At 42.7% G+C, this 72,089-nt stretch overlaps 2 long non-coding RNA genes and 1 pseudogene across 2 annotated transcripts; 2 read left to right on the forward strand and 1 right to left on the reverse strand.

The window, feature by feature from the left end:
• The first annotated feature begins 8,828 nt into the window (after positions 1–8,828).
• LOC121558312 lies at positions 8,829–19,591 on the forward strand (annotated as a pseudogene).
• Positions 19,592–21,764: 2,173 nt separating this feature from the next.
• Positions 21,765–27,473, reverse strand: LOC121558311. The gene is made up of 3 exons (XR_006658911.1): positions 27,408–27,473; positions 23,180–23,283; positions 21,765–22,405 (listed from the first exon to the last, which is right to left on the reverse strand). It is a non-coding gene; the product is annotated as an uncharacterized LOC121558311 (long non-coding RNA).
• Positions 27,474–34,965: 7,492 nt separating this feature from the next.
• On the forward strand, positions 34,966–37,630 carry LOC121558314. The gene is made up of 3 exons (XR_005998505.1): positions 34,966–35,032; positions 37,161–37,260; positions 37,473–37,630. It is a non-coding gene; the product is annotated as an uncharacterized LOC121558314 (long non-coding RNA).
• Positions 37,631–72,089: the final 34,459 nt, after the last annotated feature.

Here is a 72,089-nt window from a genome sequence, read left to right on the forward strand (position 1 = left end):
GTCAGCAACCTCCAGGTGGAAAGAAGCCAGGTGTGCCTCTGTGTTAGGGGTGATGTCCAAAACCACTATGTGGGAAGAAGCCGGGTCTTCCTCTCTGCTACGGGTGATGTCAACAACATCTAGGTGGGGAGAAGCTGGGTCAAACTCTGTGTTAGGGGTGAATCCCTCAACCTCCAGGTGGGCAGAAGCCGGGTCTTTCTCTGTGTTAGGGGTGATGTCCACAACCTCCGGGTGGGAAGAAGCTGGGTCTGCCTCTGTGTTATGGGGGATTTCCACAACCTCCAGGTGGGAAGAAGCCTGGTCTGCATCTGTGTTAGGGGTGACAATTAAAATCCTGATTGGCTCTACTACTACAAGGCACCAGGATGTCATGACAAAAGGCATCTGTCAGAGTGCTTTCTATGAGTGCTACTCACCTGCTTGGATATCAGCTGGTAGTGTGGCGGAGAAGGCCACCACTAGGACAGGGGGAACTCGCAGGGTGTCTGCAGTAGGCTGGAAGTAGCTTTTCACCTCGTCCGCCACAAAGGCACAGACAGAGCTCATAAAAAGGGGTCTTGAGGTCATCCAGGGAGAAGGACTGGCTGATTCTCCCGAGGATCGACCTCACAGATTCAAAAGCAGCAGCCCGGGAGAAAGGGGTGTGAGGAGAAGAGGCCTTCAACGTGTTGGAGAGCTTCTCCCCTACGGCCACCACCATACTCACAGCCATCCCGCTTAGGAGGATGGGGTGATCTGAATGGCCTTCCTCTGGCTGAAGCCACAGGGCCAGGGAGGATCCTGGGCACCAGCTCCACCACCACCTGGGATGGGCTGAGCAGGTTGCTACAGGGCTTATTGGACAGCTTGTCCAGAATGCTCCTCACAGCTCTCTCCACGATGATGTGGACCTTGGGGTCGCTGAAATCAACAAAAAGCAGCAGAGAAAGCTAAACGATGTGCAATGTTCACACAGAGAACACTGCCCTAGTTATTTTCTGCATAGCTCCAGATGTGTAGATGAATGGAGCAAGCTGTATGCAGGGCAGTACATGGAACTCACATGTCAGCTCCAGCTGGAGAGGTGGTGTGCATAGAGCGGCGGAGCTTGCAGACAGCCTTGTGCTCCATGTCAATCATTTTTAGGCAGGTGTTTACTTCCCAGGTCTGCCGTAGGAAACAGGAAGTCCCATTAGTGTAATTTCACAACAGATATATTGTGCTGTACTGACTAGTTGTTGAAAGGCTAGAAAGGAGCTCACTGACTGATAGTCTAAGTCTCTAACTCTCATTCTCTTACCAGCCGAGCGAGTTCGTTCCCCTCCTCCAGGGTTTCCCTTCCACACCCTTCAAATAAAACACAAATCATTTCAACTTTCCTGGCTTCCTATTTATCTGTTGTTTATTTTACCCACACCTCCTGGAATGCTGCTGGTGACAGAGAATGGCAGTGAAGGTGAGAGCTGACGTGGTACTCACCTCTCCCTAAGGGATTTTTTGCCCTGAGACACCAGCCAGTCGCTCATGTGCTCCATGGTGACATGGGGTGAGACCTGGCCTCGACTCTGGAGCAGCAGATAGTGGACCATGAACTTCTTCTGCAAGATGAGGTAAGGTGTGAAACCGTGCCACTAAAGACCATATAATGTGCTTTCAGAAGGGCCTCTCGCAACATTTCACAACTGCTCATGTCTCACAATTTGCAAGTGATATTAAAAACTCTTATGACCATCTTCTCTAAACTGTCTTGAAATAAAACTCTTGTTTTGGGATTAAATCTATCTCTTTTTTCTGTGGTTACTGTTTTTGTGGGATGAATCTTACCTGTTTATTGTAATATGCTTCCTCCCAGCAGGCCTGCAGAGTCTGAAAATAAAGGCTGCTTCTACAGAATTCCTTTGAAGATAATTAAAACAATTATGCTTTATTAGGTACATTATGCACAGGCATTTACAGTATGCCAAAAGGAATATCTCCTAAGATTACCTTAGTGGGACCATAAGTGAACTCAGGAATGCTCCCAACCCTATCCATGGTCAGAGGGGGACGAAATGCAGCGCTATAAATATACGGGATGCTCTAGAGATAACAGGAATGACTTAAAGTCGCGAATGATCAATGCCTGTGGAGTCGTCCAATATGCTGCGCTGAGAATTGAGTTGTAGGCGATATTTGGATATGTTTGGCGCAATTTACATGTTTACATTCTATTGCCATGGAGAAATTGAGTTTCTAGAACCAGTTTTCTTCTATGTCTTTATTTCGTGAAATATTAAGATCTTTATTTTGTCATAATGTGTATAGACAAGTTTACGCGCTGTATCACGGGTGGCGCCATAACTCTACACAAATGCATTTCATTTCCGCCGGAAGTTGTTTGTACAACGTCTGCCGGTGTAAACACAGCGATGTCGACGCTAGCTTGGGAACAAGGTTCTACTACTTTGACTGGAGATGGCGTTACTCTCCTCCACCCGAATTCAGTGCAGAACTGGGAGGATAACATGACGACGTGGCCCAACATAACGTACAGCAAGATTTGCTCCTATTTCGTGCAATCCATGGCAATAGATGGAAAAGCAATGGACAATCTGAAAGCCCCGAGGCATATCAATATCTGCACAGCAACAAAGTCGGTTGTGTCATTTCATACAAACATGATCGTTTTGTTTATCTGAAAGCAAATGTAGAGCCTAGCCAGTGTTTGAACAATGCATGGCATAATGCTTGGGTGCTGGTAACTGAAGCTGGAGAAGTCAAAACTGCTGGATGTACGTGTGTTGCTGGACCAGGGAGATCTTGTTCCCACTCAGCTGCGATCCTGTGGAAGGTAATTATTTGACCATTGTAGCCTAGGCCTATGTCTTCTTTTTCAAAACGCTATAAATCCATACATTTGTTATTTAAAAAAAAACTATTTTGTGTTTTAATTTTCGTGTTTGCATTTATGAGGAAAAAACAATGTTAGGCCTACGACAGTTCTCCATTATGGACGTGAGCGCTCTGAAAGCGGCACTAAAGACTTTCAGACTTTCACAGACACCTCAAAACAGAAAGAACAAAGCCTTTAAAGCGAATTTTGTTTTGTATTAATTGTATCTTAATTTAAATAAATGTTTCATTAACCAAATTCCTGGATTTAATAAATAAAAAATAAATATAGCAGACAGACAATAGATAATGACAACATAAGGCTCCGGCCTGAACTGGAGCTTATGCATGAACCGAACACTTGTTTATGAATAAACAATTAAAATGTCTCATTGCAATATTTTACATATTCATAATCATTACTTTTGCTGGTTCTTTGAGACAGCTTTTAGGTGCCGTTTAGATAAGCGCGCTCATAATTGAATTGAATTATGATAATAACGAATTTTCTTCATATTCGTGTTACATCCTCTGTAGCTCAATTGGTAGAGCATGGTGCTTGTAACGCCAGGGTAGTGGGTTCGATCCCCGGGACCACCCATACGTAAAAATTTATGCACACATGACTGTAAGTCGCTTTGGATAAAAGCGTCTGCTAAATGGCATATTATTATTATTATTATATGACATGTGTGCAGTGAACCCATTATAATATATATGCACTGTTTTTACTATATCTCTCTAGGTAGAAAATGCTGTGAGACAGGGGAAAACCGGGCGTGCCTGCACAGACGGACAGAACCAGTGGAATGCTGGGTCTAAAAGAAATGCTGGTCAGAGGAAGATGAAGTATGTCCGCTTCAAACGACACAACAGGAAGGATCTCTACCAGCCGCCACCAACTTCACCGCCATCCTCTACCACTCCAGAACCGGCACAGGAGGTGACACTCTTTAGGACTCATGAAGAGTGGAGGAAGAACGCACTTGCCTCACCAATGGCAGCACTTTTCAATTGCCCTGGGAATAGCCTCCTGCAGCTCTGCTTTAATGCTAACACCTCCTCCATCACCGAGCCAACACCATGTCCACACCTCCATCTCCTAAACCATGAAGAGCACCACACACCACTGGCTTGTGTAAAATGCAGAACCTTCTATGATGAATACATTAACATGTCCACAGCCCAGCTTGAGTAGATTGAGAAGGCTACAAAAGCACAGAGCAAAGAACAGGTCTGGCATGATGCGCGGAGTGAGCACAGCTAGAAAGGTGCCCATTCGCTCAACCACGGCGCCTGACAAGTTTTTGTCAGAACACTTACACCCATCCTTCCGTGGCAATGCCGCAACCCGTCAAGGAGCGGAGGGGGAGGAACTTGCAAGGGACTATTTGGAAACTCTGGGCAACAGCATTGAAACCAAAGGCTTAGTGGTGTGCGAAAAGGAACCGTGGCTTGCAGCATCTCCCGATGGAGTGATAAACAACGACATTCTGTTGGAGATCAAATCACCTGTGATGGGAAACAAGTCACTTGCAGAATTTTTGGCAACAAAGAACTGCGAAATCACAACTGTGGCAAACGGAGATAGGGTAGATTACCATATTGCCTGCAATGGTCCAAAAGGCTACTACATGCAGGTACAAATTGGGATGCACTGCACAGGGCATAACAAAACTGAGCACCTAGAAATCAAAGTACCCTACGACCAAGGCTTTGTCCAGGGGCATATCATAAGGCTGCGCACATTCTACTTTGCCCACATTCTCCCGAAAATTGTTGATGATTTTGTTGAGGGAAGGTTACAGTTCTGCAGTAAATATCTCAGCATTTTAAAACCAAAATAAACTGCCTTATTTAGGTCATGCCCACAGGAGCCAACAGATGTCCATTGTTTACATGATCTCTTTATGCTGTGCAATATATCAGTGTGCCTACTGTTTGAGTGAAAATAAAGTTTGATGTAATTTCAATCCTTAGAGTGCTACAATTTATTTTAACACAGTTCATAATTCATAGTAAGCTCATACTGTACATAAATAACACTCGATTAATTAATTGTTTTGAGGAAACTAAACAAATGGCTTCAACAAGTGATTTAATCTTAACAGGTATTAAAAAGTAAAATACAAAAGCAGCCCACACAATTACATCACTATGAAAATATTCATATATAATATTTAAAAATACAATGCACGCAGTATTTGTTGTGTTTATCTGTATTTAATGAACAACATGGCTGGGTGTTGGTAGACAGGGACACAGGGCAAGATTCTAAACCTCACTGATCAGTGGACTCTTCAGGTTAACTAGGCCAGCACAGATGGTTAAGATGTTGTCCAGTTTCGGTGCCATGCTGATGGGAACATTCTGGGATAAAATCTTAAACACCTTCAGTCTCTGGATTGCTCTTTCCACATGTATGCGGACATTGGCTACCCATTGGGTCTGGGCATCTCGAAATGTTGGTGTAGCAGGCTCGGCCTCACAGACAGGCTGACAGGTTTCTGGAGCATCTAAAAAGGGGAAGAGAAAACATGGATGGAGCAAAATTAATGCAGGCATAGAGTCCTCTCACTACAAACATCACAATGGAAAAATGTGTACTACAACATTGCACTCACACGCACACACACAATCATCATCACAACAGCCTGCCACCTTGCATTGTATTTATGATGTAGACTAAGGCACACGCAGGCAGGCACACACACACACACACACACACACACACACAATTAATGATGTAGCTATCGTGGGCATTGTTTGTCCCATCTCCAAAACAATCAACTGCCATAGCAAAATACCGGTAGCAATGTTAATGTATGACAACTTCTTCATAATTAACAGTATTGTCAGCTTCATAGCTAAAGTTGCTGAACTTACCCTCAGATTCAAGTCTGCGTTTCTTTATCTGGGAGGAGGCAGTGGTCCGCTGGGTGAGTTGACGCCTATTTGGCTGGAGAGGGCGATTGTATCCCAACCACAACTCTGGGAAAGGATTATCCTTGGTAGGTTTTTGGTCAACAAAGTGATAGGAACAAACAAAAACGTTGAGGGGTGGTTTCTTTAGATTCAATGCCTTCAGCCAGGTCCTTGATTCCGAGTCGGTATCAGGCTTGCGAAAAAATTAAACAATGCATGGACATTGCCTCTTTGTAGCTGGTTTGTCGTCGTAGCACTCTCTATCTAACCACTCGTTCAGGTGCTTTCTCGAGTTTTTGCAACCAACTACCGCACACGTCGTTCCCGAACCACTTTTCTTCATGTTGTAATTGTAATTTTTATATCCTCTTTGTCACTGCGATATCAGTGCTTTGTCGGCACAACGGAGCTAGCTAGCAAAACAAACCCAGCCCGGCAGAACGGAACTGGATTGCATCGACGGGAGGAGTTCAGGAAGTAGAGCGGAAACGGCTCAAAAACTTGTCTATACGAGGACGTTGGAGCCCGTTCCGATTCATGACGCGGTTATCCAGGTGCATGTTGCATAGACCTACTAATCCAACCTTGGCTTACAAGTTAAATTAAATTAGTATATATGCCTATACAAATCTATTGACCACATCCATTTAAATCAATGATTGTCAATTGAAAATGTGGTAGTTGTGTTATCCTGTTGTGCGTGTCAGGGCTCCTCTTAAGCACGTTATTCCAATATTTCCTAGAATTGACGCAGGTTACACTTTTGCAAAACTACTAGGTTAAAAATAAGAGCATGAATGACAATAAAGGTATGACTTGAATTATATGTGTAGTAGTGTGATGTTGTTCCCCTAGATCAGGGTTCTTCAATTCCGGTCCTGGAGGGCCGAAACACCTCTGTTTTTCATCCTCTCCTTCTAATCAGGGGCTAATTCAGACCTGGGACACCAGGTGAGTGCAATTAACTACCAGGTAGAAATAAAAACAGAAGTGTTTCGGCCCTCCAGGACCGGAATTGAAGAACCCTGCCCTAGATTATGCACCAAATTGCACACAAGGACAGTTCAAGTAGGCCAGGTCAAGAGGGGATGTTAATAAGTTAATAATAATAATAATTCAATGTGGTTTGTTTATTTAATTACAGCTGCATAGCTAATGTTATTTTTTGGTGTACAAACATTTTTATATATCTATATTGCAAATACAACTAATTGTAAAAGTTGTGTATATTTTGGTTTGATCCATCGCGGGTTATCTGTATTTATGTACCCTCTTATTGTTCTCTTTTGCCTGTCCTTCAACTAGCAAGGTATGTTGTCCTTGGCGCCGTAATTTGTCAATATAAAACTGTGGTAAAGTTACACAAAGTGCTGTTACGCAACTACAGGTTTTGTTACAATGTGGACAATATAAAGATTTATGTTAACAACTTTCACCGAGCTCGCTAATTTGGGTACCTATTGTAACTCAGGAGTATTTGGGGCAGTGTTTGAGTGAGTTTCTATGTGCTCACGCAGGTGCCCGAGAGCTGTGGCTGCACCAAGGGCTAACCTATTGTGTGTTGTCTCGTGGTGTGCAGTTATGTCATTTATTTTGTCAGAATTATGTTGTATATCATTTTACTTGTATTGTATAGTGTGTTGTTAGGCACTGAATGTGTGCATGCAGCACCTGTTCTCTTTTGCCTGACCTTCAACTAGCAAGGTGCCCGAGAGCTGTGGCTGCACCAAGAGCTAACATATTGTGTGTTGTCTCTTCGTGTGCAGGTCGAATAAAAATTATCCAACCATCAGAATTCCAGTTGTGGCAGTGTCCTAATTACGTGACCAGCCGACTGGTCAGCTCAAGCCGACCGCCGGAGCTGTGCATGTGGATGAGGTGCACGACATGCGCATGTGAATTTGTTGATGGTTTACTGTAAGTGAATATATACTGTAAACAGTGAAAGTGAATGTAGCATATCAGATACAGGTATTCGTGCTTATTTGTATGTTTTGGATGAATTTGTTAATTGCATTTATTTTTTTTGGTATTTGAATGCACTAAATTACATTGTATTTTAGTGCTCTGTTGAGCCATGGAAGATTCTCAAATCCATAAGACGTGTTATGCTGGGGATTTTAGTGTGGGTAGAGGGAGGGGTGTCCTTCCATTTACACCAATTGTACAGTCAGCTCCTGGGAGTAGAGCGTTTGCTAGTCCTGAGTTTGCAAGCACTGGGAGGGGTAGGCTGTTTGTTCCACCTGACCAGGGTATCCCACCTCTGTCTTTTGATGTACCACCATCCACAGTACTCGGTGATAATGGGACTAATCAAATGTTCTGGTCCTGTCCCCGTCTGGCAGATTAGTTGTCCACTATTTAAAACCCTTTCTGAAGCATTTGATATAAAGTTGCAGCCTAGTGCAGAAATTGCTATTTTTGGAGTACCAAACAACAATCCTTCTCTGACCAATAGACAGCTAGATGCCATTGCCTTTGCCTCCCTGTTAGCCCGCAGAAGGATTTTATTGGATTGGAAATCTATCAATCCTCCCTTAGCCTCTCTTTGGCTCAAAGATCTGAAGCTGTTCCTAAAATGAGAAAAAATGAAGTTACCATTCGAGGGTCAACCAACTCATTTTATTCCTCCTGGGACCCGATGATATCCTATTTTGAACAGCTCCAAACACTTCCTCCAGATTAGTACTCTTGGCCCCACCTTGAGATTACTGCTATATAGGCCTATAAAATCACTTAATCACCTGAAATTGTTAGGCTATTACATTTTTGCTTGAAGTAACGTTGTTGTATACTTTTGTTTTGTTTTCTGACATGTAACTCAATTACTTTCCCTTTCTTTTTAAATGTGTTTGGAGGCATTCTGGGGGGAGGGGGAGGTCAAAGGGGGACTAAAAGGGGAGAAATTTACCATGTCTTTACATGTTATCTTTAATTCATTGTGAATACAAAATATATAATTTTAAAGGGAAGGCTTTGAAGCCAGATTTAGCGGATTTTGCTGTTTAGTTTTCCTCAACCTGTGTTTTGTTTCTCTCTCCTCTCCCTGTTAGATGGTGAGGCTGCTTCTCTCCAGAGGAGCCAACATTAATGCCTTTGACAAGAAGGAACGCCGAGCAATCCACTGGGCTGCTTACATGGGTGATGAGTTTACCACATCATTTACATTCTGACTAATGTCCTTTATACCAATGAATGAATGAATGAATGGACTGTGTGTTAGTCTCACAGCTCAGCTGTATGAGCCACGTCTAGTGTGTTATTATGTCAGAATCATGTACTAAGTAGGTTGATTAGATGTTTTCAGTTGTACTAACATGATGTAGGTGTTGCTTATGGTGCTGTGTACCACTGTAAACTAATCTATCTCTCCCTCTCTCTGCCTATCTCTCTGTGTTTGTATCTCTGTTTCTCTCTTAACCCCCTCTCTCTCTCTCTCTCTCTCTCTCTCTCTCTCTCTCTCTCTCTCTCTCTCTCTCTCTCTCTCTCTCTCTCTCTCTCTCTCTCTCTCTCTCTCTCTCTCTCTCTCTCTCTCTCTCCCTCTCTCTCTACCATAGGGCACATTGAGGTGGTGAAACTGCTGGCCTCTCATGGATCAGAGGTGTCCTGTAGAGACAAGAAGGCCTACACCCCTCTCCACTCTGCAGCCTCCAGTGGAATGATCAGTGTGGTCAAGTACCTCCTGGACCTTGGTGTGGATGTGAGTCAACACGCATTCAAATGTGTAGGGGGTTTTCATAATAGTAATGAAGAGAGAGAGGTTAGAGCCAGTGATTTGGACCAGGGGGTTTTCATAACCAAGTAATGAAGACAGAGAGGTTGGACCAGGGGTTTTTCATAACCAAGTAATGAAGAGAGAGAGGTTGAACCAGGGGGTTTTCATAACCAAGTAATGAAGACAGAGAGGTTGGACCAGGGGGTTTTCATAACCAAGTAATGAAGACAGAGAGGTTGGACCAGGGGGTTTTCATAACCAAGTAATGAAGAGAGAGAGGTTGGACCAGGGGGTTTTCAGAACCAAGTAATGAAGAGAGATAGGTTGGACCAGGGGGTTTTCAGAACCAAGTAATGAAGAGAGAGAGGTTGGACCAGGGGGTTTTCATAACCAAGTAATGAAGAGAGAGAGGTTGGACCAGGGGGTTTTCATAACCAAGTAATGAAGAGAGAGAGGTTGGACCAGGGGGTTTTCATAACCAAGTAATGAAGAGAGAGAGGTTGGACCAGGGGGTTTTCATAACCAAGTAATGAAGAGAGAGAGGTTGGACCAGGGGTTTTTCATAACCAAGTAATGAAGAGAGAGAGGTTGGACCAGGGGGTTTTCAGAACCAAGTGACCTGATCAGGAATGTATTGTTTTGTTCTCTCCCCCCCCCTCTCTCTCTCTCCACTCTTTTCCCTCCCTTGCTCCCTCCAGATAAATTAGCCCAATGGGTACGGTAACACCCCCCTCCACGTGGCATGCTACAACGGGCAGGATGTGGTGGTGAATGAGCTGATCGAGTGCGGCGCCAACGTGAACCAGGTGTACGAGAAGGGTTTCGCCCCACTCCACTTCACGGCCGCCTCGCGCCATGGGGCGCTCTGCCTGGAGCTGCTGGTGGGCAACGGGGCCCTCGTCAACATCAAGGTGAGGAGACCGGATGACCAACACTGTGTCTGAACTAAATAACACCCTATTCCCTATGTAGTGCACTACTTTTGACCAGGGGCCCATAGAGCAAGGAGCCGTGATGACACTGCCTGTGTCCCAAATGGCACCCTGTTCCCTTTATAAGTACACTACTTTGGTTCAAAAAGTAGTGTACTTATAAATAGGGTGCCATTTGGGACGCACACACTGACGCAGCACATGGCTTAGTATTTGGCCCTGGTCTACATTCAAATACCAATGGAATAGGCCTAACAATGCAAACTAAATGCAATCAAGCGCTCCTCCAATACGTGTTTGATTTTGCCTGTGGTCAGTAGCACAGACTGCCGTGTGAACCATCTTTGTCTTTCTATCTGCAGAGTAAAGATGGAAAGACCCCCCTCCACATGACGGCCATCTACGGACGCTTCTCCAGATCTCAAGCCATCATCCAGAATGGTGAGTCGCTGTGAATGCTCTCAACTGAATATATATGAACCAGTAGGCTCTTCAGCATTGTCTTTTGTCTTCAAACCATGATTCACTGGCACAGAGCAATGTTACTTGCAATGTGGTTGAACATGAAGCTTCATGAGACCTCTAGGGTCAAGTGGTTGACGTGTGTGTGTGTCTGTCTGTGTGTATGTGTGTGTGTGTATGCGTGTGTGTCTGTGTGTGTCTGTGTGTGTCTGTGTGTGTGTGTGTTCTGTAGGTGCTGAGATCGACTGTGAAGAAAAGAATGGAAACACACCTCTGCACATCTCTGCTCGCTACGGCCATGAGTTACTCATCAATACACTCATTCTCACTTAGCTGACACAGCCAAGTGAGAACACACACAGTTTCCAGCAAAAATGCAACATGCATCTGCAATTCTGTCATTGACCGAATTCCCGCTTGGAGACTATGCTCAACACATTGTGGTGTGTGGGGGGTTGATAGACAGGGCATTGCAGCATGCTGATGTGTTGATCTGCTGTGGGGTTTAATGAGGACTGTGATGTGGTGCTGTTTCCAATCTTAGCTGAATCAACTGTAAGTCGCTCTGGATAAGAGTGTCTGCTTAAAGTCTGAAATGTAAAAATGTGTTGCAGGCGAGGCGTCCATGGGATGTTCCCCCTCCACCTGTCTGCTCTCAGTGGGTTCTCTGACTACTGTCGGAAGCTCCTCTCATCAGGCTTTGATATAGACACCCCTGACGACTTTGGAAGAACCTGTTTACATGCTGCAGCAGCTGTTGGGTGAGTGGACTGGTCCAGGCTTTACACCAAGGAATATTTAGTTCATGAACTGGAAAGCCACCAGAAAGAACAAACACATATTCACACTCTTACATTTCACATTGTTTAGCAGTATTAAAAAATCGTATAGATCATTAGTGCGGTATCATTTCTGTATAATGTGGTTCCATGCCATGGTGGTATTGACTTGCGCTCTGGTCTAAATTGTCTTTATATCTTCTTGAAAGAGAAGAGAAACCTGCAAACTGCTCTTGCTAGTATCAGTTTTTATTATTGCTTTTATTAGCATTATAAAAACAGTGATACTAGCAAGAGCAGTGTACGGGTTTCTCTTTTCTTTAAGGTTCTCATTGTTACCATCCACCTGATAGCTCAGATGTACGAGGGCCTTTCTGAACTTGATATCTTGTTACCAGGAACCTGGACTGTCTGAATCTGCTGCTCAACACAGGGGCAGACTTCAACAGAAAGGACAGCTTCGGAAGGTCTGTCTGTGGCATCAAATAACTTTCATATGTGATCTTTATGATAATGGGGAATATAGTATAGGGGCATATAGGAATTATTATGGGAAATATTGGGCGGCAGGTAGCCTAGCGGTTAAGAGCCTTGGGTCAGTAACCGAGAGGTTGCTGGTTCAAATCCCCTAGCTGACTAGGTGAAAAATGTGTCTATGTGCACTGCAGCAAGGCACTTAACCCTAATTGCTCCTGTAAGTCGCACTGGATAAGAGTGTCTGCTAAATGACGTAAATGTAAAATTTAAATGTTTTACAGCTCCAATAAGCTGTTTCTGTTGTTGATGTTGAATGGTTTCTGTGCGTTCTTCTAGGAGTCCTCTGCATTATGCGGCAGCCAATTGTAACTACCAGTGTCTGTTTGCCTTGGTGGGGTCTGGGGCCAGTGTGAACGATCTGGATAAAAGGGGTTGCACCCCGCTCCACTACGCTGCTGCCTCCGACACAGACGGAAAGTACGTCTCACACCTCTCTTACTGTTGTGTGTGTTGTGGTGCCATGACCTTTCACATTTCACTGTAGTCTGGAGAGTATGTTGTGGTGCCATGACCTTTCACATTTCACTGTAGTCTGGAGAGTATGTTGTGGTGCCATGACCTTTCACATTTCACTGTAGTCTGGAGAGTATGTTGTGGTGCCATGACCTTTCACATTTCACTGTAGTCTGGAGAGTATGTTGTGGTGCCATGACCTTTCACATTTCACTGTAGTCTGGAGAGTATGTTGTGGTGCCATGACCTTTCACATTTCACTGTAGTCTGGAGAGTATGTTGTGGTGCCATGACCTTTCACATTTCACTGTAGTCTGGAGAGTATGTTGTGGTGCCATGACCTTTCACATTTCACTGTAGTCTGGAGAGTATGTTGTGGTGCCATGACCTTTCACATTTCACTGTAGTCTGGAGAGTATGTTGTGGTGCCATGACCTTTCACATTTCACTGTAGTCTGGAGAGTATGTTGTGGTGCCATGACCTTTCACATTTCACTGTAGTCTGGAGAGTATGTTGTGGTGCCATGACCTTTCACATTTCACTGTAGTCTGGAGAGTATGTTGTGGTGCCATGACCTTTCACATTTCACTGTAGTCTGGAGAGTATGTTGTGGTGCCATGACCTTTCACATTTCACTGTAGTCTAGAGTATGTTGTTGGCCGTGTTTGAATACATACTAGTGTTAAATCTGCAGTGTGAAAGCTTGGCCACGTCTCCTTTGGGAAAGTGTCTCTGCTTGCTTATCTGTCTGTCTTGATGTTGGTATAATGATTAGTGAACTCTTGACCTCTGACCTCTAGGTGTCTGGAATATTTGCTGCGAAACGACGCTAACCCAGGGATCAGGGACAATCAGGGCTACAACGCAGTCCATTACGCGTCTGCGTACGGACACCGCCTCTGTCTGGAGCTGGTGAGTCAGAACCACAGGGGACTAGACGCCCTGCATTCACAGACCATTTTGTCTGCGTCCCAAATGGATGTAGGGCCCATAGGGCTCTGGTCAAAAGTAATGCACTATATAGGGAATAGGGTGCCATTTGGGACAGACGTTGATATTCAGTAGGTTTTAAGGTGTGGTTGCATGTTTGTCGTGGCCGCATCGTCACTCTTGATGTTCTTTTTCCAGATTGCAAGTGAAACACCTTTAGATGTGGTAAGTACCAGTTGGTTACTTTTCCTCACACTAGCTTGTTTAAGATACGAATGCAACACCCCAGTATGTCTGCAGGGGCTGGACACTGAGATTTACAACATGAAACATGCTACTAGACTAACCTTCAAAGTAAATATGTTACAAGTCTAAACTGGCCCGTCCTTGTCTTTCCCCAGCTAATGGAAACCTCAGGGACAGACATCCTGAACGACTCTGATGTCAGAGCTCCCATCAGCCCCCTACACTTAGCTGTGAGTAAAGCCTACCTGCTCCTGTAGGGGTCTCGCCACATGACAAATGGCACCCTATTCCCTATTTAGTGCACTACTTTTGACCAGAACCTTATGGGCCCAGATCAAAAGTACTGCACTACATGGGAAATAGGGTGCTATCTGGGATACAGGCATGGTGTTGTTTTTCCACGAAAAGTTGATTGTCCAGACACTCACACACCATGTTCCTATCTGTTCCTGATTAGTGTAAAATACATGCATATTTTGACACGGTGATGATGAGGATGATTTCCTTATTTTGCCATTTGAGTTAATCAACCTCCAACAGAGGAGTAGTAGTGTGTTTGTTTCTAAATCTCACGCTTGGCAGGGACCTTCGATGTTGATGCTGGGCGGGAGAAAAAATGGGCACCCGATTTGAGAGACACTGGTCTACTTTAGAGGTCTAGGACTGTTTCTGTTCAGGCATACCACTGGTCTACTATAGCACATTGATTATATTAAGAGTGTATTTCTGTTCTGGCATACCACTGGTCTACTATAGGACATTGATTATATTAGGAGTGTATATCTGTTCTGGCTTACCACTGGTCTACTATAGGACATTGATTATATTAGGAGTGTATATCTGTTCTGGCTTACCACTGGTCTACTATAGGACATTGATTATATTAGGAGTGTATATCTGTTCAGGCATACCACTGGTCTACTATAGGACATTGATTATATTAGGAGTGTATTTCTGTTCAGGCATACCACTGGTCTACTATAGGACATTGATTATATTAGGAGTGTATATCTGTTCAGGTGCACCACTGGTCTACTATAGGACATTGATTATATTAGGAGTGTATATCTGTTCAGGCATACCACTGGTCTACTATAGGACATTGATTATATTAGGAGTGTATATCTGTTCAGGATGCACCACTGGTCTACTATAGGACATTGATTATATTAGGAGTGTATATCTGTTCAGGTGCACCACTGGTCTACTATAGGACATTGATTATATTAGGAGTGTATATCTGTTCAGGCATACCACTGGTCTACTATAGGACATTGATTATATTAGGAGTGTATATCTGTTCAGGCATACCACTGGTCTACTATAGGACATTGATTATATTAGGAGTGTATATCTGTTCAGGCATACCACTGGTCTACTATAGGACATTGATTATATTAGGAGTGTATATCTGTTCAGGCATACCACTGGACTTTGCTTCAGACTGTGTGTTTGTTTCCATTCAGGCGTACCACGGCCACCACCATGCTATGGAGGTCCTGGTTCAGTCTCTGCTGGATCTAGACGTGAGGAACAGCCAGGGGCGCACCCCTCTGGACCTGGCTGCCTTTAAAGGCCATGTGGAGTGTGTTGACGTCCTCATCAACCAGGGAGCCTCCATCCTGGTTAAAGACTTCACCCTGAAGAGGACCCCCATCCACGCTGCAGGTACGCATAGGATATCACGTAAGACCTAGAGATTCTGTCATTCAAAAGTTTTCCTTACCAAGATGGACATTTGTTTGGTCATGTTGCTAGGATGCCAATGTCCACTCTAGGGATATTATATAGCATAGTGTGAAAATGCCCACTACACACTGATCTAAGGTCATTTTTTGTCATTATTGCTGAGGATCTGGGGAGGGTAAGCTGATCCTAGATCAGTGCACAGGGGGACTTCTATCCAGAGCCAGGTACACAGCTAGCAGGTGACAGGCTTCGAGGGCCTCAGCCCCAAAATGTTTTATTATCTGCTGTGTTAACATCATGAGGATGTCATCTACCAATACCACTGTTCTAGAAATCTGTCTGTTCATGTGAAGGTAATAGTCGGTCCAGCAATCAGCTCATATCCTCTCTGTTTAGCCTCCTCTAGCTACCAACGGTCAATCATCTCACATTCTTATATCCTCTCTGTTTATCCTCCTCTAGCTACCAACGGTCAAATCTCACATTCTTATATCCTCTCTGTTTATCCTCTCTAGCTACCAACGGTCAATCATCTCACATTCTTATATCCTCTCTGTTTATCCTCCTCTAGCTACCAACGGTCAATCATCTCACATTCTTATATCCTCTCTGTTTATCCTCCTCTAGCTACCAACGGTCATTCGGAGTGTTTGCGTTTGCTGATTGGAAATGCTGACCTCCAGAGTGCAGTGGACGTTCAAGACGGGAATGGACAGTAAGTCAATTGGGTTTTGGATACAATTCCTGAAATAAAGAGATTTTGACACTAGGTCTACGTCCCAAATGGCACCCTATGCCCTACTTGGTGCACTACTTTAAACCAGAACCCTATGGGCTCAGGTCAAAAGTAGTGTACCATATAGGGAATAGGTTGCCATTTGGGACTCAGCCTGGTTATTACCAGTTTGTAATATGACCTTGTTGTCTTGTGTATCAGAACCCCTCTGATGCTGTCGGTGCTGAGCGGACACACAGACTGTTTGTACTCACTTCTCAACAAGGGAGCCAGCGTAGAAGCCAAAGACAAGTGGGGCAGAACATCGCTACACAGAGGGGTGAGGAGGAGAGCTGGCTGTATACGCTCACACACAGAAAGAGACGGGGAGGCTCAAATATACATATTATCTTCAGAAAAGTAGTTGTCAATGGGTGGTGTATTCATCCCTGTAGGGGGACCTGTCTCCAGACATCATTTGTAATAATTGATGATTCCTTATTATATCATTGATTATTAGTTATTAAAATCCATTCTTGTCTCCCCGCCCTTCCTCCCAGGCGGTGACGGGTCATGAGGAGTGTGTGGAGGCCCTGCTGCAGCACAGCGCCAGCTTCCTGGTTCGGGACTGTAAGGGGTGGACCCCTGTCCACCTGGCAGCGGCATCCGGACACATCGGGGTGCTGGGGGGGCTCCTACACGCCGCCCAGTCAGTGGAGACCCTCTCCGTCATCACAGACAACCAGGGCTACACGCCACTACACTGGGCCTGGTACAATGGTACGTACTGGACTAACAGAACACTAGATCTTTTCTGATTTTCTCTCTTCAGCACCGTAAACATGTCCCTGAATTAGGCAGGCCATACAACGGTACGTACTGACTAACTGGACTGTAGCTCTGTTCTCTCCTCCATGAAGTGTACACTCATTCACTCCCTCTTGTGGCTTGAAAAGCATTCGATTGGTGTGGACGGAGCCATGTGGGGGAATGAACAAGACTACAACAGAATTAGGGGTTATGACTCTCAGTGGAGGACCTTACACTGAAACAGGACTTTGTCAGGGATTGACATAGCATATGTTGTAGCTAAAACATCTTTGTGACTTCACCATTGTCAGATGTGTAGCTTTCTCTGAGAGTATTGTTGTGGTCTGCAGCGACGTCATCTTTTTCCTGTATGAATCAATCTTCCACTAGGCCATGACACGTGTGTAGAGGTGCTGCTGGAACAGGAGGTTTTCCACAAGACCGAGGGCAACTCGTTCAGCCCCCTCCACTGTGCTGTGATCAATGACAACGAGGGGGCTGCAGAGATGCTGATTGACACTCTGGGGCCGGCCATTGTCATTGCCACTGACACCAAGAACCGGTAACTACAGCACATGACAAAGTCCTTTTCTTCTGGAGAATAATGTTGTCTTGGGAATAAAATGACCTCTGGGGTTGGATGAGGGATTGTAGATTACTTTTAATACATCTATTAGTGATTTTATATTTCTATGGTATAAACAGGGTTAATTGAACAAACTTGTTTATAACAGTCCTACATGATGTCGGTGAAATAAGTTTCCTCTCTCTCCAGGACCCCCTGCATGCGGCGGCTTTCACGGACCACGTGGAGTGTCTTCAGCTGCTGCTAGGCCACAACGCCCAGGTCAACTTCCCCGATGCCTCCGGGAAGACCTCCCCTCATGATGGCTGCTGAGAACGGACAAACCAACGCTGTCGGTACGCAGCCCCCCTCTCCTCCGCTTTGCCTCGCCCAGCCGGCTTAAGTTCAACATGTCTGTTTTACATTTTAATAAGTCGCTTCATTTCCTAATTGAGTTTCTTTATGTTTCTCTGTCTGTGTCAGAGCTGTTGGTGAGCAGTGCCAAAGCAGAGCTCACCCTGCAGGATTCAGTCAAGAACACTGCTCTTCATCTGGCCTGCAGTAAGGTGAGCATCCCCACATGAAGATGACGTTCATCTGAACAGTTGGCTCTCTCTGGTTAAAATTTTGGTCTGACATGTTTGACTCTGGTTTTTAAAGGGGCATGAAACCAGTGCTTTGTTGATATTGGAGAAGATTACAGACAGGAACCTCATCAACTCGACTAACGCAGCCTTACAGACGTACGTATGGTTCAGCTGTATTAATTGGGCCAGAAGATTGGTTTGTAGTAGCTGGTAGACAGAGGGGTATAAAAATTATGCACGCATGACTGTAAGTCGCTTTGGATAAAAGTGTCTGCTAAATGGCATATTATTATTATAATTGGAAGAAGTGCACTATATAGTGAATAGTCTGGCATTTGGGAGGTATCTTCATTTGCTGCTGGCTAATCTAACGGTACTTTCTCATCAGGCCGTTACACGTTGCAGACAGAAATGGTCTGACAGTGGTGGTTCAGGAGCTACTAGTGAAGGGTGCTAACGTGCTAGCAGTCGATGAGAATGGTAAGATCCATAACGCTAACACCGTTTTGTTCTGTACTTCTCTTCTCAATGTGTCCACAAATGTTTCTCTCTAGTCCACTGCTTGGTTATTGTCTTAACTTTGTATCTCCTAGCCTGCTGTTATTTCATGTTTTTCACCAAAAGTGTTGTAGTAAACGGTGATGCTCCTGAAGTGACCCTCTGCTGTTCTGTTTGAACCCCTCAGGTTACACGCCTGCCTTGGCCTGCGCCCCCAACAAAGACGTGGCGGACTGCCTGGCGCTGATCCTGGCCACCATGATGCCCGTGTCCCCCTGCAACCCGGCGCCCAGCCTGTCCTTCAGTGCCATTAACCACTACACCACCAGTCCCTCCAAGAGTGTGACCTTCGACAGCCTGCCCGTGCTGCGCAGCGAGCACAGCTCCTACTGCAGCTTCAACAACATCGGCCACCGCGACCACGATGGAGGCTTCTACAAGGATGAGGAACTCAACGACTCAGACTCAGAGACGTACTGAGGGTGGTGGTGGTCGCTGCCCAGGAGTGGAGCCAAGGGCAGGCGGATGGACAGTGAAGTGGGGCAGAGGCCACAAACAAATCCACACATACACACCGTGTCTTAAATCACCACAGCCAGCTTTGGGAGGGCACGAGCCGAGACAGTCCGCACAGGAGCCTTAAGAGTCCCGCAGATGGAGAGAGAGAAATGGAGGGAGGGAGGGAGAGGGGAGGCACAACAGGCTGGCTGGCCACACTCATCCTCTCGTACCACCAGGTGTCCTTCCAGCAGATACTGGACTTCAGAGGAACTGCTGCTGCTATACCCCACCTTTACCTTTACCCACAAAGGTCCTAAACGGTAGAAACTGTCCAGCCAACAGACAGACAGACACCTTATGACGGCAATAACCTGTAGTCCAAGGGGATAGTAGCACTTCACTGAGTGAAAAACATACATGGACCAAAAGATGTGGAAGAAGCCTTTTCAAAAACCTGTTTTGACAGTAGAAATGGGATTGAGCGTTTTGGGCTGAGAAAAAACATAAGGAGTGATGTTTCATTTAAGTTTTATGAGAGTGATGGTCATGTTTATCCGCACACTAAGACCGTCAGAACGCACCTAGCCTCTTGGCTGTAATCCATGTGGGAGGAGGGGAAATCATTTATTTTTTATGAACAAACATTTAAATAAAATCATTCATGTCTTAAGCTCCTGACCCTCTGTGGGAACCAAAAAATCGTAGTATTTGCTCTCATGAGTAATTTCAAAGAACTTCCATCCCCAATGGCACCCTATTCCCTTTATAGTACACTACTTAAGACCAGGGCCCATAGGGATCTGGTCAAAAGTAGTGTACTCTATAAAGAATAGGGTGCCATTTAGGACGTAAAGTTTTGCATTTGTATGACAGGACTATTTACATTTGTGTTATTAAACCTACCTGTCCTTTGCCCTCTAGAAAATATTTTAGAATATATATATATATATATAAAAGTCACTGGTTGTGTGTTGAGGGGGAATTACAGTGAGTTAAGAAGTCTGATTGCAAGTTATCAAATTAAACTTTATTTTTTGGACCCAGGGCCTCAATTCCCTCTTTGTGTGGGGACAGCGCATCTGACGAGCAGCAACAGCCCATCAAGCGACAGAGGATGCTGGGAGCAGGAGAACAACAGAGGTTGGCTATAGAGGTAAGTTGTGATGTAATTGTCAGTGTTTCCCCCTAGAACTTTTTTCAGGCCTGGTAGTATGTAGCCAAAACCCTGAACAATCAGCACCTTGGTAATCATATACTTGAGTTGGACATAGGCATGTGTCAGTCAGGATCACTTGCATCAAAATAGCTTAATTGCAAATTAAAGCTGATGATGTATATTTTACAGGTATGTGATACCATCCTGAGTCATGCCAAAGAGAGGTTCTCCTTCACCCAGCGCAACACTATTGCACGGAGAGTTGTTCCCACAACACAGTGTGAAGTTCCCCGATACAGCGCTTGAAACAACCGTGGAGGCGTACCCCATGTTGAACAAGGCCAAGCTCAAAACCAAACTGTCCCTCATCTATGAGAACAGTGAGTTCAAGGCTTGTAGTGGTGCAGTGCCCCTGTACCAGTTCTTCATGGAGAACAACCTTCAGAGCACTTTCACAGAGACTGCCAGCCTCCTCAAGATCCTCATCACCACACCCATGACAACTGCTGAGTCAGAAAGGTGCTTCTCTACACTGAAAAGGATCAAGACCTTCCTGAGAAACAGCATGACACAGGATCGCCTGAACGCTCTGGCCATGCTCTCCATGGAGAAGAAACTTGTCAGGGACATTCCTGACTTTAATCAAAGGGTCATTGAGAGGTTTGCCACTCAGAAGGACAGACGGGCAAAATTCCTGTACAAATAAGATGACAGACACACACACACAGAGCAGCTCTGGCCGCATGTTTCTTTGTATATAGTTGACCTTAGCATAAAAAATCCAGTTATATATGGTACTCTAGAAAGTCTTAATAGTGTCTTTGCTAATATTACTGTATATATGTTGTTTTGTATCAATTAATTGTTGCAGTTCTGGAGCACATTAACAATTAGTCACATTTAGTATGATCATAAAATACTGTATGCTATTCTTCCAGTCAAAGGTTTGAGTTCATCCACTTGATATCCATTTCTATATTATACATCCTTTTATACAGTGTAAGATTTCCTATAAACTTTATAATATAATAATAATTTCATGTTATTGTCCACTTTCCACTCTGTTCTGACAGCATGCCTGTTGCGTTGCCTGTTTACTACCAATGGTGAAAAGTTCACTTTAAATGCAAATGAAAGGCTTGGGTTTGTGTAATATGTTTTTGTGTAAGAATGCCTCAACTTTTTAATATTGGCATTAAATAATTACTGAATGTTTCACTGAGCACTGCTGTCCTGCAGTTTGTGTTAAAATATATCGCGATGGTTACAGGAAAAAAAAAGTATGGCACAGCCCCACCGAGAATATTTTTCACCAGCCGCCACTGCATATATGTGCATTTTTTGAAAAATTTAGATACACAGAATGCATCATTATAAAACATTTAGGGAAAAAAATGTATTCAAGTATCTATCAACCGTAAAAATCCTAATGTGGTATATACACACTTAAAAACAGATAAATATTTGATTATAAGAAAATGGAACAGTATGCACTTGTATGGTTCTTCACTGCAAGGGTTCATTTTTATCTCTCTAAATATTTGTACAATTTCCATTTTCAAAGTTTGCAGATGGAGAGTTTCAATACAGTACATGTGCAGCACTTGGTCTCTCTCTCAGCAGTTGCTCTATGAAATGTGCGTAACCACTTAACAATCACGTTTCCATTCTTATCAGTAAAATAAATATATTTGGCTCAGTGCATTAATTGATGGAACTCACAATGACACCAAATAACAAGCAATAACGTGATACAAACCAAGAAAACAGGAACTTTGCTGACCATATATATATACCAGTCTTGTCATTGTAACTATGACCTGGTAAAAGTGACATAATTCAATATAATGTTTGATGAATTAACCTGTAACATTTCAAAATGGATCTGAGATACCTGAGAGGCAGGTGGGGCGAGGAGGACCCGCTGAGGGTGCAGACGTAGGGTTTGGAATTGAACTGGGAGATGACCACTTGTAGAGTGACCTGGGACGTGTCATACTGGAACGGCCTGAATGGGACGGTCACCTCCACCTTCCCATTGGCTGGAATCACTCCTAGAATCACACACAAACAAAGGATTATACCGGTCTTGAATGTAACGCATTTGTTAAAGGAAAACAATACGTAGGCCTACCTAAACTCAACACTTCAATACCCTCAAACCATGGGAAACATAGAGAGATACTTTTTCAGACATCTCTACCCAGTCTGAGTACTAGGCTATTTGCGTAACCCCGGAAATCCATCATCACGCATTGCCTGGAAAGCGTCACCATCCATGCCAGAGACAAAACAACACAGCTCCCCCCTGTGCTAGATGCACTGAGTCCCTGACTGCTTTGTGTCAAGGTGGCAGTTGCAGACTATGAGCATCTTTCCACAGTAATTCAGACACAAGACATGATGGTGATGTTGAGGAATCACAGGTCAGGGCTAGGTAATCAGCTAATAATATTACGTGAGTTTATACAGGTGAGTCTGAGTCTCTGGGAGCCAGCAAAAAATGTTTTATGTGGTTCAAAGTTTTAACTAATCACCTCAAGGAACTAACACAAAAACATATCTGGAACCTTATTGTGAACCAGAAATTATCCTACCATCAAATATAAAAAAATTAATTGATACATATCTGGCAAATAGACTCACAGGCTTAATACATTAATCAAATAATATATACCTACTGTAGATAGAATAATACAGGGGTTTTCCTCACTGTCTGTCTGAGTGAGCAGGTAGGATGTTGTTGCTATCTTGTTAAGGACTGTGTGATTACTACTTTATTCAGTGGCCTAATGTAAAGTGCTGCCAAGTCTGCTGATTGGAGTTACCTGACAGGGGCTGGACCGAGAAGGCCTTGTGTGGCTGGATGATGTACACCTGGAACTCAAAGTCAATGGGACAGCTGCAGCTCAGAGGGATCACATGGCTGACACTGGAAGGTCAAAGACAGGTCAAAGGTCAAAGATAACAAGCATATACACCACCAGTCAAAGTTTGGACACACCTACTCATTCAAGGGTTTTTCTTTATTTTTTTACATTGTAGAATAATAGTGAAGACATCAAAACTATGAAATAACACATATGGAAACATGTAGTAACCAAAGAAGTGTTAAACAAATCAAAATATATTTTATATTTGAGATTCTTCAAATAGCCATCGTTTGCCTTGATGACAGCTTTGCACACTCTTGGCATTCTTTCAACCAGCTTCATGAGGTAGTCACCTGGAATGCATTTCAATTAACAGGTGTGCCTCGTTAAAAGTTAATTTGTGGAATTTATTTCCTTCTTAATGAGTTTGAGCCAATCAGTTGTGTTGTGACAAGGTAGGGGGAGTATACAGAAGATAGCCCTATTTGATAAAAGACCAAGTCCATATTATGGCAAGAACAGCTCAAATAAGCAAAGAGAAACGACAGTCCATCATTACTTTAAGACATGAAGGTCAGTCAATACGGAACATTTCAAGAACGTTGAAACTGGTTCTCATGAGGACCACCACAGGAATAGAAGACCCAGAGTTACCTCTGCTGTAGAGGATAAGTTCATTAGAGTTACCAGCCTCAGAAATTGCAACCCAAATAAATGATTCACAGAGTTCAAGTAACAGACACATCTAAACGTCAACTGTTCAGAGGAGACTGTGTGAATCAGGCCTTCATGGTCGAATTGCTGCAAAGAAACCACTACTAAAGGACACCAATAATAATAAGAGACCAGGCTTGGGCCTAGAAACACGAGCAATGGACATTAGACCGGTGGAAATCTGTCCTTTGATCTGGAGTCCAAATTGGATATTTTTGGTTCAAACCGCCGTGTCTTTGTGATACGCGGTGTTGGTGAACGGATGATCTCCGCATGTGTAGTTCCCACCGTAAAGCATGGAGGAGGAGGTGTTATGGTGCTTTGCTGGTGACACTGTCTGTGATTTATTTAGAATTCAAGGCACACTTAACCAGCATGGCTACCACAGCATTCTGCAGCAATACGCCATCCCATCTGGTTTGGGCTTAGTGGGACTATCATTTGTTTTTCAACAGGACAATGACCCAACCCACCTCCAGGCTGTGTAAGGGCTATTTTACCAAGAAGGAGAGTGATGGAGTGCTGCATCAGATGACCTGGCCTCCACAATCCCCCGACCTCAACCCAATTGAGATGGTTTGGGATGAGTCGGACGGCAGAGTGAAGGAAAAGCAGCCAACAAGTGCTCAGCATATGTGGGAACTCTTTCAAGACTGTTGGAAAAGCATTCCAGGTGAAGCTGGTTGAGAGAATGCCAAGAGTGTATAAAGCTGTCATCAAGGCAAAGGGTGGCTATTTTAAGAATCTTAAATATAAAATATATTTTGATTTGTTTATCACTTTTTTGGTTACTACATGATTCCATATGTGTTATTTCATAGTTTTGATGTCTTCACTATTATTCTACAATGTAATTTTTTTACAAATAAAGAAAAACCCTTGAATGGGTAGGTGTGTCCTACACTTTTGACTGGTACTGTATACCACACAGCCCCAGAGAGAAAGGACAACAGCCTACATGTTCATTGAGACCTACAATAAAATGTAAAGCTAAATCAAATTCAGCCAGCCACTCAGTTCAAAAGACAATCATTTTTATCAAGAGATAAAAATTCCCTCCTATAAAAAATTGTGGAAAGTGGATTGTGTCACAATCTGTAAAATGTAAATAATTATTATATTGTATCTCTATGGCCTTACATATGTTTATATTTGGATTTTTTAAAAAGTATTCTCTTTCCAAGTGTATTGTTTTGACTGAAGATTGTTGAACATGCAAGACAAATACTACTGACCCTAGCATATACCCCAGCATACAGCTTACTTAGAGAACTCCAATTAGCTATCTACTGTGCAAATGGACTCTAATATATTGACTGCTCACCGCATCGTTAGTGTCAACAGAGATGATTAAAAACCAATGTTTATGATGCGTTACATGACCACAGTGGCGGCTCCTGAAAAAATTCTCAGGAGGGGCAATTTTTCTGATGATTTAGGTGACCTACACACATTTTAAAAAAGATATGTCCAGCAACAACATGAAGATAGGGGCAGCATATAAGTCAATACCAGAAGCATTTATTGACTGATCTGGGGAGATGGATTCCAGTTTCTGTGACAGATTATAAATAATCTCTGATGCCTTTGTTATATTAGCTTTTGGTTGAATGTACTGTCGTAGTAAATATATAATGTTATAGCTTGGTCTGACTAAAATCTTGTGCATGACCCATTTTGTGTTGGGCGTTTGTTTTCAATCAATGCTGTTCCTATCCTATAACAATGGACAAAAGAGTCCTATCTTGTCAGCCTTGTCAGCAGGTGGCCAAGGACAACACCCACGCCATAGGTCTCTCAGTTCTTCCAACTCACGAGTTCTTGCTCTGAGGACACACACACACACACACACACACACACACACACATCATCACTGATAAACACACACACACACACACACATCATCACTGTTAAAACACACACACACACACACACACACACACACAAATCCCTCTCTTTAGGCTGAACATTTGAAGACAGAGAACCCGACTCAGAGCCAATGCAACAGTGGAGGGGACCTCGCCCAACTCATCAGGACCAATCAGAAGATCAGAACTACTAGATTCAACCTACATCATTTATTGTATAAAATGTCTGCACACAATGTTTTCGGGGCTCTCTTCTCCCTAAGAGTTTGACGAACGAGTCCGTGCACGCGATTCCAGATATCTTTCCCTCTGAATAAACTGCCTTTATTATACCATATCCACCCTGTCCAAAGTCTCTACTTGGTCTCAGTTCTCCAGTAAACTTGTGATTATCAACAGTACACAACGGTAACAAACAATTGGGGGAACTCACGGGGCAGATAGTAAGGTCGCAGTGACACAGAAAGCAGTTCAATGTCGGGGTACAGAGTCGCTCTCTTACCAGGATCGCGGTCCGCTCTGACCAGGGTGAAGCCGGCCGGCTCCACTTCTCTGTCCGGGACTCTGTCATCCAGCCAAGTCTCCCAGCTGTATTGGATTCCGCTGCCAGCAGCGTTTTCATTATTTAGTCCGTTCGTAGCGGGTATGTACACGATCAACAAGATCAGTCCAAAATCCATGGTTGGCAGAATGTTTGTAAACTAAGTCTACAAATTAAAAACATAAAATAACGCCACACTGCAGGTCGCAACAGAGACGCTGCTAGCCGCCATTTTCTTAGTTACGTTCATGGTTACGTCACGTATGACGAAAGCGCGTAAGTGCAAGCCCACAGACACCCATAGAGAATGTATTGAAAGCTTTGAAATGTGAAAAAAATAGATTTTACATGACAGGCTATGAGAGACTTCTGGGCGATTTTCAACCTGACTGAAATCGCCCCAAAAACGGGCGGGGCCATTTGAATCAGGACTTTAGCCTGATTTGACATTTAGTGGCAGTCAGATCAGATTAGAACACTGATAACTACTGTTGCCGTGATATAATTGATTAGAAAAAAAATCCCTTCCTTTTCCCGTTTGGCAGTGCGTCGCCCATATCGCCCTATTGAACAGGCCGTCCCTGCATGACCATAATAACACACTGAGTTTATTCCTCAAACAAGCCTTTGTTGCCACTCATCATGTTTATCTGGCAGGCTAATTCAGAAACTGGTGCACTTAGCAACTACTTAGCAGACTAGGCTGTAGCTGTAGCCTATCCCTTACGGAAAGAACATATGAATTTCACATGTGAAGTGTTACAAAAACACATGTTTTCATGTGATCATATGTGATCTTATGTGAAGTTAATGTGATAACTTGCGACAACATTTAAAGTAACATGTGATAAAATTAAACTACACGTGTGGAAACGTGATCATATGTGAAGTGTTCCAAAAACACATGATTTCACATGTGAAATGATGTGTTTTTTCTGTAAGGGATTTGAGTGGCCATGCAACTCATGTACAATCCTCTTATGAAGGTTCATTGGTGGGTTTAAAGACTATTCAAAGGGCAAAGATGCACAGTGAGACACGATTGTCCACTTCACCTCACCTTTGGCCCAGTGGGACAGCTGGTATGGTGATGTGTGTTGGGATGTGCAAGTCATCGATGATGGGGGTAGGCATGGACTGGTACCTGTAAATTCTCTTCCCCCTGGAGAGAGATTGAGAGAGAATAACAATGCTCCCCTGATGCATTCATTTCCTGGAGTTCTAAACAGGAGGGGAACCTCCTAGCAGTAAGTAGACTGGTTCCAGATCAGTTTGCCATGGAGTGACAATGACCTTAGAAGTTTGCAAGACAGCACAAACAGATCTGGGACCAGGCTTACCATGCAGCAACTATGGAGAGAAACGTTGACAACAAACAACATGTGATGCATAAACACAGCAAATCACTCTTTTGATGGACAGTTGAATAGATTAGAAGTAGAAGTTGAAGAGATCACTGTCAGGATTGACGGCATGCGAACTTGATTAGAAATTAACATAGCACTGGATTCCAACCTTGCAATGAACCCGAATACAGTCGTAGAAGTAGCGCCATTCTTTAGGACAGAAGTGTACTTTCACTGTGTAGGACAGTCCGGGGACAAGACGATGCTGCATAGAATATCAAAATGGAGGAATTAACCATCAACACTGACACGCATACGAATCAAAGATCATAGACGGAATGCATAACATGACATCAAATAGTAATAAACAAACACCTTTTTTAAATATTTCGTTTGGAAGTGCTTTGTTTGGGTGGGGATAATGTGAATGTTGATCACTTCAGATGATATGTTGATAAGTTTCTGAGGAAGATTAAAACAAAGATGAATTACATGACGCCTTGTATAAGAATGTACTGGTACATGAAGTGCATATATCGGCAAAATCCATCTAAAGTCAGTGCTTTGTCTTTTGTTCTCTTGGACCAGTCAACACTCTTTGCTTCACTCACCAAGGTCCTCTGATAATCCTTCCCCAGTTTAAACCCACTGAAGGGAAGTGCTGAGGGTTCTGCATGGATTGCACTGTTGCTCTGGAGTTTGGTATAGGTTTCTGGAAAGTATAATATAAATGAGATGTCTTCACCATCTGCTTAGTCCCGTGTGGCTCAATTGGTAGAGCATGATGCTTGCAATGCCAGGGTTGTGGGTTTGATTCCCATGGGGGACCAGTACGGGGAAAAGTATGAAAATGTATGCACTCACTACTGTAAGTCGCTCTTGATAAGAGCATTTGCTAAATGATGTAAATATTAAAACCCAAAACAAGTGGAAAATATTATCAAACGCCTGAGGAACCACACACTGCATAATGTAGGCTACGGTAACTCAGATAGCATCATGAGCATGCATATTATAGTTCTAGCCCTAGCGCTCTACTACAATAAACATATTATTCTTGACTAAATATAGCCTGTTAAATATATGACTGAGATGTATCAAATTGTTTAAGTGTAAGGGTCCTACGGGTCTCTAGTAGGTGATGAGGGACATTAGAGGGACTTATTTTTGTGTCCTCCACCAGTTGGCACAGGGGAAGAGGGGTCTTCTTCCTTTGACTGTCTGTGAATGTCTCTGATGCAGAGTGTGCCACTTCCATCACTTCTCCATTAAAAACAGGGCTGAAGAAGATAGCAAACAATATCACAATTCATATCACATCAGATATGTAACGTTAAACGCTTGCATTTCAAAGATGCAATGTTGTCCATATGATAATGAAAAGAACCAAATGACACAAAGCTAGCAAGCCAACTTTGTGCATGTGCAGCTACTGTGGTTGACACAGGAAAGTAAGCAAACTAGCTAGGGACGGGTTAGCAAGAAAGAGTGGAAGCTAGCAGCTAGCAGAGAGAAACAGCTAACGTCGTTAGCTAGCTTGTTATCAAACTTCATCAAACAGTTGTTTTAGTTTCGATTTGGTAACGTTAGCTCATAAACAACACACGTTTTTATTCGTTGCATGATGTGGGTGCTTTTCAAGGTTGAAAACTGAACGTACCTGTTGTTTCACTGATAGAACATCCACCAAACACTCTCGTCACCATAGTGATTCTTCCGGGATATTTTTTCAAGGGTTAGTATTAGCAAAGAGTTTCTAAACCCAGAGGCGCAACATCTGGGAACGCTTGTGAAACAGGCCAAGCAGACAAGACCGGGGCTTGGGGTTTATGAAGTCAATGAGAGAAGTAAAAATATATTCATTTGTTGTACATTTTCTCGAAATCTAAAGGCACAACCTGGAGTCGAGACATCGTCTTAAGTAGTTGAACATGGTATTACTACAACCTCGTGAAAGTGACACACTGACACGTTTTCATTTTTGTCAAAAACAACTTTATATCAAAAGAGTGCCTTTGACATGACGGTCTGCACATGTGCAGTACAGCGTGAGAAGACCATTAGACCCAATGACGTATTTCTGCGCATGAGTCAAGCGAGCCAACGTTGCCATGACTTCGCCTACATGCGTTATCGGGGATTTATATTGGAGAAGCAGTTTCTGCCTATCTTCATACTGTACTGTCTTTGGTACTAGTCTATTATAAAACTGGTCAGGTGTAATAACTGCTCAAACAAAACACATGCAGTTGGTTTGGACAAAGCCAGTGGATGCTGTTTGATGACTTGCTGGTTTGAATTGGACGATTATTTCAGACTTTTAGTACCGAAAGTCCGTTTGCAGTTTATTCAAGTCTATAATTAGGTTACAGTTTGCTGGTATATTTATTTATTTATTTATTTCACCTTTATTTAACCAGGTATGCCAGTTGAGAACAGGTTCTCATTTACAACTGCGACCTGGCCAAGATAAAGCAAAGTAGTGCAATAAAAACAACACAGAGTTACATATGGGGTAAAAAAAATCATAAAGTCAGAAATACAACAGAAAATATATATACAGTGTGTGCAAATGTAGCAAGTTATGGAGGTAAGGCAATAAATAGGCTATAGTGCAGAATAATTACAATAGTATTAACACTGGAATGCTAGATGTGCAAGAGATTATGTGCAAATAGAGATACTGGGGTGCAAAAGAGCAAAATAAATAACAATATAGGGATGAGGTAGTTGGGTGGGCTAATTTCAGATGGGCTGTGTACAGGTGCAGTGATCGGTAAGGTGCTCTGACAACTGATGCTTAAAGTTATTGAGGGAGATAAGATTCTCCAGCTTCAGAGATTTTTGCAATTCGTTCCAGTCATTGGCAGCAGAGAACTGGAAGGAATGGCGGCCAAAGGAGGTGCTGGCTTTGGGAATGACCAGTGAGATATACCTGCTGGAGCGCAGACTACGGGTGGGTGCTGCTATGGTGACCAATGAGCTAAGATAAGGCGGGGATTTGCCTAGCAGTGATTTATAGATGGCCTGGAGCCAGTGGGTTTGACGACGGACATGTAGTGAGGACCAGCCAACAAGAGCGTACAGGTCACGGTGGTGGGTAGTGTATGGGGCTTTGGAGACAAAACGGATGGCACTGTGATAGACTACATCCAATTTGCTGAGTAGAGTGTTGGAGGCTATTTTGTAAATGACATCGCCGAAGTCAAGGATCGGTAGGATAGTCAGTTTTACGAGGGCATGTTTGGCAGCATGAGTGAAGGAGGCTTTGTTGCGAAATAGGAAGCCGATTCTAGATTTAACTTTGGATTGGAGATTCTTTATGTGAGTCTGGAAGTTGAGTTTACAGTCTAACCAGACACCTAGATATTTGTAGTTGTCCACATACTTCTAGGTCAGACCCGTCGAGAGTGGTGATTCTAGTCGGGTGGGCGGGTGCTAGCAGCGTTCGATTGAAAAGCATGCATTTAGTTTTACTAGTGTTTAAGAGCAGTTGAAGGCTACTGAAGGATTGTTGTATGGCATTGAAGCTCGTTTGGAGGTTTGTTAACACAGTGTCCAATGAAGGGCCAGATGTATACAAAATGGTGTCGTCTGCGTAGAGGTGGATCTGAGAGTCACCAGCAGCAAGAGCGACATCATTGATATACACAGAGAAAAGTGTCGGCCCAAGAATTGAACCCTGTGGCACCCACATTGAGACTGCCATAGGTCCAGACAACAGGCCCTCCGATTTGACACACTGAACTCTATCTGAGAAGTAGTTGGTGAACCAGGCGAGGCAGTCATTTGAGAAACCAAGGCTATTTAGTCTGCCAATAAGAATGCGGTGGTTGACAGAGTCGAAAGCCTTGGCCAGGTCGATGAAGACGGCTGCACAGTACTGTCTATTATCAATCGCGGTTATAATATCGTTTAGGACCTTGAGCGTGGCTGAAGTGCACCCGTGACCAGCTCGGAAACCGGATTGCATAGCGGAGAAGGTACGGTGGTATTCGAAATGGTCGGTGATCTGTTTGTTAACTTAGCTTTCAAATACTTTCGAAAGGCAGGGCAGGATGGATATAGGTATGTAGCAGTTTGGATCTAGAGTGTCACCCCCTTTGAAGAGGGGGATGACCGCGGCAGCTTTCCAATCTCTGGGGATCTCAGACGTTATGAAAGAGAGGTTGAACAGACTAGTAATAGGGGTTGCGACAATTTCGGCGGCTAGTTTTAGAAAGAAAGGGTCCAGATTGTCTAGCCCAGCTGATTTGTAGGGGGTCCAGATTTTGCAGCGCTTTCAAAACATCAGCTGTCTGAATTTGTGTGAAGGAGAAGCGGGGGGCATGGGCAAGTTGCAGCAGAGGGTGCAGAGTTGTTGGCCGGGTTAGTGGTAGCCAGATGGAAAGCATGGCCAGCTGTAGCAAAATGCTTGTTGAAATTCTCGATTATTGTAGATTTATCGGTGGTGATAGTGTTTCCTAGCCTCAGTGCAGTGGGCAGCTGGGAGGAAGTGCTCTTATTCTCCATGGACTTTACAGTGTCCCAAAACTTTTTGGAGTTAGTGCTACAGGAAGCAAATTTCTGTTTGAAAAAGTTAGCCTTTGCTTTCCTTACTGCTTGTGTATATTGGTTCCTAACTTCCCTGAAAAGTTGCATATCGCGGGGGCTATTTGATGCTAATGCTGTACGCCACAGGATGTTTTTGTGCTGGTCAAGGGCAGTCAAGTCTGAGGAGAACCAGGGGCTATATCGGTTCTTAGTTCTGTATTTTTTGAATGGGGCATGTTTATTTAAGATTGAGAGGAAATTACTTTTAAGGAACAACCAGGCATCCTCTACTGACGGAATGAGATCTATATCCATCCAGGATACCTGGGCCAGGTCAATTAGGAAGGCCTCCTCGCTAAAGTGTTTTAGGGAGCGTTTGACAGTGATGAGGGGTGGTCGTTTGACCGCGGACCCGTTACGGACGCAGGCAATAAGGCAGTGATCGCTGAGATCCTGGTTGAAGACAGCTGAGGTGTATTTAGAGGGTGTGTTAGTCAGGATGATATCTATGAGGGTACCCATGTTTACGGATTTAGGGTTGTACCTGGTAGGTTCGTTGATAATTTGCGTGAAGTTGAGGGCATCTAGCTTGGATTGTAGGATGGCTGGGGTATTAAGCATATCCCAATTTAGGTCACCAAGCAGTACAAACTCTGAGGATAAATGGGGGGCAATCAATTCACATATGGTGTCCAGGGGCACAGCTGGGGGGCTGAGGGGGTCTGTAGCAAGCGGCAACAGTGAGAGACTTATTTCTGGAAAGGTGGATTTTTAGAAGTAGAAGCTCAAACTGTTTGGGCACAGACCTGGATAGTATGATAGAGCTCTGCAGGCTATCTCTACAGTAGATTGCAACTCCACCCCCTTTGGCAGTTCTATCTAGACGGAAAATGTTATAGTTGGGGATGGAAATTTCAGAATTTTTGGTGGCCTTCCTGAGCCAGGATTCAGACACTGCTAGAACATCAGGGTTGGCAGAGTGTGCTAACGCAGTGAATAACTCAAACTTAGGAAGTAGACTTCTGATATTTATGTGCAAGAAACTAAGACTTTTGCGATTACAGAAGTCATCAAATGATAGCGCCTGGGGAGTAGGAGTGATACTGAGGGCTGCAGGGCCTGGGTTAGCCTCTACATCACCAGAGGAACAGAGGAGGACTAGAATAAGGATACGGCTAAAGGCTTTAAGAACTGGTCTTCTAGTGCGTTGGGTACATAGAATAAAGGGGGCAGATTTCCGGGTGTTATAGAAAAGATTCAGGGCATTATGTACAGACAAGGATATGGAAGGATATGAGTAAAGTGGAGGTAAACCTAAGCGTTGGGTAACAATGAAAGAGATAGTATCTCTAGAGGCATCAATTGAGTCGGTCTCTGAGTGTATGGGGGAGGGACAAAATAGCTATCTAAGGCAGGTTTAGCTAGGCTGGGGGTCTACAGTGATATAGTACAATTAGAAATAACCGAAACAACAATAAACTAACCATGTTTGGGCTGAGGCTGAAACATAAACAGGATGTAGTACCGTAAAAAGGAACAGTCCAGCAGATATCAGCTGTATAGCTGAGTTATCATAAGGTCCGGTGGTGAAGCACTAGTGAGTAAGAGGGTTAGCAGGGGCTAGTAAGGGCTAGCAGATGGATGGAATCTTCGTGGTTAACGTCGTAACCACATCAGACGATTTCGTCGGCAGACCAGTCGTGTAGGATCGGCGGGGCTTCGTGTCAACACTAGGTGGTCCCGTCCGGTTGACAGAGAGGTAGATAGCCGGGAGATGGGCCTAGCTCAGGATGATTAGCCAGACCACAGCGTCTGTTTTGTTGTAGCCAGCTGGTAGCGATGAATCCGGAGTTAAAGGTCCAGTGATTCAGTGATTCCGGCGGAAAAACTGATATGTTCTGGGTCGATAACGCGCTGTGCAGACTGGCCGAATATCCGGTGATCAATGTCCAGTGATTAAAATTAATCCCGCGGAAAAAAAATCCAAGGTTCTGGGTGAAACACCGCTGGCTGTGGCTAATAGCAAGTAGCTAGTTCAGTAGCTAGTTCAGTTTAGTGAGTAAGAGGCCACGGATAGCGTGTGCTAGCGGGCCAGGGGCTAGCAGATGGATGGAATCTTCGTGGTTAACGTCGTAACCACATCAGACGATTTCGTCGGCAGACCAGTCGTGTAGGATCGGCGGGGCTCCGTGTCAACACTAGGTGGTCCCGTCCGGTTGACAAAGAGGTAGATAGCCGGGAGATGGGCCTAGCTCAGGATGATTAGCCAGACCACAGCGTCCGTTTTGTTGTAGCCAGCTGGTAGCGATGAATCCCGGAGTTAAGGGTCCAGTGATTCCAGTGATTCCGGCGGAAAAACTGATATGTTCTGGGTCGATAACCGCTGTGCAGACTGGCGAATATCAGGTGATCAATGTCCAGTGATTAAAATTAATCCCGCTGAAAAAATCCAATGTTCTGAGTGAAACACCGCTAGCTGTGGCTAATAGCAAGTAGCTAGTTAGCTGAAACTGGCTAGCTAGTTTCAACTGGAGATTCTAGATTCTAGACAAAGGTAAGTCAACAATAGAATCCATTCCACATTGAGTGAGGCGGGTTGCAGGAAAGTATATTTTGTAGAAGGATGAAAAATCTGATAGGGAAACATGTACAAAAAATACAAAAAAACAGGGTATTTACAGGCTATTTACAGACACACGACAGAAATAGGACTGCACTACTTCGCCATCTTGGATAGTATATGATGCTTGTGACTGACAAAATGCACATTGGAATTATTGGAATCCTACTGGGCATGTACTTGAAGGTAAGAATGAACGCGCGTGTTTGAAACTGCTGGGCATGTTTGGCAAAGGTACATACATATACACTGAGTGTACGAAACATTAGGAACACCTTCATAATACTGAGTTTGTACCCCCTTTTGCCCTTAGAACAGCCTCAATTCGTCGGGGCATGGACTACAAGGTGTCGAAAGCGTTCCACAGGGATGCTGGCCCATATTGACTCCAATGCTTCCCACAGTTGTGTCAAGTTAGCAGGATGTTTGGTGGACCATTCTTGATACACACTGGAAACTGTTGAGCGTGGAAAAACCCAGCAGTGTTGCAGTTCTTGACACACTCAAACTTGTGCACCTGGCACCTACTACTACCATACCCCGTTCAAAGGCACTTACATTTTTTGTCTTGCCCATTCACATTTAAATTGACGCATACACAATCCATGTCTCAAGGCTTCAAAATCCATATTTAACCTGTCTCCTCCTCTTCATCTATACTGATTTTAAGTGGATTAAACAGGTGACATCAATAACGGATCATAGCTTTCACCTGGATTCACCTGGTCAGTCTACTATGTCATGGAAAAATAATCTAGGTTGAAGGTTATGCCTTTAGATTTTGAGAAACTTTGCAACTAAGGAATACTTTTTTAATGTTTTGTACACTCAGTGCCTTCAGAAATTATTCACACCCCTTGACCTTTTCCAAATGTTGTTGTTACAAAGAAGGTTAAAAATTGGTCAACTATCTACACAAAATACTTTCATGTCAAAGTGGGGGGGAAATGCTAACACATATTAGGAAGGTGTTCCTAATGTTTGGTATACTCAGTGTATATTAGAATCACCTTTGGCAGAGACTTTTCTACAGAGACTACAGCTGTGAGTCTTTTCTGGGTAAGTCTCTAAGAGCTTTCCACAGCAGGATTGTGCAACATTTGCCCATTATTCATTTCAAAATTCTTCAAGCTCTGTCAAATTGGTTGTTGATCATTGCAAGACAACCATTTTCAGATCTTGCCATAGATTTTAAAGCTGATTTAAATCAAAACTGTAACTCGGCAACTCAGGAACACTCCAGTGTAGATGTGGTCTTATGTTTTGTCCTGCTGAAAGGTGAATTAATCTCCCAGTGTCTGGTGGAAAGCAGACTGAAGCAGGTTTTTTTTCTAGGATTTTGCCTGTGCCCATTCCAACGATTACAAGCATACCCATAACATGATGCAGCCACCACTATGCTTGAAAATATGGAGAGTGCTACTCAGTAATGTGTTGTATTGAATTTCCCCCAAACATAACACTGTGTATTCAGGACAAAAAAGTACATTGTTTTGTGAATGTTTTTGCAGTATTACTTTAGTGCCTTGTTGCAAACAGGATGCATGTTTTGGAATATTTTTGTTCTTTACAGGCTTCCTTATTTTCCCTGTCAATTAAGTTAGTATTGTGGAGTAACTACAATGTTGATCCATCCTTAGTTTTCTCTTATCACAGCCATTAAACTCTTAACTGTTTTAAAGTCATCGTTGGCCTCATGGCGAAATCCCTGAGTGGTTTCCTTCCTCTCCAGCAACTGAGTTAGGAAGGACACCGCTATCCTTTTAGTCACTAGGTGTATTGATACACCATCCAAAGTGTAGTTAATAACTTCACCATGCTCAAATGGATATTCAATGTCTGCTTTAATTTTTTTTTTACCCATCTACCAATAGGTGCCCTTCTTTGTGAGGCATTGGAAAACCTCTGTGGTCTTTGTGGTTGAATATGTGTGTAAAGTTGACTGCTCGACTGAGGGACCTTACAGATAATTGTATGTGTGGGGTACAGAGACGAGGTAGTCATAAAAAAAACTATTATGTGACTTGTTAACATATGTTTACTCCTGAACTTATTTAGGCTTGCAATAACAAAGGGGTTGAATACTTATTGACTAAAGACATTTAAGCTTTTCATTTTTTATTTATTTGTAAACATTTCAAAAACATAATTCCACTTAATTCCAGTGACAAAAAACTCAATTGAATCCATTTTAAATTCAGTCTGTTACAACAAAATGTGGAAAAAGTCAAGGGGTGTGAATACCTTCTGAAGGCACTGTAGGCTATGGGGAGATGACACATGCACACATTATTTTTCTTTTTAACTATGAAAGGTTCAAGCAGACTGTGAGCCGTACATCATTCTTATTCGAGAGGAGGAGAGGTGCCTTCATGAGTTGCGGCTGCATAATGTGTCCAAAACTCCCCAACCAGGTGAGATGAGACTGTTTCTATATTTTCACCTTAGAAATTCATACCCAGCATGGTTTGTCATGTATTCCTGAGCTAAACAAATATAGGTTAACATGTTCCTTCTCTATTCCATAATAGTCAATGTTCTTAGACATTTTCTGTTCGTTTTTTAAAGTTTTCTCTGAATGGCATTATATGATATACATACAACATAAGAGGAAAATCATTTCCAGTCCCACAGGTATCAAAATCTGAAACTGCACATCAGCACATCACTGGGAACCAGGCCAGTTTGACAGTGGACTAGGTTTCCCTCTAGTGGCAGTATAGAGTAGGTTACAGCTCAACATCCTGTATTATTGTTGTAGTTAGTTACCCCTTTTGAGTTCAACATTACTGTCATGTTGGTGAGAGCAGTTCATCAGGTTATCAGAGCTGTTTGTCTTGCTCCTCTTGTTATTACTCTACTTGTTATTACTGTACTATGGGCGGCAGGTAGCCGAAGAGCATTTGGCCAGTAACCGAAAGGTCGCTGGTTCGAATCCCCGAGCCGACTAGGTGAAAAATCTGTCAATGTGCCCTTGAGCAAGGCATTTAACCTCAATTGCTCCTGTAAGTCACTCTGGATAAGAGCATCTGCTAAATGACTAAAATGTAAATTATTCACAACGATCAAACAAGGACTGTCATTGTACTGTTTGCCATATAATGCATGACAATAAACCACCAAACACATGTATACCCCCCCGTTACGATGTGTGTGTTAGACCCCCACCCACCCCTGGCTGTTATGATGTCTTATACCCCCACCCCACTCCTGGCTGTTATGTGTTAGACCCCCACCCCTGGCTGTTACAATGCGTTAGACCCCCACCCCAGCCCTGGCTGTTATGTGTTAGACCCCCACTCCACCCCTGGCTGTTATAATAATAATATGCCATTTAGCAGACGCTTTTATCCAAAGCGATTTACAGTCATGCGTGCATAAATTTTTACGTATGGGTGGTCCCGGGGATCGAACCCACTACCTTGGCGTTACAAGTGCCGTGCTCTACCAGCTGAGCTACAGAGGACCACGTTATGTGTTAGACCCCCACCCCACCCCCTGGCTGTTATGTGTTAGACCCCCACCCCACCCCTGGCTGTTATGATGTGTGTTAGACCCCCACCCCACCCCTGGCTGTTATGTGTTAGACCCCCACCCCACCCCCTGGCTGTTATGATGTGTGTTAGACCCCCACCCCACCCCTGGCTGTTATGATGTGTGTTAGACCCCCACCCCACCCCTGGCTGTTATGATGTGTGTTAGACCCCCACCCCACCCCTGGCTGTTATGATGTGTGTTAGACCCCCACCCCACCCCTGGCTGTTATGTGTTAGACCCCCACCCCACCCCTGGCTGTTATGATGTGTGTTAGACCCCCACCCCACCCCTGGCTGTTATGATGTGTTAGTTAATGATCCACCACTAAGATAATTTGTTTCCATTCAAGACAAAAATGTTTGTCTTTCTACCATAAACTGTTGATTGATGCTCATATAGGCGATAGACTAAAAGAACAGAGGAGTGGTAAAGAGTTCATAAAAGGTCTGCTTGTGGAAACAGCGGCATCATGAAGTGATTTATGACAACCTTACATAACACAAATGAAGCCTGCAAAAAACTACTGCCTGCACTAAAATACCAGAGAGATTGAACCTCGTACTATGTAGGTCTGTGTGTCTTAGAAAATATTTGGTCTGTTCCACCGTTGCTCTGCATGGTCAAGTTTTTTTACTCTGATGCCGACTCATTTTGATGGCCATAATTCATTTATTTGAACAGAACAGTAAGTAAGTATTGATGAGACTGTATGATTTTCCAGGTAAAGTGTACGGGAACTGCACAGACACGGGCTGGACGGACCCATTCCCTCCTTACGAGCATGCATGTTTCAACGAAACCTTACACTTACTTGGAGAGGTGGGTACATGTGTAATCTTAGTACAGTGGGGGAAAAAAGTATTTAGTCAGCCACCAATTGTGCAAGTTCTCCGACTTAAAAGATGAGAGAGGCCTGTAATTTTCATCATAGGGTACACGTCAACTATGACAGACATATTGAGAAAAAAAAATCCAGAAAATCACATTGTAGGATTTTTAATGAATTTATTTGCAAATTATGGTGGAAAATAAGTATTTGGTCACCTACAAACAAGCAAGATTTCTGGCTCTCACAGACCTGTAACTTCTTGTTTAAGAGGCTCCCTCTGTCCTCCACTCGTTACCTGTATTAATGGCACCTGTTTGAACTTGTTATCAGTATAAAGACACCTGTCCACAACCTCAAACAGTCACACTCCAAACTCCACTATGGCCAAGACCAAAGAGCAGTCAAAGGACACCAGAAACAAAATTGTAGACCTGCACCAGGCTGGGAAGACTGAATCTGCAATAGGTAAGCAGCTTGGTTTTAAGAAATCAACTGTGGGAGCAATTATTAGGAAATGGAAGACATACAAGACCACTGATAATCTCCCTCGATCTGGGGCTCCACGCAAGATCTCACCCTGTGGGGTCAAAATGATCATAAGAACGGTGAGCAAAATTCCCAGAACAACACGGGGGGACCTAGTGAATGACCTGCAGAGAGCTGGGACCAAAGTAACAAAGCCTACCATCAGTAACACACTATGCCGCCAGGGACTCAAATCCTGCAGTGCAAGACGTGTCCCCCTGCTTAAGCCAGTACATGTCCAGGCCCGTCTGAAGTTTGCTAGAGTGCATTTGGATGATCCAGAAGAGGATTGGGAGAATGTCATGTGGTCAAATGAAACCAAAATAGAACTTGGAGGACAAAGAATGCTGAGTTGCATCCAAAGAACACCATACCTACTGTGAAGCATGGGGGTGGAAACATCATGCTTTGGGGCTGTTTTTCTGCAAAGGGACCAGGACAACTGATCCGTGTAAAGAAAAGAATGAATGGGGCCATGTATCGTGAGATTTTGAGTGAAAACCTCCTTCCATCAGCAAGGGCATTGAAGATGAAACGTGGCTGGGTCTTTCAGCATGACAATGATCCCAAACACACCGCCCGGGCAGCGAAGGAGTGGCTTCGTAGAAGCATTTCAAGGTCCTGGAGTGGCCTAGCCAGTCTCCAGATCTCAACCCCATAGAAAATCTTTGGAGGAGTTGAAAGTCTGTGTTGCCCAGCAACAGCCCCAAAACATCACTGCTCTAGAGGAGATCTGCATGGAGGAATGGGCCAAAATACCAGCAGCGGTGTGTGAAAACCTTGTGAAGACTTACAGAAAACGTTTGACCTGTGTCATTGGCAACAAAGGGTATATAACAAAGTATTGAGAAACTTTTGTTATTGACCAAATACTTATTTTCCACCATAATTTGCAAATAAATTCATTAAAAATCCTACAATGTGATTTTCTGGTTTTTTTTTTCTCATTTTGTCTGTCATAGTTGACGTGTACCTATGATGAAAATTACACGCCTCTCTCATCTTTTTAAGTGGGAGAACTTGCACAATTGGTGGCTGACTAAATACTTTTTCCCCCCACTGTATATGCTACATCAATGGTTTTGTCTTTGATTCAGGACAAATACATAAAAATAAGGGAAAGCCATAGATGCTGATGTGCCAGTAGATCACACATAGTTCCTGCAACATCTGTCTGACATTGAACTGTGTCCAAGGTTACTAGCCTGGCTCCACAGCTACACCACGAAAGAGGGCAGAGGGTAATGGCAACTGGCACATTTAGCCCTTGGTCAGAGGTCACCTCTGGTGTTCCACAAGGTGGCATGGTTTCACCATATCTGTTTCTCCTTTACATGTCCACCCGAAAAGTTGTCTTCAGTGACACTCTGGACACTGGGTATGCAGACGATGTAGGGCTGTCCCGAGCCATACCATTAACCAGCATCCAGAGGACACTTCCATGGGCTTGGAGACAGCAGCTGGAAGAGTGGGCCACATCCAACAACATGGTCCTGAATGGGAAAAAGTCTGTGGAAATTCAGATATGTTTTTATAAAGACCATCCACAACCTGCACCACTAATCCTAGGAGGACAGAAAGTACCAGTGGTAACAACATCCAAGTATCTTGGTTTTCATCTAGACTAACCTCAATGGTGACACCTGGAGCAGTCATCTAGACTCTAACCTCAGTAGTGACACGTGGAGTAGTCAGTGAGAAAGGCCTCAAAACGCCTTTTTGACATTTCTTGCCAGTAATGTCCTACTGAAGATCTGGTCACAGTCTATACTACACTGGCCAGGCCTTGTCTGGAATACGGTGGAGTGCTGTTAGTTGGAGGGCCTTGAGGATCATCTCCAGAGGTGGAGCAGTCCAACCACAGCTCCCGTCACTGCAGAGCAGGCGAGAACAGGCTGCAGTGCACCTGGTGAAGGACATGCACACTCTTGACCATCCACTGAATGACCTGCTCCCTCCAAGAAGAGGTAACTGCACCACCAGGCTCCTGAGAAACAGCCACAAACTGTCCTGTCTAACTGCCCGTACAAACCGCCTGCGAAACGCCACTCTACCCACTGCTATCAGACTGCATAATAACTCCCCAAATCTTTTTTTAAAATCACATTTTAATATTTCAATTTCCATCAAGCGTTCTGTATTCTACTTATGTCACGTATTGTGTTATGTATTTTAAAACGAGTGTTTTGTAGTTATTAGTCATGTAAATTCTGCATTTATTCAGTTTTATCGGTGAGCAAGAAAAATCAACTCAAACTCAAAGGGGGTTGCAACTCAATATTAGGAAGGTGTTCCTAATGTTTTGTGGACTCAGTGTACATCAGATAAAGATGTGTGATGATCAGTTTTCAGCATTAGTTTGGGTGGATAATTTTTTATTACTAAACAACTTTTATTCATTATAAAAAGGCTATGAATCGACTACTTGTGTTTATGAAATTGTCTTTTAATACCAGATTAATTATTTTAGTAATTGATGATGAATGTATTTGAATAACTGTATTGAAGTTAATTGATCTGGCGGCAGGTAGCCTAGCGGTTAAGAGTGTTGGGCCAGTAACTGAAAGGTCGCTGGTTTGAATCCCGAGCCAACTAGGTCAAAAATCTGTCATTGTGGCCTTGAGCAAGGCAATTAACCCCAATTGTTCCTAAAAGTCGCTCTGGATAAGAGCATCTGCTAAATTACAAATATGTAATGGAAAATCATGTTTGTGCTGGGCAACATCTTCTCTTGTGCATAAATATAACAAACTGTTTAAAGTGAAATAGTTAGTGTCTATACAGTCCATTCTGAAAGTATTCAGACCCCTTGACTTTTTCAACAAGAAAATACGTTACAGCCTTATTGTAAAATTGATTTAAAAAATAAAAATTCCCTCAGTAATCTACACACAATACCCCATAATGACAAAACGAAAACAGGTTTAGACAATTTTGCAAATGTATTAGAAATAAAAAACAGATACCTGTTATATATTCCAGACCCTTTGCTATAAATCTCAAACATTTTCTCATGTCCATCCTGTTTCCATTGATTTTCCTTGAGATGTTTCTACAACTTGATTGGACTCCACCTGAGATAAATTCAATTGATTGGACATGGTTTGAAAAGGCACACATCTATCTATATAACATCCCACAGTTGACATTGCATGTCAGAGCAAAAACCAAGCCATGAGGTCGAAGGAATTGACCGTAGTTCTCCGAGACAGGATTGTATCGAGACACAGATCTGGGGAAGGGTACCAAAACATGTCTGCAGCATTGAAGGTCCCCAAGAACGCAGTGGCCTCCATCATTCTTAAATGGAAGTAGATTTGGAACCACCAAGACTCTTCCTAGAGCTGTCCGCCCGGCCAAACTGAGCAATCGGGGGAGAAGGGCCTTGGTCAGGAAGGTGACCAAGTATCCGATGATCACTTTGACAGAGCTCCAGAGTTCAGCTCGCTTGGAGTTTGCCAAGAGGCACCTAAAGGACTCTGACCATGAGAAACAAGAATCTCTGGTCTGATGTTACCAAGATTGAACTCTTTGGCCTGAATGGCAAGCGTCACGTCTGGAGGAAACCTGGCACCATGCCTACGGTGAAGCATGGTGGTGGCAGTATCATGCTGTGCGGGTGTTTTTCAGAGGCAGGGAGACTAGTCAGGATCGAGGGAATAATGAATGGAGCAAAGCATGATACTGCCACCACCAGAGCGCTCAGGACTTCAGACTGATATTTCAGTTATTAATAAATTAGGAAAAACTACTAAAAACCTGTCTTTTGCTTTGACATTATGGGGTATTGTGTGTAGATTGATGAGGGGAAAAAACGGTTTAATCCATTTTAGAATATGGGTGTAACGTAATAAAATGTGGAAAAAGTCAAGGGGTCTGAATATTTTCAGAAGGCTAAGCTATCATTGACTAGGTATTGGCACCCCATGTATATAGCCAAGCTATCATTGACTAGGTATTGGCACCCCATGTATATAGCCAAGCTATCATTGACTAGGTATTGGCACCCCATGTATATACATTTGTACATTTTAGTCATTTAGCAGACGCTCTTATCCAGAGCGACTTACAGTTAGTGAGTGCATACATTATTTTATTCATACTATTTTTCATACCCCGTGGGAAACGAACCCACAACCCTGGCGTTGCTAAACGCCATGCTCTACCAACTGAGCTACATCCCTGCCGGCCATTCCCTCCCCTACCCTGGACGACGCTGGGCCAATTGTGCGCCGCCCCATGGGTCTCCCGGTCACGGCCGGCTACGACAGAGCCTGGATTCGAACCAGGATCTCTAGTGGCACAGCTAGCACTGCGATGCAGTGCCTTAGACCACTGTGCCACTCGGGAGGTTATAGCCAAGCTACCATTGACTAGGTATTGGCACCTCATGTATATAGCCAAGCTACCATTGACTAGGTATTGGCACCCCATGTATATAGCCAAGCTACCATTGACTAGGTATTGGCACCCCATGTATATAGCCAAGCTACCATTGACTAGGTATTGGCACCCCATGTATATAGCCAAGCTACCATTGCTCATCATGTATTAATTCCTTGTGCTACAATCTTTTTCCTATTATTATAATTGTTGTATTGTGTTCTCCATTGTTGGTCAACATTTCACTGTTAGTCTACACCTGTTGTTTACCAAGCAGGTGACAATTAAAATGAAATGACTACGTGTTTAGTGAATTGTCTTCTAAAACTATACTGAAAAAATATATAAACTTGACATGTAAAGTGTTGGTCCCATGTTTCATGAGCTGAAATAAAAGATCCCAGAAAGTTTCCATATGACAAAAAGCTTATTTCTCTCAAATCTGGTGTACAAATTTGTTTCCATATCTGTTAGTGAGCATTTCTCCTTTGCCAAGATAATCCATCCACCTGACAGGTGTGGCATATCAAGAAGCTGATTAAACAGCATAATCATTACACAGGTGCACCTTGTGCTGGGTACAATAAAAGGCCTCTCTGAAATGTGCAGTTTTGTCACAACACAATGCCACAGATGTCTACATTTTGAGGGAGTGTGCAATTGGCATGCTGACTGCAGGAATTTTCACCAGAGCTGTTGCCAGAGAATTTAATGTAAATTTCTCTACCGAGAATTTGGCAGAACGTCCAACTGGCTTCACAGCCACAGACCATGTGTCACCGTGCAAGCCCAGGACCTCCACATCTGGCTTCTTCACCTGCAGGATCATCTGAGACCAGCCACCCGGACAGCTGATGAATCTGAGGAGTATTTCTATCTGTAATAAAGCCCTTTAGTGTGGAAAAATCATTTTTATTGGCTGATGGGTGGGCCCCTGTCATGTGAAATCCATAGATTAGGGCCTAATGAATGTATTTCAATTGACTGATTTCCTTAAATGAACTGTACCCCAGTAAAATTGTTGAATGTTGTGTTTATATTTGTGTTCAGTTAGTTAAAATCTTACAAAAAAGTGATGATGAATATGTTTGGAAAACTGCATTGATCTGCCAATGAAAAATAACATTAGTACATTAATTTGTACTGGTAAACCTATTTTGTATTCAGTTCTTCCATATTAGATCTGACAGTATGAATGGTTCTTATGGTTGTATTCAGTTCTTCCATATTAGATCTGACAGTATGAATGGTTCTTGTGGTTGTATTCAGTTGTTCCATATTAGATGTGACAGTATGAATGGTTCTTATGGTTGTATTCAGTTCTTCCATATTAGATCTGACAGTATGAATGGTTCTTATGGTTGTATTCAGTTCTTTTATTAGATCTAACAGTATGAATGGTTCTTATGGTTGTATTCAGTTCTTCCATATTAGATCTGACTGTATGAATGGTTCTTATGGTTGTATTCAGTTCTTTTATTAGATCTGACAGTATGAATGGTTCTTATGGTTGTATTCAGTTCTTCCATATTAGATCTGACAGTATGAATGGTTCTTATGGTTGTATTCAGTTCTTCCATATTAGATCTGACAGTATTAATGGTTCTTATGGGCTGAGTGCCTGGAGTGACTACAGTCATACCAAGTTGTCTTTGACCCTGTGATCTCACCAGGACAGAACCACACGTCTCTATCACACTCCAGCCCAGAAGGTGGCAGTGACGTACCTTTAACGTTGGTCTGAACACCACCAATAAACACCATAGAAGAAGAATGGATGCTTAGCAACAACCAAGGGGCCATGCAGCTTTCCACTGTTCCAAAGACTGTCTATTATATGGAACAGATTGGCATGTGACCACTCTAACAATGTAGACACGTCCTCAAGATTGGACATTGATCTGTGTTGGTCAAACTCTTCTCTATCATTAAATACAACAAAACAATGTTTAAGTGAAATATTTAGTGTTTGTCTGAAGCTGGAAGAAATACCTGAAATGAGCATCACAAAGATACATTTGACCTATGCACTAACAAGCTTTTTCAATATACGCAGCTTTGTCACCAGCTGCAGTACTGTAGCTTTATTAATCTACTGTACTTCAATCAATTGACTTGCAATGGATTTGTGCCACAAATGCTAAAAAGTTAGCATTAATATAAGATGAACAATAAATGACCAGAACTATATTGAGCGACAGACTGTTGAAATGCCCAGTTGATTATGTAAACAGTTTTGTAGAACTCTGGGATTGATGGTCCATCAGAGGGTGAGGCAAAAGTCTCACAGCGTTTAAGTTTTCGCTTACAAGACCTATAATTTGCTCAGTTCCCCAAAAAACTATTTTATATAAATAAATCCTGCTCCACTTTGGAAAGTAGAAGGAAGATTGTTCAAGCAACGCTTCTCCCAGTGCTTGATTATGGTGATAAAATCTACAGTCATACAGCATCCTCTGTTTTAAAACCTTTAGCACTGTGTTGTATCACTGGGGAAAATGTTCATATAAAAGTTAAATTAAAAAATGCAATATAAATACAAAATATGCCTTTTGAACACGGCACCCAAATATACATTTTTGACTAGAAACATTTTAAATGAGCCAATTTCTCTTCTATATTATGTATCTAGTCAAAACATGTCACTACACCTCTACACATCACCATTGGGACAATCCAATTTGCTAGTCTGTATTGTGCAGCATACTTATATTAAGTAATTTGTCACCCAGTACAGCCAGAAGAGGACTGGCCACTGCTCAGAGCCTGGTTCCTCTCTAGGTTTCTTCCTAGGTTCCTTCCTTCTAGGGAGTTATTGGGGGGTGGAACCAGAGAGGAAGCTTGTGTTACCTTTCTCACACCACTACAGTATTCATTTCAACAGACCCTTTCCATCCCCCATTGTTAGAGTTCAATATATGCCCAGGACTATATTGAGGTTCAGGCTGTTGTAATGTCCAGTTGATTATGTAAATAGTATTGTAGAACTCTGGTATTGATGGTCCATTTGAGGGTGAGTCATTGATATGAATATTCAGAATGAAAGAGCTGAGAATTCATGTAACACAATATTTCCTGTTGTGTTAATAAGCACCACAGCATTTTAGGCAGCAATTGTTCAAATCTGTCCAGAGTTTACAGACGCCAGGACAGCGGAGTCACTGACCACCTTCCGGAGACACTTGAAACCCCACCTCTTTAAGGAATACGTGGAATAGTATAAAGTAATCCTTCTACCCCCTCCCCCACCCCCCATAAAAAAAAGTGCTTGTCCCACTGGCTATCATAAGTTGAATGCACCAATTTGTATGTCACTCTGGATAAGAGTGTCTGCTAAATGATGTAAATGTAAATGTAATTAACAGTGAGGACAAACCCAGCCTGCCTCTCTCCTTCCACACTGAGTCCAAACCTACAGTCACTGGGTCCTGATTGTGACAGTGGAGCCCAGTTTGCTAAGCAGGATCCAGAGATGGCATCAGTGAAGCTGGAAGACTGCAGTCAAACACTGGAGCTGAATGTCAACATTAAAGATGAAGAAGAGGAGGAGAAGATTGGGAAATCTGTTTCTCATGGTAAGAGTAGGTTCTTTAGTGATCATATATACAGTACACCTCACCTGCTACTCATGAAAATACTTCAATTTATGTATTAATGAAGTCTACTAAAATGTTTATCTGACACCATAAAGACGATTAAAATATGCAAGCAAGCATTAGGCAATGAGTTGATGTTGACTAGCAAGAATTGGTCTGATAGTGGAATACTAAAGGTAAATAGATTTAATGACATTGTAAAATTAACGATTTACTTACATTTTTTAAATTGTTAATTGTTAGAGGAACTTGGGTTATGTGCCTTGCTCAAGGGCACATCGACAGATTTTTCACCTAGCCAGCTTGGGGATTCGAACCAGCAACCTTTCATATACCTTCCGCCCAATGCATAAAGCCTAAGTTACAAGTCAATACTGACATTAACAAAACATTAAGTATCTAAACATGATCAGACAGGAAGAGAAAGACAGAGAATCCATTGTTTGTGTCGTGGCCCATAGCTCATGGGATAGAGAGAATCCATAGCTTGTGTCGTGGCCCATAGTTCATGAGATAGAGAGAATCCATAGCTTGTGTCGTTGGCCCACAGCTCATGGGAGAGGGGTAAAGAGAAAGACGGTGTACACTGAGTGTATTAAACATTAGGAACACCTGCTTCTTTCCCTGCCATAGACTGACCAGGTGAAAGCTATGATCCCTTATCGATGACTCTTGTTAAATCCACTTCAGTGTAGATGAAGGGGAGGAGACGGGTTAAAGAAGGATTTTTTGTGTATGTGTTTCATTCAGAGGGTGAATGGGCAAAACAAATATTTAAGTGCTTTGAACAGGGTATGGTAGTAGGTACCAGACGCACAAGTTTGAGTGTGTTAAGAACTACAACGCAGTTTCCCGCAGTTTCAACAGTTTCCCGTGGGTATCAAGAATGGTCCACCACCAAAAGGACATCCAGCCAACTTGACACAACTATGGAAAGCATTGGAGTCAACATGGGCCAGCATCCCTGTGGAAGGCTTTCGACACCTTGTAGAGTTCATGCCCTGACAAAGTTAGGCTTTACTGAGGGCAGAAGGGGGTGCAACTCAATATTAGGAAGGTGTTCCTAATGTTTTGTACACTCAGTATATATCTCACCACAGCAGGTCAAGAACAAAAGAGAAAGACACATTGAAGCTAAGACCCTTTTAGAACCATTTGACCATGTTTGGATTGAAAATCGGAGTTGTTGATCAATAACATTACAGTTGAGTTAACTTCCAATCAGATATCAGACCTACAGTATGTTATCATAACAGAAGCTCAGAGGTGTGACAGAATGGGGGATGGTGAGATAATGCATCTTTCAGAATGGGGGATGGTGAGATAATGCATCATTCAGAATGGAGGATGGTGAGATAATGCATCATTCAGAATGGGGGATGGTGAGATAATGCATCATTCAGAATGGGGGATGGTGAGATAATGCATCATTCAAAATGGGAGATGGTGAGATAATGCATCATTCAGAATGGGGGATGGTGAGATAATGCATCATTAATAATGGGGGATGGTGACATAATGCATCATTTAGAATAGGGGGATGGTGAGATAATGCATCATTCAGAATAGGGGGATGTGGGGAGCAACACAGAGAAGGCTGAATTCCTGAGAAGACAGTAAAACCTTTGGGTTGATAAAAGAGAAGTCTGGGGTTGGGCCCGCCACTATAGTACTATCTACATCTAGGAGTTATCTCCAATAGTAAGACCTCCATAAGTTCATTCTGTCATTCTGACACACCTGAAGAACTCAACACAAAAAAAGTTTGATTTATCGTTGTGCATGAAAAGTTGTTATAGAACTGTTTCGATGATAAGATAGATGTTATTTCATGTTACTGAGACTTGCATGGATGACACCAGTATTGTCAGCATTTGTTTTATTCGCTGGGCTATCTGGAGTGATCAGAGAGTAGACTAAAGAAGTGAAGTAGACAAACTGCCAGTGTTTTGAAGTTCTATGAAATGAGTCTGTGTAGTTGCCAGGGTTGGTGTCAATTCCATTTAAATTCCAGTCAATTCAGGAAGTACACTGACATTCTAATTCCAATTCTCTTCAATGTTTTTCAATCAGGAAAATTGGTTTACTGGAAACACCTTTCCTCTTTTGACCTCACCCTTTCCCAGTCCCCTCCCACTGCTTGACCCCATCTTCACTAGAGGCTGTTCTCCTACTAATCTCACTGCAACCCCCTCCAAGTCTCTGACCCCTACTTTGTTTCCTTTTCTCTCCATCTCTCCTCCAACCTACCCACTCAGCCCCTAACCCAGATGGTCATGCTCCTCCCACTCAGCCCCTAACCCAGATGGTCATGCTCCTCCCACTCAGCCCCTAACCCAGATGGTCATGCTCCTCCCACTCAGCCCCTAACCCAGATGGTCATGCTCCTCCCACTCAGCCCTAACCCAGATGGTCATGCTCCTCCCACTCAGCCCTAACCCAGATGGTCATGCTCCTCCCACTCAGCCCCTAACCCAGATGGTCATGCTCCTCCCACTCATCCCTAACCCAGATGGTCATGCTCCTCCCACTCAGCCCCTAACCCAGATGGTCATGCTCCTCCCACTCAGCCCCTAACCCAGATGGTCATGCTCCTCCCACTCAGCCCCTAACCCAGATGGTCATGCTCCTCCCACTCAGCCCCTAACCCAGATGGTCATGCTCCTCCCACTCATCCCTAACCCAGATGGTCATGCTCCTCCCACTCAGCCCCTAACCCAGATGGTAATGCTCCTCCCACTCAGCCCCTAACCCAGATGGTCATGCTCCTCCCACTCAGCCCTAACCCAGATGGTCATGCTCCTCCCACTCAGCCCCTAACCCAGATGGTCATGCTCCTCCCACTCAGCCCCTAACCCAGATGGTCATGCTCCTCCCCACTCAGCCCCTAACCCAGATGGTCATGCTCCTCCCACTCAGCCCTAACCCAGATGGTCATGCTCCTCCCACTCAGCCCCTAACCCAGATGGTCATGCTCCTCCCACTCAGCCCTAACCCAGATGGTCATGCTCCTCCCACTCAGCCCTAACCCAGATGGTCATGCTCCTGCCACTCAGCCCTAACCCAGATGGTCATGCTCCTCCCACTCAGCCCTAACCCAGATGGTAATGCACCACCGCAATCTTCACTCTCTCTCTCTCCCGCTTCTCTCGCCTATTTTATCCTAACCTCTCCCTTGACTCTGACTTTGCCTCCTGGACCCTACTCTACTCCCTTTCTGCACCCTAGAAAATGTAATTGATACGATTGTGATGCGTTGTTGTCTCACCTAGCTATCTTAAGATGAATGCACTATTGTAAGTCACTCTGGATAAGAGTGTCTGATGAATTAGTCAAATTTAAAAATGTGAATTGATATGGAATTGACCCCAACCCTGATGGTTACTAACCCTTGTGATAGTGAGTGGAGGATGATATGGCTCGTAACACTTTAGAATAGTTTTATTCCCCTGTATTGTACAGCATACTTATATTAAGTCATTTGTTACCCAGTACAGCCAGAAGAGGACTGGCCACTGCTCAGAGCCTGGTTCCTCTCTAGGTTTCTTCCTAGGTTCCTTCCTTCTAGGGAGTTTTTCCTAGCCACTGTGCTTCTGCATTGCTTGCTCTTTGGGGTTTTAGTCTCGGTACCTGCACCCTCAGCGGAGTCAACAAACACCGGAAGCATCCGTGTTTCAGGGAAAAGGCAGAGAGGAAGGCAAAGCCTGAAAACCGGAAGCATCTGGTTTCTGTGGACCTGGTTTAGGCGTTTCTTTTACGCCTGATACGTTAGGTTAGGGTATCTGTAAAGCACTCTGTGACAACGGCTGATGTAAAATGGGCTTTATAAAATAAATGTGATTGATGTAAATCACACCAACTGACTGGTTCTTCTGATGTTGTTCACACAGGAGACCATGTTGAGACATTCTCTACATCCAGAGAACAACGGCAGGAAGATCACAGAGCTAAGAGGTCTCACCACTGCCCACATTGTGAGGAGATTTTCCCAATTCTATCAAAGCTAAAAAAATACACCTAAAAATACACACAGGAGATAATCTATTTCCCTGCTCTGATTGTGGGAAGAGCTGTAAAATATCAAGGGATCTGGTACTCCTGCTCTGACTGTTGGAAGAGTTTCTCTCAACATGGCCACATACATGTGAGAATCCTCATCAGTTGTCTGACTAGCTAAGATTAAAATCATTCCATCACTTAATTCTCAAGAAATCGTAGCACACTCTATTGTAATCCTATTGTTTCTCACTGTGAGAGAACTGTGCAGAGGAAAGGGAGCGTTATAGAATGTTAGCATCTCTTTATTTTACTGATCAGTGTTCACCTTGTCAGTTTTGGTGTGTTTTGTTAGCTTCTACTGTAAAGATATTGAGATTACCTTGGATTTGCCCTTAGGGTTGAATATCCTCTGTGAGGCGTCTCACAATGGAGTCTGATGGTTGACTGGGTTGTTTTGCTTCCCTCTGCATTTTTCTGTGGGAATGAGCTAGTAGACACAACATGTATCAGACAGAGATGGTGTGATGATCAGTTTTCACCATTAGTTTGGGTGGATACTTTTTATTTATTAAATTGTATTTTAAAACTAGATGAGTTATTTTAGTCATTAATAGTCATTAAGGTTTAATTCAAGCCTGTTTAATTTATCTGCCAATGAAAAATAGTATGTACAGTGGGGGGGAGTATTTAGACAAAACCATTGATGTAGCATATACAGTGGGGGGAAAAGTATTTAGTCAGCCACCAATTGTGCAAGTTCTCCCACTTAAAAAGATGAGAGAGGCCTGTAATTTTCATCATAGGTACACGTCAACTATGACAGACAAAATGAGAAAAAAATCCAGAAAATCACATTTGTAGGATTTTTATGAATTTATTTGCAAATTATGGTGGAAAATAAGTATTTGGTCAATAACAAAAGTTTCTCAATACTTTGTTATATACCCTTTGTTGGCAATGACACAGGTCAAATGTTTTCTGTAAGTCTTCACAAGGTTTTCACACCATTTTGACCCATTCCTCCATGCAGATCTCCTCTAGAGCAGTGATGTTTTGGGGCTGTCGCTGGGCAACACGGACTTTCAACTCCCTCCAAAGATTTTCTATGGGGTTGAGATCTGGAGACTGGCTAGGCCACTCCAGGACCTTGAAATGCTTCTTACGAAGCCACTCCTTCGTTGCCCGGGCGGTGTGTTTGGGATCATTGTCATGCTGAAAGACCCAGCCACGTTTCATCTTCAATGCCCTTGCTGATGGAAGGAGGTTTTCACTCAAAATCTCACGATACATGGCCCCATTCATTCTTTCCTTTACACGGATCAGTCGTCCTGGTCCCTTTGCGAAAAAACAGCCCCAAAGCATGATGTTTCCACCCCCATGCTTCACAGTAGGTATGGTGTTCTTTGGATGCAACTCAGCATTCTTTGTCCTCCAAACACGACGAGTTGAGATTTTACCAAAAAGTTCTATTTTGGTTTCATCTGACCATATGACATTCTCCAAATCCTCTTCTGGATCATCCAAATGCACTCTAGCAAACTTCAGACGGGCCTGGACATGTACTGGCTTAAGCAGGGTCCCTTTGCAGAAAAACAGCCCCAAAGCATGATGTTTCCACCCCCATGCTTCACAGTAGGTATGGTGTTCTTTGGATGCAACTCAGCATTCTTTGTCCTCCAAACACGACGAGTTGAGTTTTTACCAAAAAGTTCTATTTTGGTTTCATCTGACCATATGACATTCTCCCAATCCTCTTCTGGATCATCCAAATGCACTCTAGCAAACTTCAGACGGGCCTGGACATGTACTGGCTTAAGCAGGGGGACATGTCTGGCACTGCAGGATTTGAGTCCCTGGCGGCGTAGCGTGTTACTGATGGTAGGCTTTGTTACTTTGGTCCCAGCTCTCTGCAGGTCATTCACTAGGTCCCCCTGTGTGGTTCTGGGATTTTTGCTCACCGTTCTTGTGATCATTTTGACCCCACGGGGTGAGATCTTGCGTGGAGCCCCAGATCGAGGGAGATTATCAGTGGTCTTGTATGTCTTGCATTTCCTAATAATTGCTCCCACAGTTGATTTCTTCAAACCAAGCTGCTTACCTATTGCAGATTCAGTCTTCCCAGCCTGGTGCAGGTCTACAATTTTGTTTCTAGTGTCCTTTGACAGCTCTTTGGTCTTGGCCATAGTGGAGTTGGGAGTGTGACTGTTTGAGGTTGTGGACAGGTGTCTTTTATACTGATAACAAGTTCAAACAGGTGCCATTAATACAGGTAACGAATGGAGGACAGAGGAGACTCTTAAAGAAGAAGTTACAGGTCTGTGAGAGCCAGAAATCTTGCTTGTTTGTAGACCAAATACTTATTTTCCACCATAATTTGCTAATAAATTCATTAAAAATCCTACAATGTGATTTTCTGGAATTGTTTTCCTCAATTTGTCTGTCATAGTTGACGTGTACCTATGATGAAAATTACAGGCCTCTCTCATCTTTTTAAGTAGGAGAACTTGCACAATTGGTGGCTGACTAAATACTTTTTTTCCCCACTGTATATGAATTTGTACTAGTCAAGCTCTTCTCTTTTGTGTAATGAATTACCAAAAAACTATGTTTGAAGAGACATATTTACTGTTTTGCTGAAGCTGAACAAGACAGGAAGTTTAAATGAGCATCACAAAGCTAAATCTGACCTATTCACTAACATGTTTTGTCAGCATAAGCAGCTGTGAGACATGCTAGAGTACTGTAACATTACTGATCTACTGAATCATTGTAGTTGTTGGGGGTTATCTTTACAGTAAATATAATGGTGGTGGATAAGCCTCCAATGCAAGCTGCAGGGGTTGCCTTTCATCAAGATGATCCTGACATTTTAAAGGTTAAAAAGGTGGACTTTGTGGCCTTTATTGCAATGGTGATAAACGGCACTGCCAAGGTGGAGAAAATATCTAGGAAGATAGAAATCATTGTGGTTGCGGCAGAACGGTTCCTGGGGCTGAAAGATTTATTGGCAAAAGAGTTACATGGAATATTTTCAAAAGCCGTACCACCATCTCAGGTCCTAGAGACTGAGAAGGGAGATATGGAGATTTAAAGGAAGGAAGAAATGGGAGTTTTGTTTGTTTTGGCAATGTACTATTTTTATTAGGGTGGAGTAAGTTAGTATCACTATTAAGTATGGATGTATTTTTTATTTAATTTATTTTGTGGTTTCAAACCGTCCAGTTGGTGGTGGCAATACAACTTTTGGAAGTAGTCTGCCATAAAACCCACAGAAGAAGGAGAAGATGGCGCTGTTGCATTGTGGTAGTTGGGGAACAGGAACTTCCGGCGAGGCGCGCAACATTCTTCAGAACAAAGAAAACGACAGGACTGTGCTTTCCGTTTCTCTTTATTACTACAGGTATGTAATAGCACTTTTAAACTGTCTAATATCGAAATAACGTCATAACATGTTAGATAACAAATCAGTCAAGGTATTATCACGTTTGGCAAAGGTTTTGTGTAATTTTTGTGTCAATCCGAGTGATTGAAGAACGTGCTAAAAATATTTTACAATCACACGGCGCGGGGTCCATTACATGTTTTCATTTGTGAGGCTTTCCAGGTTCGTATATAGGTCAGTGCGTTTCGCCTGGGCATGTTCAGTACAAAAACGTTTAGGAAAGTTGCAGATAGAAATACCCTGAATAGAAGTGACATGATTAAATAGAATCAGAGGCATGTTTGTTCTACATAATACATTTGTATCTGATCGTGGCCAACGTCTCCGTCCTCCTGATGGACGCAGCCCTGGTACCCGCTTGTCCCTATGTATGTGAAGCTAGTCATAATAATGATTAGCCACAATAGTGGAATTTGCGGTTCGCCCTCAAAATAAAAGGCCCTCATTGAAAGTGATGCAAACTGATACAAAATATTGGAATCATGTCAAATGTTGTTACTTAATTTAAAATGAATTACAAAAACTAATAATTTTGAAGAAGAAAAAACAGGGGGAAAAAACGGTTGAAATCCCACTGTGGAGGTATTAGACCACATAATTGCACTGGGGGCATTCTTATATGCACTTATGAAACGGGTTGGATTGTGCACCCATGGAACGGGTGACACCCACAGAAAACTATTCTCAAGAGTTTATACAAATATTAGCGTCTTAGCTCTTATTGCAGGACTTTAACTGTGAAAAATCACCTTCCCAGTCAGTCTATTGCAGGGGTACTCCAGTACTATTTGAGAAGGTCCGGTCAAACAAATTTCCTAGGTGGCAAAGGTCCGGATGGATATTGTCATTTATTGGCGTAGTAACAAACCCCCAACTTGTGACCCCAAACTGTTCACAACCCACTTGTTGGCGGAGAGAACATTTAGCAGTTTTAAAGCGAATATCCTGTAATTCTACACATTTTACGACAGGGCTGAGATTTTTTGTTGTTGCTGTTTTTAAGCAATTCTACATGTTTCCATGTCTTATGTGTGTTTATATGATACCAGGGGTTGAAGCCCAACCAAAACAGTATTATTATATAATTATTTTGTGACCTGTGGTCCATATCGACCCCGTTCTTGGTCCTTAACGCGTTACGCCAGTTGAGTATGCTGTTTCTTTTGTTTGTATTGGACATTCATATTGCACTGTACAGCCCTACCTATGTATTGTTCAGCCTACTCGGTGACACCCACAGAACACAACTATGTAGAGTTTACACAAATATTAGCGTCTTCACTCTATTGGAGGACTCTGAAACCTCCGTTGTCCGGGAGTTTAACCCTGTCAGCTAAATTGTCATGATAATCAGTGGTTTCAAGTTTCTCTGTACATTTTTGACGAGATGATCATAGCAACAAAAAAAATATATAATTCTGCATTTCCCGCTGTGCAAATGCATTGTTTCTCATTGCAAATAGGCTCAGGATAACTCCTGATAAAGTTGGGTAGCTGATAGGCCTTTTCATAGCTTAAATAGACAAAATGATTAGTCACAGGGCTCCCGAGTGGCGCAGCGGTCTAAGACACTGCATCTGTCACTACAGACCCTGGTTGGATTCCAGGCTGTATCACAATCCGGCCGTGATTGGGAGTTGCATAGGGCGGTGCAAAATTGGCCCAGCGTCGGCCGGGGTAAGCCATCATTGTAAATAAGAATTTGTTCTTAACTGACTTGGCCCAAACATTAGACCGGACCAAATCTGAACCAATCACTCAGACATCATTAGGCAGGTTTCCATTGACCCAGGTGCATTCGACAAAAGCAATGTTGCAAAAAATATATATTTGCGACGTGTGTAATGGAAGCGGCAGATATAGGAGAAATGTTCTAAAGCTCAACAACCATTTTTAATCGTTGGACGGGTGGGTTTTTCTTTTGTCAAAGTTTCTTTATTCTGACAGGTGAGGATTGAAACAGTGTTTTTTAAATAAATGATGATTGCCAAACCATTTTGACAGTACAGGGTGAGTCATTACGTCCAGCTGTTTTTATCGACACAAGTTACAGTGGGGGAAAAACGTATTTAGTCAGCCACCAATTGTGCAAGTTCTCCCACTTAAAAAGATGAGAGGCCTGTAATTTTCATCATAGGTACACGTCAACTATGACAGACAAAATGAGGGGAAAAAATCCTGAAAATCACATTGTAGGATTTTTTATGAATTTATTTGCAAATTATGGTGCAAAATAAGTATTTGGTCAATAACAAAAGTTTCTCAATACTTTGTTATATACCCTTTGTTGGCAATGACACAGGTCAAACGTTTTCTGTAAGTCTTCACAAGGTTTTCACACACTGTTGCTGGTATTTTGGCCCATTCCTCCATGCAGATCTCCTCTAGAGCAGTGATGTTTTGGGGCTGTCGCTGGGCAACACAGACTTTCAACTCCCTCCAAAGATTTTCTATGGGGTTGAGATCTGGAGACTGGCTAGGCCACTCCAGGACCTTGAAATGCTTCTTACGAAGCCACTCCTTCATTGCCCGGGCGGTGTGTTTGGGATCATTGTCATGCTGAAAGACCCAGCCACGTTCCATCTTCAATGCCCTTGCTGATGGAAGGAGGTTTTCACTCAATCTCACGATACATGGCCCCATTCATTCTTTCCTTTACACGGATCAGTCGTCCTGGTCCCTTTGCAGAAAAACAGTCCCAAGGCATGATGTTTCCACCCCCATGCTTCACAGTAGGTATGGTGTTCTTTGGATGCAACTCGGCATTCTTTGTCCTCCAAACACGACGAGTTGAGTTTTTACCAAAAAGTTATATTTTGGTTTCATCTGACCATATGACGTTCTCCCAATCCTCTTCTGGATCATCCAAATGCACTCTAGCAAACTTCAGACGGGCCTGGACATGTACTGGCTTAAGCAGAGGGACACGTCTGGCACTGCAGGATTTGAGTCCCTGGCGGCGTAGTGTGTTACTGATGGTAGGCTTTGTTACTTTGGTCCCAGCTCTCTGCAGGTCATTCACTAGGTCCCCCCGTGTGGTTCTGGGATTTTTGCTCACCGTTTTTGTGATCATTTTGACCCCACGGGGTGAGATCTTGCGTGGAGCCCCAGATCGAGGGAGATTATCAGTGGTCTTGTATGTCTTCCATTTCCTAATAATTGCTCCCACCGTTGATTTCTTCAAACCAAGCTGCTTACCTATTGCAGATTCAGTCTTCCCAGCCTGGTGCAGGTCTACAATTTTGTTTCTGGTGTCCTTTGATAGCTCTTTGGTCTTGGCCATAGTGGAGTTTGGAGTGTGACTGTTTGAGGTTGTGGACAGGTGTCTTTTTATACTGATAACAAGTTCAAACAGGTGCCATTAATACAGGTAACGAGTGGAGGACAGAGGAGCCTCTTAAAGAAGAAGTTACAGGTCTGTGAGAGACAGAAATCTTGCTTGTTTGTAGGTGACCAAATACTTATTTTCCACCATAATTTGCAAATAAATTCATTAAAAATCCTACAATGTGATTTTCTGGATTTTTTTTTCTTCTCAATTTGTCTGTCATGGTTGACGTGTACCTATGATGAAAATTACAGGCGTCTCTCATCTTTTTAAGTGGGAGAACTTGCACAATTGGTGGCTGACTAAATACTTTCCCCCCCCACTGTAGTTACATGGAAACACACCCTAGAGGGCAATTGTCCTATCTATTTTCTATGCAAACTTTTTCTAAATGTCCAGAAAAAAATCACTGGACAAGTTATTGGAAACATAGCTACTGTTTCACAAGATTGGAAAGTACAGTACAGCAGAGTACAGGAAAGAAAAGTTCAGTATAGTACAGTATAACGTAATGTACTCTGTTAGGGCGGGGCGATATGGACTACAAATCATACAGCTGTATCTTGAGTTTTTTCAAACGTATGGGTGATTCAAGATTTCTCAATTTTGTTTTTCTCTAAGTAAGTGTTGTACAATTAAAGGTCAAATACACTGCATTTCAAACAGTCAGCTATAATCTAATGAGTTCAGGGCTTGTGAAGTTATACCTAGGCTAAATATAAGCCATCCACAACCAATAAGACACGCTAATTATTGTATTATTTTATAAAAAATAGTTTAACCTGCTTTTTTTTGTTGGCAATAATCACTGATCTGGCTTTCAAGTTGGTCTATGAAAATGCAATTTTTTGTTACAAATGGACTAATTTATTGTAGCAGGCATTAGGCTATAGAAAAGGAAAACAGGTCTCATCAACAATCTCTCAAGCTCACGTGCTAGTGATTAACCAGCTAATCTTTATATTTCAGGTTTAGCCAACTTGGATCTGTTTGCTAACAAGGTTGAACAGTTGAGTAGTTATGAACACACCATTCTGTCTGTCTCCAACTGTTTGAAAAGCATGTTAGCCTGTCCACTTTGTTCAGATGTTGAAATCAAGTGGCCTACCTTATTTCTTAGAATGAGAACGAGTTGCCAATTCCTTACAGTGGATTCAGAAAGTATTCAGACCCCTCCCCTTTTTCCATATATTCAGACACATTCAGTTGTTTCTATCTTTATCTATAATTGTTATTATGGTGTGAACGGGAAATACAGTTGGTTTTGATTGAAATAATACAGTGAAGACGGTTATTAAGGAAAATATTACATAGTGCTGCCTAAAACAAACTGCAACCTTGTACTAAATGGTTTTTGAGTCATTTATGAGAATTTCTGAAATCTACTATAGGTTAAGTGCACTTACATGGTTTAATTCAAAGTGTGCAATTTGTGTCTAATGTGAAATTAATAAATGGTTTGTTGTCAATGCTTAGCTACCTGATCTAATATATTTTTAGAGGATAAAGAAAGTGCCAGAAATGTCAAGACTAACTTTTGTGTCCGTTTCTCTATATTACTACTGGACGACTCAGATTAAGTCTGAGGCCGGTAACATCAACAGTGAGGACAAACCCAGCCTGCCTCTCTCCTTCCACACTGAGTCCAAACCTACAGTCACTGGGTCCTGATTGTGACAGTGGAGCCCAGTTTACTGCAGGATCCAGAGATGACATCAGTGAAGCTGGAAGACAGCAGTCAAACACTGGAGCTGAATGTCAACATTAAAGATGAAGAAGAGGAGGAGGAGATTGGGAAATCTGTTTCTCATGGTAAGAGCAGGTTCTATCTAACTATAAATTCTCTTTTTTTTGTCAAGCAGTGGCAAATATACAGCACCTACTCATTCAAGGGTTTTTCTTAATTTTTACTATTTTCTACATTGTAGAATAATACTGAAGACATCTAAACTATAAAATAACACATATGGAATGATGTAGTAACCAAAAAAGTGTTAAACAAACCAAAATATATTTTTGATTTTAGATTCTTCAAAGTAGCCACCCTTTGCCTTGATGACAGATTTGCACACTCTTGGCATTCTCTCAACCAGCTTCACCTGGAATGCTTTTCCAATAGTCTTGAAGAAGTTCACACACATGCTGAGCACTCGTTGGCTGCTTTTCCTTCACTCTGCGGTCCAACTCATCCCAAACCATCTCAATTGTGTTGAGGTCGGTTGATTGTGGAGGCCAGGTCATCTGATGCAGCACTCCATCACTCTCCTTCTTGGTCAAATAGCCCTTACACAGCCTGAAGGTGTGTTGGGTCATTGTCCTGTTGAAAAACAAATGATAATCCCACTAAGCGCAAACCAGATGGGATGGCGTATCGCTGCAGAATGCTGTGGTAGCCATGCTGGTTAAGTGTGCCTTGAATTCTAAATAAATCACCAGCAAAGCACCATCACACTTCCTCCTCCATGCTTCACGGTGGGACCACACATGTAGAGATCATCCATTCACCTACTCTGCATCTCACAAAGACACTGCGGTTTAAACTAAAAATCTCAAATTTGGACACATCAGACCAAAGGACAGATTTCCACCGGTCTAATGTCCATTGCTCATGTTTTTTGGCCCAAGCAAGTCTCTTCTTCTTGTTGGTGTCCTTTAGTAGTGGTTTCTTGCAGCAATTTGACCATGAAGGCCTGATTCACGCAGTCTCCTCTGAACAGTTGATGTTGATGTGTCTGTTACTTGAACTATGTGAAGCATTTATTTGGGCTGCAATTTCTGAGGCTGGTAACTCTATTGAACTTATCCTCTGCTGCAGAGGTAACTCAGGGTCTTCCTTTCCTGTGACGGTTCTCATGAGAGCCAGTTTCATCAATGCGCTTGTTAGTTTTTGCGACTGCAGTTGAAGAATCTTAAAGTAATAATGGACTGTTTCTCTTTGCTTATTTGAGCTGTTCTTGCAATAATATGGACTTGGTCTTTTACCAAATAGGCATATCTTCTGTATACCACCCCTACCTTGTCACAACACAAGTGATTGGCTCAAGCGCATTAAGAAATTCCACAAATGAACTTTTAACAAGACACACCTGTTAATTGAAATGTATTCCAGGTGACTACCTCATGAAGTTGGTAGAGATAATTCCAAGAGTGTGCAAAGCTGTCAAGGCAAAGGTTGCTTACTTTAAAGAATCTCAAATATAATATATATATATATTGATTTGTTTAACACTTTGTTGGTTACTACATGATTCCATATGTGTTATTTCATAGTTGTGATGTTTTCACTATTATTATACAATGTAGAAAATAGTAAAAATAAAGAACCCCTGGAATGAGTAGGTGTTCTAAAACGTTTGACTGGTACTGTATGTGAATTTGGGAATATCTACTATAGGTTAAGTACCGGCACCTCAAATATCTAGTGCTTGAGCTCCTGTTCCTCTTATAGAATGTTAGCTCAACAGTATTGTGGAGCTCCTGCACCTAAATATAAACAGTACCGGCACCCAAAATGAGTACCGGCACCTATTTCAGCCCAAGTCAAGCACTGAATTAGATGATTTAACAAGAAGAAATATAAAATATTTTTAGAGAATAAAGAAAGTGCCAGAACTGTCAGGACAATGACTTTTTGTGTCTGTTTCTCATTGTTACTACAGGACCACTAGAATTAAATCTGAGGCCGGTAACATCAACAGTGAGGACAAACCCAGCCTGCCTCTCTCCTTCCACGCTGAGTCCAAACCTACAGTCACTGGGTCCTGATTGTGACAGTGGAGCCCAGTATGCACTGCAGGATCCAGAGATGGCATCAGTGAAGCTGGAAGACTGCAGTCAAACACTGGAGCTGAATGTCAACATTAAAGATGAAGAAGAGGAGGAGAAGGTTGGGAAATCAGTTTCTTATGGTAAGAGCAGGTTCTATCTAACTAAGTTTGTGTTATTCATTCCAACTTCCCAATGTGCATGAAAAGTTGCAGTAGAACTGTTTCATGATGAACTATTTCAATGAGAAGGTAGATATTATTTCATGCTACTGACCCTTGCATGGTTTTACACCAGTATTGCCAGCATGTGTTTTATTCACTGGGCTATCTGGAGTGATCAGAGAGTAGACTAAAGAAGTCAAGTAAACAAACTGCTAATGTTTTAAAGTTCTATTAAATGAGTCTGTGTAGTTACTAACCCTTGTGATAGTGAGTGGAGGATGATATGGCTTCTACATCTGCATTGCTTGCTCTTTGGGGATTTAGGGTGGGTTTCTGTAAAGCACTTTGTGACAACTTCTGATGTAAAAAGGGCTTCATAAAATACATTTGATTGACATGTATATCATACCAACTGACTGGTTCTTCTGTTGTTGTTCACACAGGAGACCATGTTGAGACATTCTCTACATCCAGAGAACAACAGCAGGAAGATCACAGAGCTAAGAGGTCTCACCACTGCCCACATTGTGAGGAGAGTTTCTCCATTTTATCAAAGTTAAAAATACACCTAAAAATACACACAGGAGAGAATCTGTTTTCCTGTACTGACTGTGGGAAGAATTTCACAACATCAAAGGCTCTGACAGTTAATCAGAGAGTGCACACAGGAGAGAAGTCTTACTCCTGCTCTGACTGTGGAAAGAGTTTCTCTCGACTGGGCGACTTAAAAACACATGAACGTATACATACAGGAGAGAAGCCTTACTCCTGCTCTAATTGTGTAAAATGCTTCACAACATCAACTGAGCTAAGAGTTCATCAGAGATCACACACAGGAGAGAAGCCTTACTCCTGCTCTGATTGTGTAAAATGCTTTATAACATCAAATAGGCTAAAAGTTCATCAGAGAACACACACAGGAGAGAAGCCTTACTCCTGCTCTGACTGTGGAAAGAGTTTCTCTCAAATGGGCACCTTAAAAAGACACCAACGTAAACATAAAGGAGAGAAGCCTTACTTCTGCTCTGACTGTGGGGCGAGTTTCTCTCAACTGGGCCACTTAAAACAACATGAACTTATACACACAGGAGAGAAGCCTTACTCCTGCTCTGACTGTGGAAAGAGTTTCTCTCGACTGGGCCACTTAAAAACACATGAACGTATACATACAGGAGAGAAGCCTTACTCCTGCTCTGAGTGTATAAAATGCTTCACAACATCAACTGAGCTAAAAGTTCATCAGAGAACACACACAGGAGAGAAGCCTTACTCCTGCTCTGATTGTGTAAAATGCTTCAGAACATCAACTGGGCTAAAAGTTCATCAGGGAACACACAGGAGAGAAGCCTTTCTCCTGCTCTGACTGTGTAAAATGCTTCAGAACATCAAAGGTGCTAATAGTTCATCAGAGAACACACACAGGAGAGAAGCCTTACTCCTGCTCTAATTGTGTAAAATGCTTCACAACATCAACTGAGCTAAGAGTTCATCAGAGATCACACACAGGAGAGAAGCCTTACTCCTGCTCTGATTGTGTAAAATGCTTCACAACATCAACTAGGCTAAAAGTTCATCAGAGAACACACACAGGAGAGAAGCCTTACTCCTGCTCAGACTGTGGAAAGAGTTTCTCTCAAATGGGCACCTTAAAAAGACACCAAGGTAAACATAAAGGAGAGAAGCCTCATCACTGCACTGACTGTGAGAAGAGATTCTACAGATTGGGCCATTTAAAATGACACCAATGTATAAAGGTGAAATCCTCATCAGTTCTCTCAGACAGCTAAGATTAGTCACTCCACTTAATTATCATCTCATAAAAGAAGTGGTAACAGTTAATTGGATCAAATGAAGAAAGTGTAGGACACTAGTGTAATCCTATTGTTTCTCACTGTGAGAGAACTGTGCAGAGGAAAGGGAGCGTTATAGAATGTTAGCATCTCTTTACTTTACTGATCAGTGAGCACCTGGTCAGTTTTGTGTTTTGTTAGCTTCTACTGTAATGATATTGAGATGACCTTGGATTTGCCGTTATGGTTGAATATCCTCTTTGAGGCATCTCACAATGGAGTCTGATGGTTGACTGGGTGGTACTGATTCCTTCTGTGTTTTCTGTGGGAATGAGCTGTTAGACACAACATACACTGTGTGTACAAAACATTATGGACACCTGCTATTTCCATGACATTGACTGAAAGCTATGATCCTTAATGATGTAGTTTTTGTGTATTTATTATAGATCCCCATTAGCTTTCAGCAAGAAAGGCTATGGAATGAAAACACTGGACACTGGAGAATTTGAAAAGCATTGCCTGATTTGATGAATCCCGGTTCCTGCTGTTTCATGCTGATGGGAGGACTAGGGTATGGAGAAAACCATGAGTACATGCATCCATGCTGTGTGTCAGTGTTTCAGGCTGGTGGTGATGGTGTGTTTTCATGGCACATATTGGTTCTCTTGATAAAAGTGCAGCAACTTTTGAATGCCACAGGATATCTAAACATCATTGCCAATCAGTTGCATCTCTTCATGGCAGCAATGTATCCATCTGTAAATGAATGAGGAAAATGTGGAATTGGAATTTGGGTTACTTTGTGAATTGACTGTAATTGAAATGGAATTGACCGTGACATTTGCTAACCCTTGTGATAGTGAGTGGGGGATGATATTGCTAATCATTTTCAAAGGGAAGCTGGTTTTGAAGTTTCTGTCCTATATTTCAGAGATTAAGAAAGATAAGTAAAAGATATACTGTGGGGGAAAAAAATATTTAGTCAGCCACCAATTGTGCAAATTCTCCCACTTAAAAAGATGAGAGAGGCCTGTAATTTTCATCATAGGTACATGTCAACTATGACAGACAAAATGAGAGAAAAAAATCCAGAAAATCACATGGTAGGATTTTTTAATGATTTTATTTGCAAATTATGGTGGAAAATAAGTATTTGGTCAATAACAAAAGTTTCTCAATACTTTGTTATATACCCTTTGTTGGCAATGACACAGGTCAAACATTTTCTGTAAGTCTTCACAAGTTTTTCACACACTGTTGCTGGTATTTTGGCCCATTCCTCCATGCAGATCTCCTCTAGAGCAGTGATGTTTTGGGGCTGTCGCTGGGCAACACAGACTTTCAACTCCCTCCAAAGATTTTCTATGGGGTTGAGATCTGGAGACTGGCTAGGCCACTCCATGACCTTGAAATGCTTCTTACGAAGCCACTCCTTCGTTGCCGGGCAGTGTGTTTGGGATCATTGTCATGCTGAAAAGACCCAGCCACGTTTCATCTTCAATGCCCTTGCTGATGGAAGGAGGTTTTCACTCAAAATCTCACGATACATGGCCCCATTCATTCTTTCCTTTACACGGATCAGTCGTCCTGGTCCCTTTGCAGAAAAAACACCCCCCAAAGCATGATGTTTCCACCCCCATGCTTCACAGTAGGTATGGTGTTCTTTGGATGCAACTCGGCATTCTTTGTCCTCCAAACACGACGAGTTGAGTTTTTACCAAAAAAGTTATATTTTGGTTTCATCTGACCATATGACATTCTCCCAATCCTCTTCTGGATCATCCAAATGCACTCTAGCAAACTTCAGACGGGCCTGGACATGTACTGGCTTAAGCAGGGGGGACACGTCTGGCACTGCAGGATTTGAGTCCATTGCGGCATAGTGTGTTACTGATGGTAGGCTTTGTTACTTTGGTCCCAGCTCTCTGCAGGTCATTCACTAGGTCCCCCCGTGTAGTTCTGGGATTTTTGCTCACCGTTCTTGTGATCATTTTGACCCCACGGGGTGAGATCTTGCGTGGAGCCCCAGATCGAGGGAGATTATCAGTGGTCTTGTATGTCTTCCATTTCCTAATAATTGCTCCCACAGTTGATTTCTTCAAACCAAGCTGCTTACCTATTGCAGATTCAGTCTTCCCAGCCTGGTGCAGGTCTACAATTTTGTTTCTGGTGTCCTTTGACAGCTCTTTGGTATTGGCCATAGTGGAGTTTGGAGTGTGACTGTTTGAGGTTGTGGACAGGTGTCTTTTATACTGATAAAAAGTTCAAACAGGTGCCATTAATACAGGTAACGAGTGGAGGACAGAGGAGCCTCTTAAAGAAGAAGTTACAGGTCTGTGAGAGCCAGAAATCTTGCTTGTTTGTAGGTGACCAAATACTTATTTTCCACCATAATTTGCAAATAAATTCATAAAAAATCCTACAATTTTTCTCAATTTGTCTGTCATAGTTGACGTGTACCTATGATGAAAATTACAGGCCTCTCTCATCTTTTTAAGTGGGAGAACTTGCACAATTGGTGGCTGACTAAATACTTTTTTTACCCACTGTATATATATATAGAAATTAACACATTTTTTGGGCACTAAGTACTTCAATATCTACTTCCACAAATGTTTTAAACTGGTACCTGCTACCTTCAGACACTTGTAGGCGTCCTAGAGCGAAACAACAGACATGAACTTGTTGGTGAGTCTCACCTTTAGATGTGTAGGCCAAACTTCTCGGACGCTACAGACAGAAGTCTCCTGGTCTGACAAACAACACTGTAGTTCTTCCACCGCAGATGAGGAAGGCCGACCTCAGAGGATGTGGTGGATTGAGACGCAGCCCATGCAAAAAATACATCTCTAGTTTAAACAGACAGATTTTGATGGGGATTGTTATTATGATGCTAATTTGATTTCCACAGGGGTGCGCTAGGGTTTCTTAAAGCACATCAACGTATACATAAAGAAGAGATGCCGGTAACACTTCCTTTTATGGGGTCCTTATTACAGTGTAATTACATGTGTAACTACACTGTAAACAAGTATTGTAGTTAACTGTAATGACACATAGTTACAATGTAATAACATGTACCATGTAGTAATTGTGGTCTGTAATTACAGAAGTGTAACAATGAATGCTTGTTACCATGCTTGTTACAAATGGGCAGGTTTCCACTAAATTCACCATCTTATTTTTTCGCTTCTCAGCTGCATCCGATTTATTAACAACTTTGACAAAGGTTGGGATCCCTTGTGGATGCTCTGGGTGTCTGAGATATTATAGCCTATGCTCAATAGGCTCTAATTAATATTTGCCAGCAATATACTCCCCTTCATCCCACTGCTAGCTAGCCTCTGAAGCTAAGCAGGGTTGGTCCTGGTCAGTCCCTGGATGGGAGACCAGCTGCTGCTGGAAGTGGTGTTGAAGGGCCAGCAGGAAGCACTCTTTCCTATGGTCAAAAAAAAAATGCCCCAATGCCCCAGGGCATTGATTGGGGACATTGCCCTGTGTGCCGTCTTTCAGATGGGACGTTAAACGGGTGCCCTGACTGTCTGCGGTCACTAAAGATCCCATGCCACTTATCGTAAGAGTAGGGGTGTCCTGGCTGAATTCCCAATCTGGCCCTCATACCATCATGGCCACCTAATCATTCCTAGCTTCAAATCGGCTCATTCATCTCCCATCCTCTCCACTGTAACTATTTCCCAGGTTGTTGCTGTAAATGAGAATGTGTTCTCAGTCAACTTACCTGGTAAAATACAATTACTTAAACATTAATGTGGACTGTTCAAAATATATCTCCAGTCAATGTTGTTGCTAGCATTTGCCTCCAAAATAAAGTGTTCCTATCTGGGTTAACTTGGTTGAGCTTATGAAAACAGATCTAATACAAGTGTCTATGTATGAGGATGACTCAACACTATACATGTCAGCTACTACAGCGACTGAAATGACTGCAACACTTAACAAAGAGTTGCAGTTAGTTTCAGAGTGGGTGGAAAGGAATAAGATAGTCCTAAATATTTCTAAAACTAGAAGCATTGTAATTGGGACAAATCATTCACTAAACCCTAAACCTCAACTAAATCTTGTAATACATAATGTGGAAATTGAGCAAGTTGAGGTAACTAAACTGCTTGGAGTAACCCTGGATTTTAAACTTTCATGGTCAAAAAATATTGATACAACAGAAGCTAAGATGGGGAAAAATATGTCCATAATAAAGCGCTGCTCTACCTTCTTAACCACACTATCAACAAGGCAGGACCTACAGGCCCTAGTTTTGTCACACCTGGACTACTGTACAGTCGTGTGGTCAGGTGCCACAAAAAAGGACTTAAGAAAATTGCAATTGGCTCAGAACAGGGCAGCACGGCTGGCCCTTGGATGTAAACAGAGAACTAATATGAATAATATGCATCTCTCATGGCTCAAAGTGGAGGTGTTGACATGTTGGGTGCACCGAGCTGTCTGTTTGAGCTAGTGGCGCACAGCTCGGTCACCCATGCATACCCCACAAGACATGCCACCAGAGGTCTCTTCACAGTCCCCAAGTCCAGAACAGACTATGAGAGACGCACAGTACTACATAGCGCCATGACTACATGGAACTCTTTCCCACATCAAGTAACTGATGCAAGTAGTACAATTAGATTTAAAAAACACCTTATCGAACAGCGGGGACTGTGAAGCAACACAAATATAGGCGCAGACACATGCATACAGACACACACGATAACATACGCACTATACACACACGTACACATGGATTTTTGTACTGTAGATATGTGGTAGTGGTGGAGTAGGGGCCTGAGGGCACACAGTGTGTTGTGAAATCTGTGAATGTATTGTAATGTTTTTTAAATTGTATGAACTGCCTTAATTTTGCTGGATCCCAGGAAGTGTAGCTGCTGCCTTGGCAGGAACTAATGGGGATCCATAATAAATACAAGTCCCAGATGAAGAATAAGACACTATTTCAAAGCATAGTACATGTAATGTTAGCCAAGTACAATGTAATTACTAGTTGTTACACATAATTTAGCTAGTTAAAATGAAGTGTATCTTTAGGAGTATTTGTAATTAATGTGTACATTACACATCCTGACAACCTGGCCCTCAATTTAAAGCTTGTGGAAGTGACATCCAAGTGGGAGAATAAATACACTAGGGCACCACTGATAGAAGAATTTGGTAATTACTAATTATTACACTCCGATTCTTTGTGAAATGTGTTAGAATCATAAAACTACAATCTGATAATGTGTTTAGCTTAGTTAGAAGTAAAACAAGGGCTTTGGCTTATTTTTATATCTATGCAAGCAGAATGCAACTGTGAAACCAACAACAGAAAACAGGATGTGAAACTAGACACTGAAAAACATGTCCCCACCTAGGGTGAGGACAGTGAGAGAGCTTAGAGAGTTAATCATATGTGCTTGTATACGATGCATATTTGCCCAGCTACAGAGTATTTGTGTCTTGTGAAACTAGTAAAGGAAGTCTGTGTATGTGTGACCTGATACTGGAGGAACCAGAAAAAGCAACTACACGAACACAGCTGGAGTGTGAAATAGATACAGGAAGAAACAACTAGGTTGGTATAAAAAACGTTGTGCATTGTATGATTTTCAGAGCTCTCATGAATAAAGAATGACCATTGCAGTAAGGGGTCTGTTTAATTTATTTAAACTAGAGAATTATACCTCTGGGAATTATTCAAAGATTTAAGAAGTGTTTGACTTCAACCATTGAGATAACAAAATTCTCGTGACAACCACAGAGTATCTGTATAGGAAAATCATTAAGAGCAAACTGTGCTGCCAATCACAGTGTAGGGCGCGACATTTTGCAGGTGAGGAGAGCTCGTTAGAGGATAGAGAAAGCTTGCATTGAAGAGCTGGGCATCGTGTTATGACCTGCATTATCTGAATTAGGCCAACAGAATTATACCCAAGGCTTCTATGGAGGAACATTGAATGTCTTTGAACTTCAGAGTTGGTTTAACGTTGGACCAGAGCAGATGTTAGCTAGCTAGCTAACAACCTTGTTTGTGCAGTGCAGCACTAGAATTAAAAACAGGTCTTACCTTTTTGTCGTTAATAAATCCAATGTGAAACGTGGTGACTATAGAATCCTTAACTAGCATTGAAAAAGTTCTTCCATTCTTCTCAAATTAAACATATCTCCCTAATTTCTGAATCATGCTTGTAACGTTGTCAGTAGGATACAGTAACCTATGCTTCAGAGGAGAGGAGCAGGTAGTTTCCAAATGCACACCCACTGGCAAAGGTTTCCATTCCAGCTGGAAGGCAGAAACTGGAATATGTTCCTAGAGTGAGCTTTCCCAGCTAACAAAATTACGTCCCAGGACGTGACAAGTTATTTTAGTCCCTACATAAATCATGGTAACGTTATTGTGAAACGTTCCTTCTACGTAGCTGTGGTGTCCGCTTATGTCCCAAGTCTTTTCAGGACGTATAAATGTGGGGAATTTTAAACCGTTAAATATGTGTATTTTTAAGTCAACCTCATAATGTTGCTAAACGTCAGAAAGTACGTTGAGAGCCCCATAAAATGCAGTTTCTGGTAACCACTGGGAACGTAACTTTCGTACGTAACAGTGTGATGGGGACAAGGACATTCCGGCTGGCCAAACCCTCCCCTAACCCGGACAATTGTGCATCACCTCATGGGTCTCCCGGTCGTGGCTGGCTGCGACACAGACAGGTATCGAACCAGCATCTGTAGCAACGCAGCTGCGATGCAGTGTCTTAGACCACTGCACCACTCGGGAGGACCCTTAAGACACGTCATTTAATCTACCCTGAACATATACACAGTATCCTGTCGGTAGGTGTCCACTGACGAAATATGCAAAATGCCAGAAAATAAGTTATTTTTTTACATAAACTGTATCACAATAGATTCGTAAACAAAATCACAGCAATAAGCTCACAAAATAACAAGTCAGTAAAAACATGAACACTGCACTCCAATCAAGAACTGTAAAACTGCTTATAGCTAAAAGTGAATAACTATGTTATGTTTATTCAGGTGCTGCTGCTCCATCCTCATCCACGGTCTCTTCCTCGACCCGCTCCTGGAAGTCAAAATAACACAAACTGGTCATTATGTTCCTTAAACAAATGATCAAAATGCCGGTTTAACGTCGACTCCCTACTACATTCCTTTTTTACTAGCACAATAATTTAGCTATATTGACCGACTGGATTAAAGTGAAGTAAAAAGGCCATTATCCTCTATGGCCTCCATAACTTGGTTCAGAGCAGTCCTGAACTCTGTACGGATCATCTCCAGTTTCACCATTATCCTCTATGGCCTCCATAACTTGGTTCAGAGCAGTCCTGAACTCTGTACGGATCATCTCCAGTTCCACCATTATCCTCTATGGCCTCCATAACTTGGTTCAGAGCAGTCCTGAACTCTGTACGGATCATCTCCAGTTTCACCATTATCCTCTATGGCCTCCATAACTTGGTTCAGAGCAGTCCTGAACTCTGTACGGATCATCTCCAGTTTCACCATTATCCTCTATGGCCTCCATAACTTGGTTCAGAGCAGTCCTGAACTTTGTACGGATCATCTCCAGTTCCACCATTATCCTCTATGGCCTCCATAACTTGGTTCAGAGCAGTCCTGAACTCTGTACGGATCATCTCCAGTTCCACCATTATCCTCTATAGCCTCCATAACTTGGTTCAGAGCAGTCCTGAACTCTGTACGGTGTTAGAAATTGCGTAATTCAAATCTGGTATTGGAATAAGAATCAAACATAATCAAGAGATATTCAATCCAAGCTAAATTTATTATATGCAAAATGTATGTATGATAAGTATGAAGGTTCGTATATATGGGTCCACTGAAATAC

The sequence above is a fragment of the Coregonus clupeaformis genome, unplaced genomic scaffold, assembly GCF_020615455.1.
Source record: "Coregonus clupeaformis isolate EN_2021a unplaced genomic scaffold, ASM2061545v1 scaf0598, whole genome shotgun sequence".
Lineage (NCBI taxonomy): Eukaryota > Metazoa > Chordata > Actinopteri > Salmoniformes > Salmonidae > Coregonus > Coregonus clupeaformis.